This window comes from Triticum urartu, chromosome 3, assembly GCF_003073215.2.
Source record: "Triticum urartu cultivar G1812 chromosome 3, Tu2.1, whole genome shotgun sequence".
Classification (NCBI taxonomy): Eukaryota; Viridiplantae; Streptophyta; class Magnoliopsida; order Poales; family Poaceae; genus Triticum; species Triticum urartu.
The window spans coordinates 46,642,344-46,714,432 of NC_053024.1; the positions used below are offsets into that span (position 1 = coordinate 46,642,344).

At 44.8% G+C, this 72,089-nt stretch overlaps 1 protein-coding gene and 1 pseudogene across 1 annotated transcript; both read left to right on the forward strand.

Moving 5' to 3' along the window:
- Positions 1–9,690: 9,690 nt before the first annotated feature.
- Positions 9,691–17,167, forward strand: LOC125542691 (annotated as a pseudogene).
- Positions 17,168–31,990: 14,823 nt separating this feature from the next.
- Positions 31,991–34,887, forward strand: LOC125547882. Its single transcript, XM_048711627.1, has 5 exons — positions 31,991–32,109; positions 32,789–33,241; positions 33,339–33,522; positions 33,614–33,704; positions 34,537–34,887. Exons 2-4 carry the CDS (start codon positions 32,811–32,813, stop codon positions 33,662–33,664), a joined length of 666 nt encoding a protein of 221 aa, XP_048567584.1. The 5' UTR covers positions 31,991–32,109; positions 32,789–32,810; the 3' UTR covers positions 33,665–33,704; positions 34,537–34,887.
- Positions 34,888–72,089: the final 37,202 nt, after the last annotated feature.

A 72,089-nucleotide genomic window follows, 5' to 3' on the forward strand; every position in this document is an offset into this window, starting at 1 on the left:
TAATGTGAAGAAGAAAAAGAAAAGACGGAGAAGCAAAGGTAAAAAGGTATCCCTCCCAAATGATGTTGCTCATATTACTCATTGTGATGATGATAATTGCTATACTATTGGTGTTATCCATACTATTAATGATGAGAGTGATTATGCTTATGATATGAAAAGGTCCAAGCTTGAGGATGCTATGTTTGATGAGAATGACATGTTTGAGAATTTATTTGGTGCAATTAATGTTTGTCCCAAGCTTGGGGATGCTATGTTTAATGAAGATGATATTTTTAGCCTCCCAAGTTTTGATGAGCAAATTTATTATCATAATAGCATGCCTCCTATTTATGATGATTATTGTGATGACACTTATGCTATAAAAAGTAGTAATGATTATATTTATAAAATTTGTCATGATTATGATTATCCTTTTTCTGAACATTACTCTTTTAATGTGGAAACAATTTATAGTACTCGAGTCTCTTATGATACTCCCACTATTCCGAATGAGAAGAATTTTGCTTATGTGGAGAGAAATAAAATTTCTATGCTTGTAGATCATGAAAAGAATGCTTTATGTGATGGTTATATTGTTGAATTTATTCATGATGCTACTGAAAATTATTGTGAGGGAGGAATATATGCTTGTAGGAATTGCAACAATATCAAGTCTCCTCTCTATGTGTTAAAAGTTTTGAAGTTATGCTTGTTTAGCCTTCCTATGCTAGTTGATTATTATTCTCATAAGTTGTTTGCTCACAAAATCCCTATGCATAGGAAGTGGGTTAGGCTTAAATGTGCTAGTCATATGCTTCATGATGCTCTGTAGCGACCCGATCTCAAACGGTGAAGTCTCTGTGCTTCCGTGTCATCCCTAGATCGGTAATGCTGACACACACAGTACTCGAAGGATTTATAACAGAGTAGCAATCACACACTTATTACATCGAATGTCTCAGAAGAGAACTTATTATAATAAATATGGCATAAGGCCATCTGATAACAAGGGAAGGCTTGGAAGATAAAGTGAGTCCATCAACTCCAACGGCATAGCTGAGCTGCACGGCAACGACCTAACGAACCTTACTCCTCGTCTGAAAAGTTTGCAACACAATACGTTGCAGCCCGAAAACGGGTCAGCACATGGAATATGCTGGCAATGTAACACAGTAGAGCAAGAACAGAATAATGCTATCACTATATGCATATTTGGCTGGTGGAAAGGCTCTATGGTTATAGTTTTGCGAAAAGCCAATTTTTCCCTACAACAAAGGAATAAGTTTTATTTTAACTATCATGGTGGTTGAAACATCATTGAGAAGGTTCCTCCAACTCAATCCCAATTAAATTAATTATCAACCCAACAATATTAGATTATAGTGATGAGATACGTATGATAATCCAAGTACTAGATACTCAAAATTGTCCATAACCGGGGACACGGTTAACCATGATTAGATTGTACACTCTGCAGAGGTTTGCGCACTTTTCCCCACAAGACTCGATCGCCTCCGTTGGATTTCTCGCACTACATGGTGTTTGAGAAAAGGATGACCGAGACACAGTCTTTCAGAAATATTAACTCTAACCCTGGGTAGACAGTACCAACCTACATCCCTCTACATTTGCTAGCCTACCACTGGAAGAGGTCATGCAACTTACTCAACTATGCTAGAGCCCATAATAGCTTGTGGCTGCACACGGAAGTTTCTAGCGTGAAATATCTCAGTTCCCTTTGAGCCTGGGTGGCGGACCTTAGGACTATCACACGGGTACTCCGGGATATCCTAGGACAACACTGGATTCTCCAGGTGCCCGACAAGAAATCCACCCAGATGTGTATTAAAGTTGCCACCTTAAGTTGAACCATTAATTAACAATCTCTCATCTGTCATGGATACACTCAAACCCAAACCACATCTATGAGCATAGCATAACAATAATATAAGCGATACGTAGAAGTAACTCCCAAGGGTTTGATAATAATAGGGCAATAGGTTCTACCTCATCAACTACTTCCCAATACCCACAAGTTAATCACATCCTAATCATGCAGTGTTTGAGGATTGGAGCTAATGCATAAAAACTGGGTATGAAAAGAGTATGATCAATGTGTTGCCTTGCTGACGATTCGCAAAACCTAGGGACTCGTAGTAGCACGCTTCGCACTCCGGGAATTCTATCGCAAACAAACAATAGCATACATAAGCAATCAAGCAAAATGCACGGGTAAAACTCAAATAAGAAGATCTAACCAGAAAGCTCAACTTAAGAACTCCGGTTAGCAAAAAGAATCAAATCAAACGGAGTAACGAAACTAAAACTGCGAAAGAAACAAGATTCGATTGCTAATCTGGACTAAAGTCAAATTTTACAGTACCAAAATCTTGTTCAAGTTGGTTAAACAGAAAGAGGGTTTCAAGACAAAGATCTGGGCGCTTGAATCGCCTGATTCCGATAAAAGAGCGAAAATATAAACTAAAACAAAAATTGGATCAGAAATCGCGATCGAAAATAATCATGAAAAATCTGAGAAAAAGAAAAACGAACAAACAGGCTAACGAACGAACGTTCGTTGTCTGTGACTAACGGGCGAAAACCGTTCGTTAAAAAGAATGTACGGACGAATGTCCACAAAATAAACTAAACCGAGAAAACCGGCGAACCGAAGAAACCGAACTAGGGTTTTAAAAAAAACCGAGCGGCTCCAGATCAGATTGGCTTGGCGGCGGCGGCTCCGACGGCGGGGCGGCGGCTCCGACGGTGGGGCGGCGGCTCCGGCGGCGCGAGGTGGGGCTGCGGGGTGGCGGCGACGGCGGGGTGGTGCGGCGCGGCAGGCGGCGGCGCATGGCGAGGCGAGGCGCGGCAGGCGGCGGCGGCTACTGCTGCTGCCTGCGGTGGCGGTGGTGGAGGTTTGGGGCGGCGGCGACTGGATATTTAAGAGGGGAGGGGCGGGGTCGGCTTGGGGAAGGGGGCGAGAGGAGTCCCGGGCGGCGACGGCGGCAGCTGCCGTGTCCTGGCCAGACTCGGGCACGGGGAGGCGGTGGCGCGGGGTTGGGCCAGCCTGGCTCGGCTGGGCTTCGGCCCAGTCGGGCGCTGAAGTTTTTTTAAATAACATTCCACCGAAAATAAATCCTAGAAAAAATAAATAAAAATCTAAAACCAAAACAAATTTTCACCGTCTAAATGAAATATTTAGAACAAAGTGAACATTTTCTTGGCCCTAAGGTGCAATTTTGAAAAATGCATATTTTTCCTATGCAAATAAAATAGCAATAAAATCCGAGTAAAATCAAATATTTGATTTTAATATTTTTCTTGAAATATTTCATTTATTTTGGAGAAGTCATATTATCTCCTCTCATATATTTTAATATGAAATATTTCGAAGAGAAAAATAATTAAAACAAATAATCCTTGTTTCGATATTTGATAAAATTCAAATATGAAAACAGTGAAATCCCCAACTCTCTCCGAGGGTCCTTGAGTTGCTTAGAATTTCGAGGATCGCGAAATGAATATGCAATAAAATATGCTATGCATGAATGATCTATGTATAACATTCCAAATTGAAAATTGGGGATGTTACATGCTCCCGTTATGTTTCAATTCTTATCTTTTATGTGAGCATCATTGTCATCATCATGCCTAGCTAGAAAGGCATTAAAGAAAAATGCTTGTTGGGAGATAACCAAATATTTACCCCTACTGTTTTTGTGTGTTCACATGATTATGCGACTGTAGTAATCATGTTTTATAGATTTTGTTTCAATAAAGTTTCAAGTAAGACCTTTAGGATAGCTTACGGTGATAGTTGTGTTGATCCTACTGAAAATCAGAAACTTTTGCGCCCAGTGAATTGGTATTTAATAATTCACAGAAACGTGATTTTGATCTGATTCTTTTTACTCTGGATTGGTGCACAAGTTTCTCAGGTTTTCCTAATTTGGTAGGATTTTTGGAGTTACATAAGTATTCGAGAGTTACAGATTACTATAGACTGTTCTGTTTTTGACAGATTCTGTTTTCTATGTGTTGTTTGCTTATTTTGATGAATCTATGAGTAGTATCGGAGGGTATGAACCATAGAAAAGCTGGAATACAGTAGATATTATACCAATATGAATTTAAAATGAGTTCCCAACAGTAGCAAAAGTGGTGATTTATTTTTTTATACTAACGAAGCTTACGAGTTTTCTGTTGAGTTTTGTGTTGTGAAGTTTTCAAGTTTTGGGTAAAGATCCGATGGGCTATGGAATAAGGAGTGGCAAGAGCCTAAGCTTGGGGATGCCCAAGGCACCCCAACAAAGAGCCTAAGCTTGCGGATGCCCCGGATGGCATCCCCTCTTTCGTCTTCGTTCATCGGTAACTTTACTTTGAGCTATATTTTTATTCACCACATCATATGTGTTTTGCTTGGAGCGTCATTTTATTTTGTTAGTATTTGCTTGATGTTATTTAAAATAATGTTTTGCACCTATATTTTCAATAAAAATGTCAAGGATAGCCTTTACCATGCTTATTTTGCAAGTATACATGTTGCCGTTTCAAAGCAGAAAATTTATCGCTGTTGTAAAAATTCCCTGGAAAAGCCAGAATATGATAAAATGTTGAAACTTTTTGCATAATAAGCTCTGATAAATTTTCTACAGTGTGGTAGAATTTTATAATGTTTGTAGTTAGGGAAGTATGATGAATCTTGCATTCTTTACAGACTATACTGTTTTGGCAGATTGCTGTTATGTTTGCATTGTTTGCATATGTTTGCTTGTTTAATGATTCTATTTGAGGATAGGGGTATTAAATATGCAGAGTCATTTAGTATGCAATGTTGAATAATAATTTTAGTGATTTGTTACAGTAGAAAATGATAAGGTTTTTGCATTGGTTTATACTAACTTATCTCACGAGTTCTTGTTGAGTTTGGTGTGGATGAAGCTTTCGAGATTTAAGAAACCGTGATATGAGAGGAATTAAGGAGACACAAAAGCTCAAGTTTGGGGATGCCCAAGGCGCCCCAAGATAATATTTAAAGAAGTCTCAAGCATCTAAGTTTGGGGATGCCCCGGTAGGCATCCCACCTTTCTTCATCAACAATTATCGGTTAGCCTCGGTTGAGCCTAAGTTTTTGCTTCTTCACATGAGTTGTGCTATCCTTACAATGTCATTTTATTTTGTTTTGCTTGCTGTTTGAATAATACCCAAGATCTGAAATTCTTAAATGAGAGAGAGTCTTCACATAGCTACATAATTATTTAACTACTCATTGATCTTCACTTATATCTTTTTGGAGTAGTTTGTCATTTACTCGTGTGCTTCACTTATATCCTATGAGTAAATGGTTGAATGAATTGAATATCATAAATTTGAAATTATATATGTTTCATATGCTTATCCCATGGGGAGTAATGACTTCACATATAAGAAGTAGAGGTGGTAAATTTATTGAAGGTTAGCAAACATTGTATTGGTCACTTGAACAATTCATGAAAGAATATTGAAGAAAGAGAGATTTCACATATAAATATACTATCTTGGACATCTTCTATGATTGTGAGCCCCATTAATTATTTTCAAACCTGAGCAAATTAGTTGAAGTTGGATAAGGAAGACAACATAATGAGTTATGCTTGGGTATATTTGTATAGAAGTTATATTGTTATGGATCCTCTAACATGTGGTGCTTGCTATTTAGAATCCTTTGCTAGCCAAAATATCTGTACTAAGCGGGAATACTGCTTGTAAATCCAAATTCCTTGAACCAAGTTTCTTCCATGAGTGTCCACCATATCTACCTTTATGCGGTATTTACCTACCGTTCCAAGTAAATTTGCATATGCCAAACTCTAAACCTTTAAATAATAACCTGTTTTGTATCCCCGAATTGCTCATGTAGCGACTAGGGGCTGTCCGTATCTTCCATGCTAGGTGGGTTATTCTCACGATGAGTGGACTCCGCTCATCATTCATGAGAAAATGGCTGGTAACTGGGATGCCCAGTCCTATGATCAAAAGATCAAAAACAAAATCGCAAATAATTTAAACAAAACTCCCTCAGGATTGTTGATAGTTGGATGGCACCCGTTGTTTCGGACAAGCCATGGAGTGTGATTGTTGGTGGAGGGGAAGTAAAATCTTTACCTTTCTATTTGGGAACCGCCTATAATGTATCTAGTATGGAAGATATTGAAAACTTTTGGTCGTTATGTTGACGATGAAAGCATACCTCTCAAAATTATTTTCATCTCCGTTTTAAAGCTTCGAGCTTTGGCACCTCTACAAATCCCTACTTCCCTCTGCGAAGGGCCTATCTTTTACTTTTATGCAAGATTCAGTAGTATTCCTTCTCATTCCAACTACTTTTTAGATGGCAAGCATCATGTGATGGGGAAAGATCTAAGCATATATGGACATTCAAATATATTTGATCATGAATTATTATTGTTGACAATTATCTATATGATAAGTAAGTTGGGAGGCGAAACATTAAGCCCCTATCTCTCTCTGTGTTCGATGGGTGCCATTTGTTCTAAAATATGCTTTGAGTGGTAGCAATCATGGAAGACTATATGATGGTTGAGTATGTGGGATTTGCTAAATCAAAGCTCTTACATAGACCCTTCCTGAAAATAAGATGAATTGCAATTGTTTGATGACTGATAACGTAGTTTGTTAGTTTTCAAGAAAGTTTATGGTATATGATTTAACATGTGAATAGCTTGTTACTTGATCATGAGAAGTTTTATGAGATGAGCTACTGTTATGACATATAATGATGCTAGAAAAGGTGATTGAAATTATCATTGATCAAACTTATGCACCTGCTAGCATTTACACTTCATAAATTATTTCTTTATCATTTACCTACTCGAGGACGAGCAGAAATTAAGCTTGGGGATGCTGATACGTCTCCAACGTATCTATAATTTATGAAGTATTCATGCTATTATATTATCCATCTTGGATGTTTTATATGCTATTTTATATGATTTTTGGGATTAGCCTATTAACCTAGAGCCTAGTGCCAGTGCCAGTTTCTGTTTTTCCTTGTTTTTGAGTTTTACAGAAAAGGAATACCAAACGAAGTCCAATTGACGTGCCAATTTTTGACGATTTTTTATGGACCAAAAGAAGCCCCCGGAGTAAAAGAGTTGGGACAGAAGAGTCCCGAGCCGTCCACGAGGGTGGAGGGCGTGCCCTACCCCCCTAGGCGCACCCCCCTGCCTCGTGGACGACTCGGAGACCCCCCCTGACGTGAGACCGACACCAAAAATTCCTATAAATACACAAACCCCCAGAAAGAAATCTAGATGGGAGTTCGCCACCAAAAACCAATCGGGACCCTGTTCCGGCACCCTGCCGGAGGGGGGATCCATCACCGGTGGCCATCTTCATCATCCCTACGCTCTCCATGACAACGAGGGAGTAGTTCACCCTCGGGGATGAGGGTATGTACCAGTAGCTATGTGTTTGGTCTCTCTCTCGTATTCTTGATGCGGCACGATCTTGATGTATCGCGAGCTTTGCTATTATAGTTGGATCTTATGATGTTTCTTCCCCTCTACTCTCTTGTAACAGATTGAGTTTTCCCTTTGAAGTTATCTTATCGGATTGAGTCTTTAAGTATTTGAGAACACTTGATGTATCATGTATGTCTTGCATGTGCTTATCTGTGGTGACAATGGGATATTCACGTGATCTACTTGATGTATGTTTTGGTGATCAACTTGCGGGTTCAGTGACCTTGTGAACTTATGCATAGGGGTTGGCACATGTTTTCGTCTTGACTCTCCGGTGGAAACTTTGAGGCACTTTTTGAAGTTCTCTGTGTTGGTTGAATAGATGAATTTGAGATTGTGTGATGCATATCGTATAATCATACCCACAGATACTTGAGGTGACATTGGAGTATCTAGGTGACATTAGGGTTTTGGTTGATTTGTGTCTTAAGGTGTTATTCTAGTATGAATTCTAGGATAGATCGAACGGAAAGAATAGCTTCGTGTTATTTTACTACGGACTCTTGAATAGATCGATCAGAAAAGATAACTTTGAGGTGGTTTCGTATCCTACAATAATCTCTTCATTTGTTCTCCGCTATTAGTGACTTTGGAGTGACTCTTTGTTGGATGTTGAGGGATTGTTATATGATCCAATTATGTTATTATTGTTGAGAGAACTTGCACTAGTGAAAGTATGAATCCTAGGCCTTGTTTCGAAGCATTGCAATACCGTTTATGCTCACTTTTACCACTTGCTACCTTACTGTTTTTATATTTTCAGATTACAAAAACCTATATCTCCCATCCATATTGCACTTGTATCACCATCTCTTCGCCGAACTAGTGCACATATACAATTCACCATTGTATTGGGTGTGTTGGGAACACAAGAGACTCTTTGTTATTTGGTTGCAGGGTTGCTTCAGAGAGACCATCTTCATCCTACGCCTCCCACGGATTGATAAATCTTAGGTCATCCACTTGAGGGAAATTTGCTACTGTCCTACAAACCTCTGCACTCGGAGATCCAATAACGTCTACAAGAAGAAGGCTGTGTAGTAGACATCAGCGTGCGGCAAGGCCACAGCTCGCCTGAGGCCGCATGGGAGGTCGGCCAGCGTGCGGCAAGGCCCACGGCAACCGGCCACAGCTCGGAGTCGGCCACCGCTCACGGCTGCCTCCGCCACGGGCGGCCATGGCTGGCCGCAGCCATGGCCGGGAGCGGCCACAACCACGACCAACTACAGAACTGGATTGCTTTTTTGAAAAAAAAACTATGGACCCGATTGCTTTTTCAGCCCGTTTATGTGTGGGCCCAACTAGTCAGAAACGTGTTTAAAAGAGCCAAATCACGTTTTTTTCGACTTGGTAGTTTTTAGTCAAGGATTAGTGAGAAAATGATAGTTTTCGGCACAAATTTGTAAAGTGGTAATTTATAGGCATGGTTCCACGAATTGTGGTAGTTTTTCGTTAAATACTCGGGATATATATATTTAACTCGTTGAAACCTATCAATATGGGATCTAGTTTTGAAGATCTCGACACTAGAAATCCAATGGTGAAAATGATTATAGATTTGGACTCACGGTTTTTTCTGAATGGATATAGAAAAATAAAACTCACATGTTGCGACAAGTGGCACACTGCATGCGTGTCACTTATCGCAACCTGAAGAGATGAAAGTGATCTTTACAAAGAATACTTCTAGTGATTTCGGCATCTCCCCTGTCTCTTAGGCTGGAGTATTTCTAAGAACAAAGAAAAAAGGGAGGGAGGGTACTGCCTCAGCCCATCCCACTTAATCTCGCTTAGAATCAATTCTTTTTTCAGTTTAAAAAGTAAGTCGCTCCTGTTCAATTTTCTTTCATAAGCTGTCTTTTTTTTCCATCGAGACTTCTAAGCTAGTTATGAAATAACTAACTAAAAAAGTCTCAATAAACTCAGAGGACGACTTAAACTGGGGAGAGACAACTTAATTTTTAAGCGGGCGATTTGATAATTTGCCACCCCTTATTTTCCCTTTCACAATTTGTCACACATTGTTTCAATGACGGGCGGGCCCGAGCCCCACCTGTCATTCTCAGGGAGGGCAAATTATGAAAAGGGGAAGTAAGGGGTGGCAAATTATCAAATTTGCCTTTTTTTAAGCCGCCCAAAACATTGGCCCTTAATCACCTTACCGCACTGCATCCTCGTGTACACGGTCTTCCCGAAAAAGAAAAGAAGACAAACCATCGACGGCTCCGAGCTCTCGCGGGGATAGGGTTTGAGCCGCCGCCCCTCCGATGGGTGACAAATTGTGCCATCACCCATTGATTCTGCTCTTCCGGCCGCCGCTCTTCTCCCTCTTCGTTCGCCGCCCCTTTTCTCCCTCGCCGTTCGCCGCCCCTGAGCACCACGCGGCTCGCTGGATCATTCGCCGCCCCTGAGCAGCGCGCAGCTCACCGGACCGATTCGTGCCAGCCCCGCCGACCTGAGCTCCGCCTCTACAGGTATGACCTCCCCTCCATCGTCCTCTTCCCCTCCATCCATTCTTTCTCTATTTTGTTCAACTTGTTAGCCAAAGGATTCAGATCCTTGCCATGATTGATTGTTAGTCTCTGTACATGAAAGGATTCAGATGTGATGTGGGACGAGAGCTAGCAACAGATGCGAGAAACTGAATCTGATTTGTTGAATCGTGCTTGAACCCAAGCCATTTTAGGAAGTAGAAAATGGAATAAGTACAACACGGCAAGAAAGGATTCAGATTTGTTGCATCGTGCTTGAAACCTAAGCCATTTTCTAGTTACAAGACTATGGAATTCTCATTTATTTCTTTTACGTGTTTGCCTTAACTTCTGTTTTACAATAGCAAGTCAAAGTTAGTTCATTTACGATGTTTAGGCGTAGCAACTCGCTGTTCAATCTATTCAAGTTGCCTGTCCTGCATATTTAGGTACAATATATAGGGGATTATAAGGACACAAAAACAGTTGGAATCAATGGAAGTGGAGTTAAATTGACGAATCTAATTCATAATCTCTGTTACTCTTGTGAAGACATTTACTGTTTCTAAAGCGATGGCACAAGTGAGATTACGTCTTACCAATAAAAAGCCCTCAACAAGGAAATCTGGGCATGCCAATGATAGTCAAAGGAGCCGAATGTAGTCCAGTTACACTTAAAATAAAATCAAAGTAACACAGTTGACTGAATGTCTGCAACAATGCAAACATATTGCTACGCTATCTGGAATTAATATTGTGTCTACCTTTATCTAATGGTCCTGCATAATATCATAAATAATCTGAAGTTATCTCTAAAGCATGAAGAGCTCTGAAAACTGTTTGGGCCTGCAAAATGTAGAGAACTAGTATAAATTCCGTGTCACAATTTGTACATCAGATAATGTTTTGTGGTGGCCTGCACCTTTGTGACAAGAATGAGGTACTGTTATTGTTGCCGAACGCTCTGTACACGCACTAAGCACTTAAGCAAAGAAAGAACAAAGCCACAAAGTAAGGTATTTTCTGTGAGGTCCTTAATTTCATCGAAACCCAATGCAGATGCTTGTTCTACATATAGTTCTTCTTCTTTTGCAGATGCTTGTTACAGTTTTGAAAACCTGTCACTCTTTACTTCACTAGGACGTGATTGCCGCCAGCACCTACCCCGACCCCAAGGTCGTCGGCAGCATATTTTATCTCATTTCACATTGAACTATGTTTAGATCTATCATATTTACTACAATGTGGATGCTTGTTGCTTGTACCATGTAGCAGCCTAGCATTGTACCAGTGTATCATATTTACTACTAGTGTATCATATTTGCTTGTACCATGTAGCAGCCAAGCATTGTATCATATTTACTGCAGTGTGGATGCTTGTTGCTTATCACGGTCGCACCTACGTGGCCTCTAAGTCTGTGAGAAGGAACCAGTTATACATTTGTTTAGTGGAATCCCGCTTATGCCCCAGCTAATCCACCCAAGTTTTACTGGGTTGTTAGTTATCACTTATCACCCACCAAACTTTGGTCGGACTAAGTGGGCTGTGGTGGGACGCCCAGTTTCAGTCCCACCTGCAGCCTGACCTGTCTCGATCCGTTGCGGCTCTCTCTCCCATGCGACTAGGTTTCACCCTCGCCACCGTTCCTCTCCCCGCCCCTGCCCCTGATCACTTCTGCCGCCGACCACGTCTATTGAGCTCCTACCCAGCTGACCTACGTTGCTGGACCCGTCTATCCCGTGTCGGCGCCTCCTGTCTCGACCTCGTTCCTGTCTCGCCGTCGTCCGGCTCACCACTGACTAGCTTCTATATAAGAGGCCTTGGGCGGGTTGCCCTGTCTGAACGTATCCACATTCAACAAGCTAGTCTACCAACTTCTATAGTGTTTGTACTGCTAATGATGACTACAACAACAACAACAACAACAACAACAACAACAACAACAACAACAACAACAAAGCCTTTAGTCCAAACAAGCTGGGGTAGGCTAGAGGTGAAACCCATAAGATCTCGCAACCAACTCATGGTTCTGGCACATGGATAGCAAGCTTCCACGCAACCCTGTCCATGGCTAGTTCTCTGGTGATACTCCAGTCCTTCAGATCCCTCTTTACGGACTCCTCCATGTCAAGTTCGGTCTACCCCGATCTCTACAGTCCTTAAGATCCCTCTTTACGGACTCCTCCCATGTACTGCTAATGATGACTAAATATCTTAATTTCTTCTTTCTTCTCTAGGTAGAAAGATGCAGATCCAGCGAGGGGATGTTCAACCTGGAAGCTCGAATAGAAGACGCAAAAAAATGCGCATAAGTAGCGGTGAGGATTGATTTTAATTTTGCTACTTTCTTTTCTGCAAGTATGATTTGTACTATAGCACTCGAACAGAGCTGTGTTTAATAATGCTTCCTGAATTAGAAAATATGATTCGAGTCAATCCTCTCGAAGAGGAATTCGGCACCTCAAGTGATTCTGGTGAAGGTGTCTGGAGGCTACTCAGTGAAGAAGTCGCAGCACACATAGATGACAGTGTTGTGTCGCTTGCTTCATTCCATAAAGATAACGGTGATTATACAAGTTAGCTTTAATTGCAAATCTGTACCTGATCATTAGTTGCTTGTCATTGAAAATTTGAAATTACAATCTTGTGCAGCAAAGTCGGTTTATTTTGCGTGCACGGGCATAATTATTGAGAGCAATTCAACTATTACAAGTTTCTTGACTTCGTTAAGTTTGCTTAGATCTATTGATGATGATAGCAAGATCTTTCAAGACATGATGGTTGGTACTGCCAATTTTCTGTGCTTTGTTTGTTTCTTGCTGATTTGTGATGATGGTAATCATTCTGCAAACTGATGTGTATTCATTTTGTGGTGCTTTATTATTATTGCAGATTGAAGTGCGCCTTCCAAATAATCATCTTTCAATGGGATGGTTGGAATACTATGACTTAAAATACAATGTTGCTGTTATCAGCATCGCGCCCTTCCATGTTTTTCGCGCAGCATTTGTAGATCATCAGCGGCAATTTGAGTCTCATAGTGAAGTAGTTGCTGTTGGGCGTTGCTTCGACTCAGGCAAATTAATGGCCACAACTGGGATGTTGACTGACAATGGGAAGAGAATTTACCGCGAGGAGCTTGCGATCTCCACATGTGAAATTACTATGGTGCACCGTTGATTTCTCTCTTTACTTTTCTGCATGAAATAAATTAATAATATCATGCTATCAGTGGCCAGTGGTGGAGCTACATTGGGGCCAGCCATTGCTGTGGCCCGCCCAACATCTGGAAATTAATACAGTATACATATACTTGTGGGGCCTTAGAACATGAGACCACTGCTTATTTTGTTCTGTTTGGCCCGCCCAGGACTGGGCTTCAAGCTCCGCCACCGTTAGTGGCTACCACTATATGCATTGAACTACTCCCTCCGTACAAACTTGAGTCACTTATTTTGGGACGGAGGGAGTATATCTTTTGGGGCACTAAATGTATGCCTTTTTTCGGTTATGCAAATCTTGTCCAGCATCACTAAATTTGTGTGCTTACCTGAGCGGCACTTTATTCTTTTGCTAGACTGGAGTTGGAGGGCCCCTTGTTGATTTTAACGGTGACTTTGTCGGGATGAACTTTTATTCTAAGGAAGAGACTCCGTTCCTACCAAGGAATAAAATTCTTGAGCTTCTGATCCATTTTAGGAGAACATCCCCGTGCTGGTATGTCTTCTATACTCATGAGACACAGAATCTCTGATTGGCTTAAATATATATGCTTCTTTGTCCACTGTTCTGCCCCTCTTTATCTTTCCCTATTCGAGCTTACTAGTTTGTATTCACTTGGAATGTACATGTTTAGGAAAAATGAAAATGATGGAAAGTTCAATCTAGATTGCACGTGGTATAATAGTGGTCTCTTGCTCTTTATGCCGCAGATAAATTTGTATCATACACTCTTAGGCTAATTTACTATAAGCATCACCTCTAGTCGCATTCTATGCTGGATAACAACAGGTGTAGTCTAACCAAAGCAATTTCTTGATAACCTTAGAGCATCTTGGCTCCTTGCTGTGAACTTATTGTTCATGCTGGAATTTCCAGGGAGCTGACCACACATCAAGAAACATAGGAAGTGAAGTACTTGACAATAATATTGCACATCAATAGCCGATGTGGATTTTTTTTTTACTTCATACATGGCTGTACTAGAAACCATGTTAAATGCCAAACAATTTTGAAATGTATGTGTGTGTGTGCTAATATGATGGCTTATTAGCTGTTTTGATGCTTTTGTAGCTTATAATGGCATTTGGTAGGTGATCTTCACTTGAGAGCATCTGCCTTTATAACAAATTGGTCGTTTGCTCCATGTATAGCTGAACAAGTAGCAGAGTTACCTTAACACTTGCATCCATATCACCTGTCCTGTCAGGCCCATCATACAGTTGCCATGTACTTGATTAGGAATCTGGTGTCCATGTTGAACCTATTATACTTATTTAAATGGAAAGTAGTCAAGGTTCCTTCAGTATTGATATAGTATTTTCAACATTTTCTCTGTTGTTGAAATATTTAGTACCATCTGGGTTCTATCCCTATTTTTCCCCATCCTGCCACTGCTTAACACTTCAGATTTATATATTTTTGATAGTGATGCATGCCTATTATCTACTCCCTCCGTCCGAAAACAAACTCACTCCTTAAAGACAGTTAAAATTATGTTTTACTCTTGTGGATTTACTCATGAGTATATCATATTTTGCTGCAGGGACACAAGTAAGAAAAGAGGTAGTAAAACTGAAAGAGGCGCAAGCAAGGCACAAATGTGTCCTGAATCTCACAAGTCCGATTTAGAAGGTAAGGGAAAAAAACTCACTCCTTAAAGACAGTTAAAATTATGCACCATCAGCCAATCCATCATCATCAATGTTAACTTTTTATGATCATCTGTATAATCCATGCCAGCAGTACACATCTTTAGTTTTAAGCTTGTCTTTATTATGATACTATCATATTATTGTCTGTGCTAATTAGTTCATACTAAGTATATGGATATGCTATGTGAGAATACACACCTGAACTGATAGTTCTTTTTGGTGTTCCAAGTTATGCTTATTCCTTGTTTCATCTTTTCCATTTTAGGCAGCTCAAGGCAGGAGATGAAAAATAAAAACCAGAAACCTACCATATGTACTATATGTGACCCAGAACTTAATTCAGGTTGGGTCACTTTTAATGTTACATGTTGATTATTGCTGACGCATCGTCACTAATTGCTTCACCCTTTGACACTAGGACTTGAGGATACATTACTAGAGAGTCTGCCTTCTATTCGCCGGTGGCCATATGACTGGGGTCTTGGTGAGTCATTGCTTTCAGTTTCCTTCATAATTATTCATACATTGGTCGTCAATCACTTTACCATGTTGTGCAGTATCTTTGGATGCTAGAAGAGATAAGTTTAGGTCCCGTGGTTACCCCTTACCAGTTTTGGAGGACAGTGAGTTATTTCGTTTCCTTTTGGTGATTACTTTATTTGATTGCACATTTGACTACTCTTTTCAGCCCTCCCTTAAACTATTATGCCATGTTTCTGTAACTAGATGGCAAGCGTCTGCGTTATAGTTTTGAGGAGGAGTTTAGTGAAGATATCTGGAACAAACTCTCAGAAAGAGCAGCTTCAAATATGTCCTGAGTTGTTGTAGCACTCGCTTCATTCAGTGGTAATCGTATTGGTTACAAGCTTATTACTTGTGGTGTATTTTTCTTCTGTTTCATCACTAACTGATGATCTTAATTATTACTTCCGTAGGAGAAGCGAGACTTTTTGCTTGCACAGGTGTATTCATAGACAGCAATGGGTTCACCACAAGAGTTCTAACCTCAGGAAGTTTGGTTAGAAGTAATGACGATGAAAGCAAGGTTGCTGATAACTTAAAGGTTGTTATTCTGCTAATAATTATTTAAATACCCTTTTTACTCTTTCATTTGAATACTGCTTTACTTGCACCATATCATTATTGCAGATTGAAGTGCACCTTCCAGATAAACGACATGTCACAGGGATTTTGCAACATTACGATCTGCATTATAATGTCGCTGTCATCATCATCGAAAAACTTCGCTGTACTCGGACAGCAATTATCAACAATAAGGTTGAAACTGGCACTCACTCGCCGGTATTAGCTATAGGGCGTGTCTATGAATCAGGCAAATTAATGGCAGCAAGTGGGATAGTGATCAACAAAGAAAGTAAACTAGATTGCAAAGATCTTAGGATCTCCACTTGTCAAATCACTAAGGTATGGTGTGTTAGTTTCTACTACATTTATTTGTTTGGTGGAAGTATGTGTAGTTTAATCAATCAACATATCTGTGTAACTTACAAGCATCATGTTCTTTCTACTGGTTACTTTTATCTTGTGCTAGGCTGGGATTGGGGGCCCTCTTATTGATTCTGATGGGAACTTTATTGGCATGAACTTCTATGGCTTGGAAGAAACTCCCTACATGCCACGGGATACAATTGTGAAACTCTTGGGGAATTTTGATGCAAAAGGGTATGTTTTCTATCATCATCATCATCATCATCAATAAATTTCGCCTCTTGTCTTACATATTAACTGGTTAAAACTATACCTTTTGGTTTATGTGTAGGACTGCTGATTTTACCAAAGTTCCCGCACCAAACAGGTTTTTAAAATATTATTATGCATTCAACAAGACCTTGATTCAGATATGCACTATTCATGGACTTATGATTTCATCATAACAGATGGCCTGTGCCTAAGCCATATTGGTGCTATCCGGTGTGGCATGAACGGAAGGAAGGAACAGACTTGCTGGAATTTCTTGAACAAGAATTTCGCTATGACTAATGTGAATTTTATTGCCATGCCTATATTGTCAACCTGCTGACCGAGTCGCTTGTGAAGCTGATCATGTGCAGCAAGCATCAGTCGAGTTGCTCTGTAAATTTGAATCCCTTTACTGGGCACTTTCATGTAGTATATGTTGTGCCAGCTAGTCAAGGCACTTACACAAAGACCTCTTGTTGCTTTATGTGTTAAACCACATGTAATCTATAAGGTGGAACCGTGCATCCCATTAGCCAAATCACTAGTTGCCGGCTTCTAGTAAATCAACATTTGGTGAAAAAAAGTTAAATCCAAAAGAATTATCGCCATTGTGCATCATGTGTCTTTTTAATTATAAAAAATGTAAATGGGGCTCGACCTGAATTGAATCCTGGTCGCGAGGGGAAGCAAAGGCATAGCTAACCAATAAGCCTGCTTCCAGTTAATGGTTAGTAGTAGGATCGCGACCTACTAGGGGCGATCAGATATTCGCGACTACTGGCGATTTCATTATGGGGCAGCTCATGATCTTCATATCGATCTATTATCCACTTCTGTATCTATTCTTTCTTAGCTAAACAGGTGGAAGGGCATAGCTAACCAATAACTCTTGGGGAATTTTGATGCAAAAGGGTATGTTTTCTATCATCATTTTTTTTCCATTTTTTGATGCAAAAGGGCATAGCTAACCAATAACTCGTTCTTGGCGATCAGAGCAGGTTTTCTCCGTTTTCTTTCCCTTTTCTTCTCAGATTTTTTTTCCATTTTTTTGGTTTTTTCTTTGTTTCTTTTTATTCATTCCACATTCTTTTATACATGATTAACATTTTATTCAGATATTTGTTCAACATTTTTTATATACTTGTTTAACTTCTTTATATACATAATCAACATTTTTTAAAATAATCATTAATTTTTTTCAAATACTTGGTGTTAAGGTTTGTAATTCCTTATGCAAGCACGAAAGTCAATAGTCATGCAATGCAATTACATCCTACTTGTGATGCATTATTCGGTGTTAGTTATGCTTAATGCTCGTTAATGAGAATTTTCGTTTCTTGGTTGGTTGCTTCTCAATTTTTTTTGCTAGCCTTCACTTGTACTAAATAGAAATACTATTTATACATCTAAAATCCTTAAACCTAGTTTTGCCATATGAGTCCACAATACCTACCTATATGCGGTATTTTTGTGCCGTTCTAAGTAAATTTGTATGTGTCATCTCTAATTTTTAAAATGAATTTTCTTTTTGTGTGTCCGTACCGCTCATGAAGCGGCGGGGGTGGCCAATATTTTTCCATGCTAGATGTATTATTCTTAAGATGAGTGTTTATTCACTTGTCATTGTACGAGAGTACGACGGCAATAGGGATGCCCAGTCCTGAAATGAAAAAGAAATTTACTTTATGTTGTCAAATAATAAATTCCTTAGAAAGTGTTGATATGGAAGGCACCCGTGGTCCCTGTGGATACGGCTGGCCATGGATTGTGAAAGAATGGTGAAAACATGAATAAATTTTATTTTATGTTTGAGAACCGTCTATGATGTATCTAGCATGAAAAGTATTGGAAACTATTCGATCGTTTTTGTTGACAGCAAAAGCATGCCTCTCAAAATGTTTTATCTCTCAAAAAATTTCACTTTAAACTCTGGCACCTCTACAAATTTCTGCTTCCCTCTGCAAAGGGCCTATCTATTTACTTTATGCAATTTCTATTTTTTATTTGAGTCCCCGTCTTCTCTTATAAAGCACCAACTGGGGAACATTATGTTCATACTTGTGCATTGGATGTAGTTAATATTTGAGTGTGTTTCATGAATGGATCAATGAATGAGCATGATGGGCCAGGGATGACTTAATTTAGTGTTAATATTTTAAAAGACATAGTTGCTTGTTGATTGCTACCTCTTAAGCACTGCGTTGGTTTTTCCTTAAAGAGAAAATGGTGATGCAGTAAAGTAGCGTAAGTATTTCCCTTAGTTTTTGAGAACCAAGGTATCAATCCAGTACAAGACTACGCTCGAGTCTCACGCACCTACACAAACAAATAAGAACCTCGCAACCAACACGATAAAGGGGTTGTCAATCCCTTCACGATCACTTACGAGAGTGAGATCTGATAGAGATGATAAGATAATATTTTTAGTATTTTTATGATAAAGAGTAAAAGTAAGATTGTAAGGTAAACGGTAATAGAAATAGCTAGTTGTTGGAAGATTAATATGATGGAAAATAGACCCACGGGCCATAGGTTTCACTAGTGGCTTCTCTCAAGATAGCATAAGTATTACGGTGGGTAAACGAATTACTATCGAGCAATTGATAGAATTGAGCATAGTTATGAGAATATCTAGGTATGATCATGTATATAAGCATCAAGTCCATGACAAGTAGACCGACTCCTGCCTGCATCTACTACTATTACTCCACACATCGACCGTTATTCAGCATGCATCTAGAGTATTAAGTTCAAAAGAACAGAGTAACGCTTTAAGCAAGATGACATGATATAGAGGGATAAACTCATGCAATATGATATAAACCCCATTTTTATCTTCGATGGCAACAATACAATACGTGTAGTTTCCCCTGCTGTCACTGGGATCGAGCATCCCAAGATTGAACCCAAAGCTAAGCACTTCTCCCATTGCAAGAAAGATCAATCTAGTAGGCCAAACCAAACTGATAATTCGAAGAGACTTGCAAAGATAACTAAATCATACATAAAAGAATTCAGAGGAGATTCAAATGTTGTTCATAGATAATCTTGATCATAAACCCACAATTCATCGGATCTCGACAAACACACTGCAAAAGAAGAGTTACATCAAATAGATCTCCAAAAGAATCAAGGAGAACTTTGTATTGGGATCCAAAGAGAGAGAAGAAGCCATCTAGCTAATAACTATGGACCCGAAGGTCTGAGGTAAACTACTCACACATCATCGGAGAGGCTATGGTGTTGATATAGAAGCCCTCCGTGATCAATGCCCCCTCCGGCGGAGCGCCGGAAAAGGCCCTAAGATGGGATCTCATGGGTACAGAAGGTTGCGGCGGTGGAAATAGGGTTTTGGCTCCTTGTCTGATGGTTTGGGGGTACGTAGGTATATATAGGAGGAAGAACTAGGTCGGTGGAGCAACGAGGGGCCCACGAGGGTGGAGGGCGCGCCCCCTGCCTCGTGGCTTCCTCGTTCATTTCTTGACATCCACTCCAAGTCCTATGGATCACGTTTGTTCCGAGAATCACGTTCCCGAAGGTTTCATTCCGTTTGGATTCCGTTTGATATCCTTTTCCTTCGAAACACTGAAATAGGCAAAAAAATAGCAATTTGGGCTGGGCCTTCGTTTAATAGGTTAGTCCCAAAAATAATATAAAAGTGTATAAATAAGCCCATTAAACATCAACAAAATATATATTAGCATGGAACAATTAAAAATTATAGATACGTTGGAGACGTATCATTGATATGCTTGAGTATTGAAGTCTTCATGTCAAAACTAGACTATTGCTTTGAATCATCTAAAAGTCCAAATGTCCATGCTACAAAAGAAAAAGAATATGTGATGAACATGTTAGGCAGCATTCCACATCAAAAAATCTGTATTTATTATTTACCTACTCGAGAATGAGCAGGAATTAAGCTTGGGGACGCTGATAAGTCTCCAACATATCTATAATTTTTGATTGTTCCATGCTGTTATATTATCATTCTGTATGTTTTAAAATCATTTTATAGGAACTTTTTATCATTTTATGGGACTAACCTATCGACATAGTGCCGAGTGCCAGTTGCTATTTTTTTGCTTGTTTTTTACTTTGCAGAATATCAGTACCAAACGGAGTCCAAACGCAGCGTTTTTTTGGAGTTTCTTCTGGACCAGAAGACAACTTGGGAGCCAAGGAAGCACCCGGGGGAGGCCCGTGGGGCCCACAAGACACCAGGGCGCGCTAGAGGCCCCTAGCGCGCCCTGATGGGTTGTGGGGCCCACAGGGGTCTCCTCCATCACCTCTTCGCCCTATAAATTCCTAAATATTCCAGAAACCTTAGGAGAGTCGACGAAACACAATTCCAGCTGCCGCAAGCTCAAGAACCACCAGATCCAATCTAACATCATCACGGAGGGGTTCATCATCCTCATTGGTGCCTCTCCGATGATGCGTGAGTAGTTCACCATAGACCTACAGGTCCATAGGTAGTAGATAGATGACTTCTTCTCTCTTTTTGATTCTCAATACAATGGTCTCTTGAAGATCTATTTGATGTAATGACTTTTTGCGGTGTGTTTGTTGGGATCCGATGAAGTTCTAGTTTATGATCAGATCTATATCCATGAATATTATTTGAGTCTTCTTTGATCTCTTATATGCATGATTATTTATAGCCTCGTATTTCTTCTTCGAATCTTTGGTTTAGTTAGGCCAACTAGATCATTTTTTCTTGCCATGGGAAGAGATGCTTTGTGATGGGTTCGATCTTACGGTGTCCTCACTCAATGACAGAAGGGGTAGCGAGGAACGTATGTATCGTTTCTATTAAGGATAACAAGATGAGGTCTATTCCTACATGAATAGATCTTGTCTACATCATGTCATCGTTCTTATTGCATTACTCCGTTTCTCCATGAACTTAATACACTAGATGCATGCTGCATAGCAGTCGATGTGTGGAGTAATAGTAGTAGATGCATAATCCTTTCAGTCTATCAATCTTGGACGTGATGCCCATATATTGATCATTTCCTTGGATATCGTCATAAATATTTGTTCTTCTATCAATTGCCCAACAGTAATTTGTTTACCCACCATGTGTTATTTTCTCAAGAGAAGCCACTAGTGAAATCTACGGCCCCGGGTTTATCTTTTATCATATTGCTTTTAGGTCTATCTTTTTCTGCATTTGTTTTCAGATCTATTATTTCAAAAACCCAAAAATACCTTGCTGCACTTTTTCTTTCTTTATTTTATTTTGCGTTTTGTTCAGATCTATTTATCCAAACACACTATTTAATCTATCTTTTTGCCGAGGAGGGATTGACAACCCCTCTTACGCGTTGGGTTGCGAGGATTTGTTCTTTGTGTGCAGGTACCATTTACATAGTGTTGCTTGGTTCTCCTACTTGATTGATACCTTGGTTTCATAACTGAGGGAAATACCTACCGTAGTTGTACTGCATCATCCCTTCCTCTTTGGGGAAATACCGACGCAGTTTCAAGCCACATCACGCCACCACCTCATCAACCGATGACGGCCGAAGAGGAGGAGGAGCTAGTGCGGAGGGTGCTCGAGGACTCCGAGAGGGACAATGAGAGGAGCCAGCAGGAGCAGTGGGAAGGCCTTAAGGTGCAGATGGCACTGTCGGCCACCGACGACGTTGTCATCCCAGAGCATGAGGGGATGGAGGAGTCGGACGACGCGAAGCCGCTGTAGAACCGGGAGGCTGAAGGAAATATGCCCTAGAGGCAATAATAAAGTTGTTATTTTATATTTCCTTATTCATGATAAATTGTAAGTGCATCTAGTGCCACCCCTAGTTGGTTTTGGAGTATTGACGACAAACCTAGTTGAGGGACTAATGTGTTTGTGAGAATTGCAGATAACACAGGTAGAAGTCCCTCATTGATTCGGTTTTACTACCAGAGATGACCCCTAAAAATGTACGAAGACATTGAAGACAATGGTGGTACATGAAGATATTCACATTGAAGACTATGACAAGAGAAGACACCACGTGAAGCCTATGGAACTCGAAGACTTAGATCCTTCGTAGTTTTATTTCATTTGTGTTGAGTCATAGGAACCACCGTACTATTAAGTGGGGTCCAAGAGAACCAGTCAGAATGACTGAAGTGATGCCTAATTCAAATCCTATGTCTTCGAGCGAAGACTATGAGAGAAAATCTTGTCCAGAGTCGGACAAGTCAGCTTTACTTATAGCCCAAGTAAAGTTGCCGTGTGAGTTCAAAATCTGACCGTTGGAACACGTGTCAGTTCCTTAGTGACCCAGGGTCATTTCGGACAAATCAGGTCGGGTTACCCAGTGGCTATAAATAGTCCACCCCTACAACCATAAACGGTTGGCTGCTCATATTTCAGTGCACAGCTTTTGTCGTTTGAGAGCAACCCACCTCGAAGCCTTTGAGAGAAAATTCCTAGAGAGGAGAAAAGCCCTAACCACCCAGAGCCAGAGTAAATTGGGCATCACTTAAGTCTTCTTGTCTGAGTGATCTGAAGACTTATTACACTTGAGGACTGTGCATCCTCCAGACGGTTAGGCGTCGCGTTCTGAGCATCCAAGAGACATTGTGGATTGCCGGTGAACGAAGTCTGTGAAGGTTTGGGAGTCTACCTTGAAGACTTACCAGAGTGATTGGGCGAGGTCTGTGTGACCTTAGCTCAAGGAGAATACGGTGAGGACTGGGTGTCCTGAGCTGCGTGTTCAGGACTGGGTGTCCGGGACTGTGTGTCCTTTGGTTTAAATACCTAGCCGCTCCAACCAAACGTACAATTGTCACAGCAACTGGAACTGGTCCAACAAATCATTGTCTTCAACGTGTCACTGGTTTCATCTTCACTTCCCTTCAACTTACTGTTATTCATTGTGAAGCCATTGCATGCTTGCTCTATCTTTTGTCTTCACAACATAACTGTATGATTTGATTGGCTTCATAACTTCTTCCTACCCGATCCTTATTACACTACTGCTACTTGTCATTGTGAATTCACTCTACTGAATACTTGACCATGGCTTGCCTAGTGTAATCTAACTTCCGCTGCGTAAGTGATAGGCATATCTGTACTGTTTGTCTTCATAACTTTCACGTTTTGAAGACTTTCATAAAAATCGCCTATTCACCCCCCCCTCTAGTCGATATAACACACTTTCATAAATGTTTATTATTCATGCTAGAATTGTATTGATCGGAAACCTAAATACATGTGTGAATACATATACAAACACTGTGTCCCTAGTGAGCCTCTACTTGACTAGCTCGTTGCTCAAAGATGGTTAAGGTTTCCTAACCATAGACATGAGTTGTCATTTGATAACGGGATCACATCATTAGGAGAATGATGCACAAGAACCATCCGTTAGCTTAGCATAATGATCGTTCAGTTTTATTGCTATTGCTTTCTTCATGTCAAATGCATATTCCTTCGACTATGAGATTATGCAACTCCCGATACCGAAGGAATGCCTTGTGTGCTATCAAACGTCACAATGTAACTGGGTGATTATAAAGATGCTCTACAGGTACATCCGAAGGTGTTTGTTGAGTTGGCATATATCGAGATTAGGATTTGTCACTCCGAGTGTTGATACGTCTCCAATGTATCTATAATTTATGAAGTATTCATGCTATTATATTATCCATCTTAGATGTTTTATATGCATTTATATGCTGTTTTATATGATTTTTGGGACTAACCTATTAACCTAGAGCCCAGTGCCAGTATTTGTTTTTTCCTTGTTTTTGAGTATCGCAGAAAAGGAATACCAAACGGAGTCCAATTGACCTGAAATTTCACGAAGATTGTTTTTGGACCAGAAGAATCCCACGGAGCATCGGAGATGGACCAGAAGAGTCCCGAGGCCACCACGAGAATGGGGGGCGCGCCCTACCCCCCGGGCGCGCCCCTACCTCGTGGCCGCCTTGTGGACCCCCTGACTTGTTCCTAACGCCAACACCTCTTATATATTCCCAAACTCCCAGAACATAACCTAGATCGGGAGTTCCACCGCCGCAAGCTATGTAGCCACCAAAAACCAATCGGGACCCTGTTCCGGCACCCTGCCGGAGGGGGATCCCTCATCGGTGGCCATCTTCATCATCCCGGCGATCTCCATGACGAGGAGGGAATAGTTCACCCTCGGGGCTGAGGGTATGTAGCAGTAGCCATGTGTTTGATCTCTCTCTCTCTCTCTCTCGTGTTCTTGATATGGCACGATCTTGATGTATCACGAGCTTTGCTATTATAGTTGGATCTTATGATGTTTGTCCCCCTCTACTCTCTTGTAATGGATTGAGTTTTCCCTTTGAAGTTATCTTATCGGATTGAGTCTTTAAGGATTTGAGAACACTTTATGTATGTCTTGCATGTGCTTATCTGTGGTGACAATGGGATATTCACGTGATCTACTTGATGTATGTTTTGGTGATCAATGATACGTCTCCAATGTATCTATAATTTATGAAGTATTCATGCTATTATATTATATGTTTTGGATGATTATGGGCTTTATTAAACACTTTTATATTATTTTTGGGACTAACATATTAACCCAGAGCCCACTGCCAGTTTGTGTTTTTTCCCTTGCTTCAGTGTTTCGCAGAAAAGGAATATCAAACGGAGTCCAAACGGAATGAAACCTTCGGGAGTGTGATTTTTGGAACGAACGTGATCCAGGAGACTTGGAGTTGAAGTCAAGGAAGCTTCGAGGTGGCCACGAGGCAGGGAGGCGCGCTTGCCCCCTGGGCACGCCCCCACCCTCATGGGCCCCTTGTGGCTCCCCTGACCGACTTCTTTCACCTATATATATATCCATATACCCTAAAAACGCCGGGGAACAGAATAGATCGGGAGTTCCGCCGCCGCAAGCCTCTGTAGCCACAGAAAACCAATCTAGACCCGTTCCGGCACCCTGCCGGAGGGGGGAACCCTCACCGGTGGCCATCTTCATCATCCGGGCGCTCTCCATGATGAGGAGGGAGTAGTTCACCCTCGGGGCTGAGGGTATGTACCAGTAGCTATGTGTTTGATCTCTCTCTCTCTATATATATATATATGATATGATCTTGATGTATCGCGAGCTTTGCTATTATAGTTGGATCTTATGATGCTTCTCCCCCTCTACTCTCTTGTGATGGATTGAGTTTTCCCTTTGAAGTTATCTTATTGGATTGAGTCTTTAAGGATTTGAGAACACTTGATGTATGTCTTGCATGTGCGTATCTGTGGTGACAATGGGATATCACGTGATTCACTTGATGTATGTTTTGGTGATCAACTTGCGGGTTCCGCTCGTGAACTTATGCATAGGGGTTGGCACACGTTTTCGTCTTGACTCTCCGGTAGAAACTTTGGGGCACTCTTTGAAGTACTTTGTGTTGGTTGAATAGATGAATCTGAGATTGTGTGATGCATACTGTATAATCATGCCCACAGATACTTGAGGTGACATTGGAGTATCTAGGTGACATTAGGTTTTTGGTTGATTTGTGTCTTAAGGTGTTATTCTAGTACGAACTCTATGATAGATCAAACGGAAAGAATAACTTCGTGTTATTTTACTACGGACTCTTGAATAGATCGATCAGAAAGGATAACTTTGAGGTGGTTTCGTACCCTACCATAATCTCTTCGTTTGTTCTCCGCTATTAGTGACTTTGGAGTGACTCTTTGTTGCATGTTGAGGGATAGTTATATGATCAAATTATGTTATTATTGTTGAGAGAACTTGCATTAGTGAAAGTATGAACCCTAGGCCTTATTTCCTAGCATTGCAATACCATTTGTGTTCACTTTTATCATTAGTTACCTTGCTTTTTTTATATTTTCAGATTACAAATACTCATATCTATCATCCATATTGCACTTGTATCACCATCTCTTCGCCGAACTAGTGCACCTATACAATTTACCACTGTATTGGGTGTGTTGGGGACACAAGAGACTCTTTGTTATTTGGTTGCAGGGTTGCTTGAGAGAGACCATCTTCATCCTACGCCTCCCACGGATTGATAAACCTTAGGTCATCCACTTGAGGGAAATTTTCTACTGTCCTACAAACCTCTGCACTTGGAGGCCCAACAACGTCTACAAGAAGAAGGTTGTGTAGTAGACATCAATCAACTTGCGGGTTCAGTGACCTTGTGAACTTATGCATAGGGGTTGGCACACGTTTTCGTCTTGACTCTCCGGTAGAAACTTTGGGGCACTCTTTGAAGTTCTTTGTGTTGGTTGAATAGGTGAATCTGAGATTGTGTGATGCATATCGTATAATTATACCCACGGATACTTGAGGTGACATTGGAGTATCTAGGTGACATTAGGGTTTTGGTTGATTTGTGTCTTAAGGTGTTATTCTAGTACGAACTCTAGGATAGATCGAAGGGAAAGAATAGCTTCATGTTATTTTACTACGGACTCTTGAATAGATCGATCAGAAAGAATAACTTTGAGGTGGTTTCGTACCATATAGTAATCTCTTCGTTTGTTCTCCGCTATTAGTGACTTTGGAGTGACTCCTTGTTGCATGTTGAGGGATAGTTATATGATCCAGTTATGTTATTATTGTTGAGAGAACTTGCACTAGTGAAAGTATGAACCCTAGGCCTTGTTTCCTAGCATTGCAATACCGTTTACGCTCACTTTTACCACTTGTTACCTTGCTGTTTTTATATTTTCAGATTACAAATACTCATATCTATCATCCATATTGCACTTGTATCACCATCTCTTCTCCGAACTACTGCACCTATACAATTTATCATTGTATTGGGTTAGTTGGGGACACAAGAGACTCTTTGTTATTTGGTTGCAGGGTTGTTTGAGAGAGACCATCTTCATCCTACGCCTCCCACGGATTGATAAACCTTAAGTCATCCACTTGAGGGAAATTTGCTACTGTCCTACAAACCTCTGCACTTGGAGGCCTAACAACGTCTACAAGAAGAAAGTTGCGTAGTAGACATCAAGTATCAGAGAGGTATCTCTGGGCCCTCTCGGTAATACACATCATAAGCTTGCAAGCAAATGACTAAGGTGTTGGTCACGAGGTGATGTATTATGGAACGAGTAAAGAGACTTGCCGGTAACGAGATTGAACTAGGTATGAAGATACCGATGATCGAATCTCGGGCAAGTAACATACCGATGGACAAAGGAATTGTGTATGTTGTCATAACAGTTCGACCGATAAAGATCTTCATAGAATATGTAGGAGCCAATAAGAGAATCCAGGTTCCGCTCTTGGTTATTGACCTGAGAGGTGTCTCGGTCATGTCTACATAGTTCTCGAACCTGTAGGGTCCGCACGCTTAACGTTCGATGATGATATTGTATTATATGAGTTATGTGATTTGGTGATCGAATGTTATTCGGAGTCCCGAATGAGATCACGGACATGACAAGGAGTCTCGAAATGGTCGAGAGGTAAAGATTCATATATAGGACGATGGTATTCGGACACCGGAAGTGTTCCGGGGGGTACTGGGTACATATCGGGTCACCGGAAGGGGTTCCGGGCACCCGCGACAAAAGATATGGGCCTTATGGGCCAAGAGGGGAAACAAAACAGCCACTAGGGGCTGCTGCGCCCCCCATATGGGCCGCACCAGAGGAGAAGGAAAGAGGGGAAGGGAGAAGGAACGGGGGAGGGATTCGGCCTCTCCCTTCCTTCCCTCCTCCCTCCTCTTTCCTTTCCCCTCCGATAAATAAGAAAGGGGGGGGGCACCGGCCATGGGAAGGCCCCAAGTAGGATTTGGCCTACTTGGGCGCCTCCTTGGCTGCCTCCCCTCTCCCCACACCTATATATATATGTGGGGGGGGGGGGGCGCAGACGTACTATTGCATAGCCGTGTGCGGTGCCCCCTTCCATCATTTACTCCCATGGTCATATCTTCGTAGTGCTTAGGCGAAGCCCTGCGCGAATCACTTCACCATCACTGTCACCATGCCATCGTGCTGACGGAACTCATCTACTACCTCGACACCTTACTGTATCAAGAAGGCGAGGGACGTCACCGAGCTGAACGTGTGCAGAACTCGAACGTGCCATACGTTCGGTACTTGATCGGTCGGAGGTAGAAGAAAGTTCGACTACATCAACCGCGTTGTCAAACGCTTCCGCTTACGGTCTACGAGGGTACGTAGACACACTCTACCCTCTCTTTGCTATGCATCTCCATGGATAGATCATTGCGTGCGCGTAGAAAATGTTTGTTTTCCATGCAACGTTTACCAACAAAGGCATGCAGTGAAGACGGCGGCCGGGATGGCGGCTACGGCCGATCTAGGGTTTCAGTTGGAGTAAGTTTTTTTTAATGTTTTAAGTTTAATGTATGTGGATAGTTCGGCCATGAGAACTTTAATGTAATAGATAGTTATTGTTTAAATTGCTTTTTATGTCTTTTTTATATTATAATTGAAGTGTAAACTCGAACGCGTTTGCCAAATGCAACGGGTCGTTAGGTGCACCGATTGGCGGATGACTGCAAATGGACACTCGTGTCTGTTTTGCTGACGCAAACAGAAATCTAGACAAATCGGGCGTCCATTTACGGTCGTGCGCCTAAGAGCAACTCCAACACGGTGACCCAAATCGTGTCTGTTTTTTCTTGCATTTTGTCCATTTGAATTGGCCAAGCGGACGATATTGTCCGCCTTTTGTTTTGGGTCGACCTGTGCGCCCAACGCGAGCGTACCCATTTTGAGCGGAAATAGCCTATTCTTTTGAAAAAAAACAACAAGAGCCGTCGAGGCTTCTGCGGTCGCTGGTCGAGATGAACGGCGCATGCGTGCCTTCGCTTGCGGGGACGAGCGTTGTTGCGGAGGAGCTCCTGCGCCTGGTCCGCTCGCCGGTTGTCACGGTGGTGGTGGAGCCGGCGACGGACGTGCCCGCCACGGCCGAGGTGCTGCGGGGCACCGGGGTCATGTACCGGCACCTAGCCTTCTGGCCCGAGGAAAACTACACCATCGCCGCCGCCGAGGCCCATGTGTAGTGCAACATTCTGCTCTCGCATGTCGAGAAGCACCACCGGAGTCGCCCACTTCTTCATTGAGATTTGCCAGATCGAGTGAGTACTACCACTAGCACGACGAGATCCGCCGGCGGGGACGGGCGCCTTCGGCCGCCTACCTCCGCGCGGACCTAGCGGAGCGGTGCCACACCGCTGGAGGACACTGAAGGAAGCGCTGCCACGTCATTGGCTCATGGCGGGAGGGTGGGTGGTGGGCCAAGGGGGAGAGAAAAGAAGAGGAGATATGGAATGGGGAAGGTGGATGACAGATGGGCCAGGCCGGACCGAGGCGAACGCAGGAAACATCTGGTTTGTGCCCGCCTCCGACCCAAATGACCCAAATTTGTAATGGAAATGGATCCGAGCAGATACAAAATGGACACAAAATGGGAATGATGGGTCACTGTGTTGGGCATTATTTTTTGGCCAGTCAGACACAGACGGACGCAAGCGGACCAAATGGGTCGCTGCGTTGGAGTTGCTTTGTCAGAAGTGCAACCGGGTGAAAGTTATGCCTCTCAGAGCTACTCCAACGCAGGTACCCATTTCGTCCTCCGCCGTCCGTTCGGATCGGCACGGACAAAAGTGGAGACCCAACGCGCCGACCCATTCACAAACTGCATTCGTGCCGACCCATTTGCGGTAGAAATGCGTTGGCACGGACGCGAAGCGAACGCCTCGCGCGCCTTCTCGATGTCCGCCGCGTCCCCACCTGACAGCCGTCCAACCTCCGTGGCCAGCTTAATTTATGACGACCGTGCACCTCAGGCCCACACGTCAACGACGGCGGTCGACCTTTTTTAATCCAAGAGTGGGGGGGGGGGGGGGGCCCAGGGGGGGGGGGGGGGGGGGGGATCCTCATCCACTCCAGAAGCCCCCCGTCCCCATCCCGCCACCCTCTACTCCCTCGTCGGCGGCAACCCTATCCACCCCTCTCCCCCGTCGTCTCCCTGCAAGGATGGGTTTCTTCTCCAGCAAAGACAAGGGCAAGGACCCTGCCACCCCTCTCCCCCGCCCCGCCTCCGCCTGCGTCTTCTCGCCGGCTGAGGCAGTGCACGAGCGTCCTAGTGCACCAGACGAAGTGACACCGGGAGAACCGCGTCCCTCTCCCCTACCTCAATGTCACTCTGCCTCCGGAGAGGATCCCAGTGCCGGTGGTGCCGCGGTGGGCGAGGGTGCACACGGAGGAGGTGTGGCGCCAGCGGGTGCTGCTGACGGCGGAGCAGCGCCGTGACTCCGCCTACGACGTCGACTCGCCTTATTGGGCGCGTTGATTCGCCTCCGAGCACGAGGAGGCCAGGCGGCACGGCGTCCACGTCGTCTCGCATGGCTCCCCGTCGACGCCCTCGTCGTTCGCGACGAGGACCAGGCGACTGTCCTCCGAGAGAGCGAGGAGGAGGAGCGGCGCAAGGAGGAGGAGGAGGACGAGGCGCGCATGGCGGAGGCCATGGCGCTGTCCGCGGCCGACGACTACATCGTGCCACCGCTGGCCCCGCCGTCCCTGCCAGGGCTGAGCCGGAGCCGACCCCCATCGAGCGCTATTCCTGGACCGGGGTAGTGCGCGAGTGGGTCAACATGCCGCCGATCTGGATGCGGGCGATGGAGGGGCAGGAGCGCGCCTACCCCGAGCAATGGCGCCAGCGAAGGCTGGCCGAGGAGCGTTGCGAGGGCGAGTACCTCGAAATGCTTGAACGCGACGCCGAGGAGGAGCGCCGCGAGGTAGAGAAGGAGGCGCGCCGTGCCCACCCCGAGGCGGCACAGCCCCCGGCGGACGACATCGCCAGACTCTGGAATATGGCGGTCCTCTGGGCCGGCCCGGCGCCGACACTGATCGACCTCACTAGCCCCGACGGCGACGAAGATGACGCCTAAGGTAGCGTGCCGCCTCGTAGTTTAGTTTTAATTAATGTTTTAGTTGATGTAATGTGGACACGTGGACTCTCGCCGGCCTTTCTGGCCGGCATTAATGTTTAATTAATATCTTTCTATTTTTGAAATAATTGTGGTCTATTTTTTTCACGTGAACTAAAAATTGGGTCGCGTCAGCGTTGGGCGCGTGCAACGGACAAAAAGCGGACAGAATGGCCGTCCGTTTGGGTCGGCACGCGTTGGAGTTGCTCTCACTAAACCGAAATTGCGTGAAAAATCTTAATCAAACACACACAGCCCAGCGTCCGAGCTCCATGCCATTGCTTGTGATTGATTCTGGTGGTCAAAGGAGAGGCCAGACCACTTTCAGCCCCGTCTTCCCGAAGCGGCAATGGATGGAGAGCTCTTTACCCGGTGCAGTACCCGGGCTTCCTTATGTGGCTTCGGTCCACCTGCTCGTCCTTGCCCCGGCCACAGAGGGAATCTCGCCGGCCGGCACACATCTCCCTAATGCCCATCCACCCGTCTCCATCCCAATAATGCACCCTTCGTCTCTGTCTCAGTAGTGCTAGCAGCTCCGTCCCTGGCATCTCTCCCAGCCGGCTCTGCGCCACGGCATTCCCGTCCGGCCGCCGCCAACGCGCGCCTCCGGCGATTGTGTGCCGGTAAGTCCCCGCCCCTGTATGCCTAATCCATGTGCGTAGTCACTACTCAGTAGCAGGAAGGTTACCCAGTCACCGTAGCAAATCGATCGACCAGGACCTGGCCTGCAGTTCAAACCATGGACGACCATGGCATGGCACCGCTCCTCATTGACAGAGGACGCGCCGTGAGCGCCCCCGCGCGTGCTCCCCTGCCCCCTTCTCCAACCCTTCTCCGCCCGCACTTCAGATCTAGGCATCTAGCCCATACACATGTATCGTGCCCTTGCCAAGTCGCCGGCTTTGCCATGTCAGTAGAAGCTAGCTAGCAAGCACAAGCTGCTACACCCTAGCCTAGATAGTCGCTGGAGTAGTACAGATGTTGTCGGGCCATGGGCAAGGTGTCCGCCTCTTCAATCTCTTTGCAACCAAATGAAGCATTCGCTGCTTTTCGCTAACCACGACATGCATGGTGTCCGAACAAGGAGTTACCAGGAGGCTACATCTGCTAATTAATCAGAAACATAGTGTCTAATTCTTCCGATCCTTCCTGTTTTCCCATCCATGCATGAAACAGATAGACACCTCACCTGAATTCAATAGATATCTGTATGTACACTACTTTTACTACTAATTGTACGTACATCATTCATGGATGCTAATTTGATGCATCGGTTGTTTGCTACTTCTGGTTTTGTTACAGGTTCACACACGCAGACGCAGACATGGCTGGTGGGGTTGAATCTCAGTGGTCCATACGTGTGTTTGAAAGATTTGAGCGTTCTGTGGTGCGACTGAACCATGGAGGTCTTTTTCTTGGCACCGGCTTCGTTGTTTACTGGGACGAGTCCCGGGCGTGCCTCATAATAACATGCCATCATGTTGTTTCGCGTGTACCGATGAGTGAAATCCTGGATGCTTACTTCTCTGGGAACACTATACCATCTGCTGTGCGCATAGTTCGTCGCGGCAACGACATCAAAGACCTTGCTTTGCTTTGGGTCCAACGCATGTCTAGCCAAGTCACCAGACCTCCCGTTGTTATGGACTTCTTCCAGCATCCAGTGGCACCGGGATGGGACGTTGTTCTGCTTGGCTATAACGTTTTGCGTAATAATTTTATCCTGGAGCCCTCAACCTGGTCTGGCCGAATCATGTAATTAACCTGCTTACTACTCCTACTATTCAGTTCCCTTTTACCTCTGCATGTCATGCCTGGGTTGAGCTAGCTAATTGTTGTCTGTTTAATGCAGTTCCCCGTCAACCAATACACATATCAAATACAGTTGCACAAGCACTGGAGGCATGTCTGGGTCACCTATTGTCCTGGCAGGAGTAAACAAAGTCGTTGGGGTGCATTTCATGAGCAGTGGATCGACTGGGTATGCGATTTGCACCCAAGCTATAAGAGAATACTTAGAAGAATATTTACACATGGTAAACCCTCAAGTTGGAATACGATTAATTTTGGTAGAACATTAGGGTATAATGATTTTTTTTGCATATTTATTTCATATATTTGCTATAGGACAACCTATCGATCCATGAGCTGCTTGCCATAGCTGCTGAAGCAACATGAAGCAGTGCAACAGGGTTCGAATCAATGAGAAGTTAGCTAGGTAAATGATGATCTCTTTCCCAAAATGCTCCTTTCCAGCAATAATGGACACTTAGATACTTACTTAGTAGTTCCATTCAATTAATTGCTACTTCGTAGTAGCATTGTAGTAGTTGAGATATTTCTTCCCAATGACTCCTTTGCACTAGGATTGAACTAGAATTTCCTGTTGACTGCTCTTAGGCATATTCATATGCTATTTTTATGGCACAACCAAATAAAATTTTAATTGTGGTACGGTATCAATCCTATGTTTACGTTTTAGCTGATCCCACAAATCAAGGAGTCTTGCATACTTCGCCGCAAAAAAAGGATCATATACTAATTTAGTTGATGTACCAGCATCTCTTTGCAAGTCAAGAAAATAAGCAAAAACATGCACTCCATTTTGTAAGTTAATATGAGACCTATATAAGTGGTCATGCATATGCCTTGAACATGAGTATAATATATACTTAGCTGTGAAAAAATAGCATCATTATATTCTTACATTGGACTGTACAGTTGTACTTTCATAAAATTTACTCTTTAATTAATCCCAAATTTTATTAGTTTGTACTACCTCCGTTCCTAAATATTTGTCTTTCTAGAGATTTCAAATGGTTACCACATACGGATGTATATAGACATATTTTAGAGTGTAGATTCACTCATTTTGCTCCATATGTAGTCATTTGTTGAAACCTTTAGAAAGACAAATATTTAGGAACGGATGGAGTACATAACAGCTAGCTCTAGTTTTAATTAGGAATTGAATATACACTGGAACTTTGTTTGTCGTTTTCATGAACATGAAACATGTTTTCTGATCAAATGTACACTTTGGTTTGCAGAGAGCAGCTGGAACACTGGATGTTAGCTTGGGGATGCAATATGAAAGGGGGTTTTGTTTGCAGAGAGCAGCTGGAACACTGGATGCGAACTTGGGGATGCAAGATGAAGGTGATCGGAGATGATCGTGGGTGCAATTTGCACAGCAGCGTAGTTCTAGACTTCCTAGCTAGTTGTAGTAGTATGCTTTATTGTTGAAGACTCTGAAATGCTTAGTTCCTGATAGTTCGTTGGCGTGTGCGCATACATTTCAGATGTTGCTGCAGTTTGGACTTTGGATTATATATGTGGCTATGTTTCCTTAACATGTTAGAGCAAACATGGTTGAACTGCTGTTGACTCGTTTAGCTATATATTGCAGTTCAGTGCCTTCTTTTACGAAATTAGATGGACAGCGCACGTACGTGGCAGGGCCTAGCATACAATGACCTGATAATATATCTCCATGTACAACAATATATGCAATTTTACAGCTGTATGTGGATAGTACATTCTTGACATTCAGCCAAATCATCAAAACAGACAATGTAAACCACAAATTAAGCTGAAATGCCTGCATGCGGTTTTGCCTTCTTGTTGCAACGCCAGGTCAGTCTCTGCCAACAACAGAACACATTGTTGGCGGTGTTGGTCGATGCAGAGACTTGATTGAAGAACTGTGCTTTTGCTCATCCTCAGAAATTATAAGATTATTCAGATAACTCGTACAGCTTATTATTCAGATAGATTCTTGAAAAGTACTCCCTCTGGAAAGATTTATAAGACGTTAAAGAATTCGCAGTTCATTTCTCGCGACGCTACGAAATTTCTTGCGTTTCCCATTTTGCCCCTCCGCTCCCACTCACTGTCTCACTCGCAAGCTTCCCCATTCCCTTTTCCCTCGCACCCCCAAATCCCAGCTCGTCGCCTCCCTCGCCTGAGTCGTCGTCATCGCTTGCTCTCCGTCACCTGCGTCGTAGTCGCCGGCTCTCCCTCGTCGTCCTCGCCGGCTCTCCTTCAACATGGCATTTTTATTCACTGGCGGCCGAATCTGAAGCAGCGGGAGGAGCTGCAGTTGGTACTGGTCTGTATGGTGGAGAGGAGTGATTGGAGAAGATGATGGTGATGGATTTTTGGCGGCAGCGAGGAGCAGCGGGAGGAGAAGCTGCTTCAGCGGCGGCGAGGAGCAGAGGGAGGAGAAGCTGCTTTAGCGGCGGCGAGAAGCTCCTCGGACCACCATCTGCTGCTGCTTCTACTTCCCCAACGATGGTGAGTTGCAGTTGCTGCTTGTACTCTATGCTCTTTTGCTTGTACTGCTAGAGTGGTTGTGCTTGTGCCGCTATGTCTTCTGATGCTGCTAGATCATCTCCTACTCAGAGTAGGAGTAAGTCTTCTGGTACTCCATGTTGTACAATTTGTGACTCAGATCTGGGTCACAATATGAGTAGGAGCAGACTACTGTACATCCAGTAGTTGAGTGCTTGCTCAGAGTAGGATTTCTTTTAGGAGTAGTCTACTAAAAGTCTGAAAGTACAGTACTCTACTGAAAGTACTCCTCGTAAGAGTAGTTAGAGTGTTTGCTCAAAGTAGGATTTCATTTAGGAGTATAGTCGAGCAAGTTTACAAGTTGCAGAACAAAATGCTCTACTGAAAGTACTCCTTGTAAGAGTAGTGTGATGCGGTAAATTTACTGTACATTCAGAAATTGAGTAAATTTACAGTAAATTCAGGACTGCAGGAGTACATTCACTGTTTTTTCTCCAAGTGAATAGCATGTGTTTTCCCCATTGGCCGTGTGTCATTCTAGAAATAAAATTAGTGCATATCTAATTGTAGTAGATGTGCTTAGCTGAAACTTTAGGAGTGATTTTTGTTAATGTTAACGTTAATGTTAGGAGTGATCTTATGCATTTATAATGTTGGTGATCTTTGTTGCAATGCTTTGATGTTGTTAATTTCGGATGGAACCTGAAATCTGTGTTGGGTTAACAGGTGCATCATCCTAACATTCAGCAGGTTTAAATGTTGCAGATTTACTGAAGATGCGGCTCCTGATCATGTGGGTCGTCAAGATTCTTGATGTGGTTGAAGCTCCTGAAGATGTTGATCATGTGGGTGCTGATCGCATGCTGCTGTGTCTGCCTCTTAGCTGTAAGACAATCATAGTACTTGGAGTATTTTGTTACTCCTTGTGATAGGAATATTGTTCCTTAGAGTATTTGCTTGGAGTATTTTGCTTGGAATACTTGTAGGAACATGGGGTAGACAAACAAACTCTCCTTTACTGTACTATAGCTAAAACAAACTTTCCTTTCCTCTCATCTCCTTTCCTTACCTCTCCAAACACTATCCAAAGAACAACACAACTTGCATATTCCAAAACAAACAACTTTCATAAATTATTCAGAAACTCTCGGAAATTTAAAATTCAAAAACTCACATAAAATTTTAGAAACTCTCAAAAATTATAAAATTCAGAAACTTGCACAAAAATTTAGAAACTTCCAAAAATTATAAAATTCGGAAACTTGCATAAAATTTCAGAAACTTTCACACTCCATTTCAAATAGCACATATGGAGCACACATTTTAAGCAACACATATGGAGTACACCATTTCAAACTACACAATATGATCCATTTCATACATTCTTACAATACATATGGAGTATAATCCATTTCCACAAACAACTTAAAAACAATATAATCCATTTCGACAAACAAGACTCCATGGATGCATTTCCACAAACAAGTCTCACGATAGCACTACAAGTCTCATCAAAGCACTACAAGTCTCAACATAGCACTACAAGTCTCAACTTGCTACTGTTGTTGTGCTGGTGCTGCTCTTGCTGATAATGCTGCCTGGTATTCATACTGCTGATAATGCTGTTGTTGTTGTATTTTTGCTATTGCTGATAGTGCTGCTAATACTGCTTGCTAATGCTGTTGTTGTTATGTTCTGCTCCTCATCTTGATTAGCTGCTGGTCCTCTTGATCAACTGCTCCTCTTGATCAGTTGTTGTGTTAATGATACTCTTAATGCTTTTGTTGTCGTACTCCTGAGTTCTTGATCTCTTGATGTGGAGTAATTTGAAGTTCTCTTTTGTTGTCCTACTCCTGTACTCTTTATCTTGATCTGGAGTACACCTGATCCTTGATCTGGAGTAATTTGAAGATCTCCTGATGATCTGGTGTTGTGCTATGATGAGAAATTATTGCTGTTGTTCATATGCTGAAAATTCTACTACTGTGATCTGTTGCTGCTCTTGAAGCTACTCTTCTTGATCTTGTACTCCACTGTCAAGCACCTGGATCTTGTACTCAACTATAGTGGAATTGATTTTGATCTTGTATCTTGCTGATGTGTCGCTTCTCCTGTTTTGCTGATGTGTGTTGCTGAATTGCTTGCTCTGGGCGATGCGAGGAGTACCTGGGCGAGGAGCAACTGGGCGCGAGGAGGAGGGCCAGGGTGCGGCGACGACAAGGCTGGGCGCGAGGAGGGGCGCGGCCAGGCGACGGGGATGAGTTCCTGGACGAACGGCTGACGAGGGGGCGAGCGCCTGGATGCTCTCTTTGCATGCTGTTACCATCTCCTAGCAGTATAAACGAATATACAGATTGAGGGCAAAAAAAGAAAAAGAGATATATTTCCATGGCTCCATAAAACGTGAAACACGACGGTACAGGGCAAACATGAAGCGCAGGTAGTCATCAGCGGCGGCCCAGGATGGGGCACTTCTAGTTGCTGTCACCAGGATGGGGCGCTTCTAGTTGCTGTCACCAGGATGGGGACAATGCAGGACAATAAGTTTGTACATGCAAATACTACTCTGATCCAAATTAACTGTCGCAACCCCCTCCCGCGCGGGAGGGGGGGGGGGGTTGGGGGGAGCTCTGCCGCCGCCGCCCAATCTCCCTCCTCCACAACAGAGAGTAGATCCGGAACCCTCTCCATCCCATCTTAACCCCGTGTCGCCCTTGCTCGGGCGACTCAGGTGGGACCGCAACCCTAGGCGCCGGGGGTGTCACCTTGGGGTTCCCTCTCTCCCGCGGCATGGGGGTGGTGTGGGGCCCATCATCATGAGAAGGTGCGGCCATTCGGGTATCGGCGTTGCAGCGGCCGGCCCTGCTTCGGGCAGCGGCGGCGGCCGGTTATGCGGCGATTGGGCCTTTTGACCTCGGATCGGCGACGACAGCGTGAAGGGGCTGGTGACGAGTTGGCAGGATGCGTGGTTTGTCCTCCAATCAGATCTGATCTGGCCCGCTCACTGCGCGATGCAGGAGATCAATGGCGGCCCCGTGCACACAATGCTAGATGGAGGTTCGTCGAGAAGATCCGGGTGAAAACCTTGCTCTCGGCTAGTTGCCAAGGCTGACGATGGCGGTGCTCTTCTATGTTGTCCCCCTCTTGAGGGCATCGCCACGGAGAAGCTTCGTACCTCTATCCGCTATCTTTTGGGGAAACTCTAGATCAGTTGATCGGATGACGATGACGCTCTTGTGTCGTTTCCCATTTGGGGCGTCATTCTTGGACGTGTGCGCTCGAGGGACCAGTGGACAGTTCAACGGTGGAGTGGCGTTTCATGTGACGCATCGACAGCGTGGAGTCTTGGCGACAGATGCGTGATGATGGACACGTGTAGGGAGGTGGCGTTTTTTGGCGTCGTGGTGGCGTCGACGGTCGGTACCTGCTCTGAAGATGGATCGGTGAAAGACGGTGGCGGTGACTTTTGCAGCGTGCGCATCTGGTTTTAGATGTTGGCCTTTGGTGTAAGGTCTGGGCAGGTGGCCTGGACAATATGCACCCCTTCATCAAGTTGATAAGAGTAGCGATAAATGTTGCCAAGATGGTTGAGGGAGTCCTGGATTAAGGGGTCCTCGGGTGTCCGGGCTATGTGATGTGGTCCGGACTGATGGGCCGTGAAACTTGGAGACAGAAGGCCTTCCCCGTGTCCGGATGGGACACTCCTTTTTGTGGATGGCAAGCTTGGCGTCCGGATCTACGATTTCCTTTCTCTGTAAACCGACTTTGTACAACCCTAGGCCTCTCCGGTGTATATATAAACCAGAGGGTTTAGTCCGTAGAGGCTATCAGAATTCATACAGGCTAGACACCTAGGGTTTAGCCATTACGATCTCGAGGTAGATCAACTCTTGTAACCCCTATACTCATCAAAGTCAATCAAGCAGGAAGTAGGGTATTACCTCCATTAAGAGGGCCCGAATCTGGGTAAACATCGTATCCCCTGTCTCATGTTACCTTCGATCCTCAGACGCACAGTCCGGGACCCCCTACCCGAGATCTGCCGGTTTTGACACCGACATTGGTGCTTTCATTGAGAGTTTCACTGTGCCGTCAGCAGAAGGTTCGATGGCTCGTTTGATCATCAACAACAATGTTGTTCCTAGGGAAACCTTCCCCCTGGGCAACTTTTCGTGTTTGGCGGCTTCGCCCTGCGCGCCAATTCGGTTGGCCACCTTGAACAAATTGATAGCTACGCCCCGGGTCATCAGATTAGATTTGGGAGCCTAAGTTACGTTGCTGACGTCCGAGGAGACTTGATCTTCGAAGGGTTCGCGGCTTCGACCGCCACTCCTTACCTCCAAGAAGGGAACCCGCCGGACTCATCATCAGGCTCCACTCAAAGACCAACCATCAGCCCTGCCCCCGCTATAGATCCCGAGCAGGTCACCTCGTCCGAGGATGGGAATTCGGAGCCCACCGGACTCTCTCAAGCCATAGAGCTCTTCTCCAAAGACCCAGAGGCAACCGTGTCTTCGGCATCAAGCAAAACTCTCCTCGTTATCGGGGAGCCGAACTTACCTCTAGATGGCAATTCCGAACTCATGAGGTCCACGTCTAGTGAGCACGGCCTGGTAGAATCTACCATGCCTAGCCCCGTAGGCCCTCAGCTTCCAGTCCGGCCTTCGCTTTTAAGCGAGGCCTTGGGCTTGATGCGATCCCTCGCCATTACGGAAGTATCGCTTCCGAACCAGCTCGAAATAGGGGCTGAAAGTAGGGAATTTGGTTTCCCGCCCACCACCCACTTAGTAGCCACTGTCGAAGACTTAACCGACATGCTCGACTATGCCTCCGAAGACATCGACGACATGGACGACGATTCCGGAGACAAACCAGGCCAAGACCCACCCTTCACAGGGCATTGGACGGCCACCTCCACATACGATGTGTATATGGTAGATACACCTAAAGAAGACGACGACGGCGTGAAGAACCCAAGGGAGGACAAGCCCGTTGAGGCACCACCAAAATGTCGACGTCAGCGACGCCGCTCAAAATCGCGCCGCGGAAGGAAAGCAATGATACGTCTCCGTCGTATCTATAATTTTTTATTGTTCCATGCCAATATTATTCAACTTTCATATACTTTTGACAACTTTTTATATTATTTTTGGGACTAACATATTGATCCAGTGCCCAGTGCCAGTTCCTGTTTGTTGCATGTTTTATGTTCCGCAGAATATCCATATCAAACGGAATCCAAACGGGATAAAAACGGACGGAGCTTATTTTTGGAATATTTGGAAAATTCCGGAAGAAAAATCCACGCGAGACGGTGCCCGAGGTGTCCACGAGGCAGGGGGCGCCCTGATACGTCTCCGTCGTATCTACTTTTCCAAACACTTTTGCCCTTGTTTTGGACTCTAACTTGCATGATTTGAATGGAACTAACCCGGACTGACGCTGTTTTCAGCAGACTTTCCATGGTGTTATTTATGTGCAGAAACAAAAGTTATCGGAATGACCTGAAAATCCACGGAACATCTATTTGGAAATAATAAAAAATCCTTGCAAAAGATGAAGACCAGGGGGCCCACACCTTGTCCACGAGGGTGGGGGTGCGCCCCCTACCTCGTGGGCCCCCTGAAACTCCTCCGACGCCAACTCCAACACTATATATTTTCTTTCGGGGCGAAAAAAAATAAAGGAGAAGAATTCATCACGTTTTACGATACGGAGCCGCCGCCAAGCCCTAAAACCTCTCGGGAGGGCTGATCTGGAGTCCGTTCGGGGCTCCAGAGAGGGGGATTCGTCGCCGTCGTCATCATCAACTATCCTCCATCACCAATTTCATGATGCTCATCGCCGTGCGTGAGTAATTCCATCGTGGGCTTGCTGGACAGTGATGGGTTGGATGAGATCTATCATGTAATCGAGTTAGTTTTGTTAGAGTTTGATCTCTAGTATCCACTATGTTCTGAGATTGATGTTGCTATGACTTCTCTCTATAAACCCTTGATCGAGGCCCATAACACACTGGGACCGTCCTTATCGTCGATGCTCGACGGTGGCATGGTACTCGTTGCGGGGGCCGGACGTGGTCGGGGTTGACGGACACAGCAACTCCGGGTGCTATCCGCGCGTGCTCTCGCCGCTGCTCATGGGCTTCTCACCGCTAGTCCGCGCAGACTCACGGGGCCTTCTGCTCCTCCAGCAAGCGCGTCGAGGGACACCACCGTGGCTTTGCCGCCACTCCGTGCATAATGAACACGAACAACTCTTGAATCTGTGCGTGTATTACTCGCGTGTTCTGGCTGGAACTGAATGAAGGGAACAACATCCTGTACTTCGTGTCTAGCTGGCGGCTAGATCGATCAGTTAGCTAGCTTTTCACAGGAGCATCCAAAGCGAGCTTCGCTCTGTACGTCAACCATGACCGGCACGGCTCCTGCACTCCTGCCGGCGCCGTCTGCGCGACCTGGACGGCGAGCATGGTGAAAGTCCAGCATCCCGCGAGCCAGGCCACACTGTGCCCTGTGTGCAGTGCCACCACGGTCAAGCACTTACACGGCATGTGGTGCAGCTCCGTGACGTGACAGGCAAACCCCAATGAGTACGTACCACAATCTGATCAAGAATAGTACAAGCTGATCCATACCAATAATCCCTCCAAGAAGCGATACATCCAAGTCGAGATCAATTGAACCAAGAGGAAGTACGTAGTGGCGACATGAATGGCAACCATAGCAACGGCTACGAAGTTAGTCAGTGGTTCTACATTTTATATAAGTTGCTAGTAATGTTGGTAAACCGAAAAACACTGATCCTGCAGAAAAGAAAAAGGAAAACAATGCTTTACCTTAGCATATATCCCCTATGTTTCTTTCTAGTCTGCATATAAAAATGTCTGAAGTCAAACTTGATAAAGTTTGACCAACTATATAAAAAAAAATATCAACATTCACAATACAAAATCAATATCATTAGATGCGTCATGAAATTAATTTTCATACTATATAACTTTTGTATTGTAAATGTTGACATTTTTAAGATAAATTTGGTCAAACTTTACATACTTTAACTTTAAACAAATTTCATACACAGAGCAAAAAGAAACGGAGGGAATAATGTTTATTTAATATCTGAAGAAATGCAATTGCAATAATCCCTACAAGATACAAATGTGCAGAGCAAGATAAAAAAGGGGACCGCTCTGGTCTGCCTACTTCACCTCCCTTCCTAGAAAGCACAAATATTACTGCATTAAAAACATGTACCGTGTGAACAAAATGGTAAGAGTTTCAAAACAGCATTGGTATGCAAGCCAAACGAATTTGAAATTGGTATGTAAGAGGGAACTGCTGCATAAAGCAATGAGAAACTTCCCATGCCCTTTTCATTGCTAGAGAGGCAAGTTAGAGCATCTTCAACCGCGCCCCCAACTCCCCCCCCCCCCCCCGGTGACTTTTTCCACACCAGCGCCGAAAAAACCCCCAGTCGCGTCCCCAAGACGCCGAAATCCGCCAGATCGGCCCGTTTTTGGGCCCGCCGATCCCAAGCCGAACCCAGCGCACTGGGGGGGGGGGGCTAGGGGGCTTCGACGGAAGGGAAAAACTGTTGGGGAACGTAGTAATTTCAAAAATTTTCCTACGCACACGCAAGATCATGGTGATGCACAGCAACGAGAGGGGAGAGTGTTGTCTACGTACCCACGCAGACCGACTGCGGAAGCGTTGACACAACGTAGAGGAAGTAGTCGTACGTCTTCCCGATCCGACCGATCCAAGCACCGTTACTCCCGCACCTCTGAGTTCTTAGCACACGTACAGCTCGATGACGCTCCCCGGGCTCCGATCCAGCAAAGCTTCGGGGATGAGTTCTGTCAGCACAACGGCGTGGTGACGATGATGATGTTCTACCGACGCAGGGCTTCGCCTAAGCACTACAACGGTATGACCGAGGTGGAATATGGTGGCAGGGGGCACCGCACACGGCTAAGGAACGATCACGTGGATCAACTTGTGTCCTAGTAGGAGTCCACCAAGAGGGGAGGAAGGGAGAAGGAAGTGGAGGAGAAGGAAATGTGGTCGGCCCCCTTTTCCCTAGTCCAATTCGGACTAGAGGGGAGGGGGGGGGGCAGCAGCCCCTTGGCCTTTCTCCTCTTCCCACTAAAGCCCATCAAGGCCCATTGCTTCTCCCGTAACTGCCCGGTACTCCGAAAAATACCCGAATCACTCGGAACCTTTCTGATGTCCGAATATAGTCGTCCAATATATCGATCTTTACGTCTCGACCATTTCGAGAATCCTCGTCATGTCCCCGATCTCATCCGGGACTCCGAACTCCTTCGGTACATCAAAACTCATAAACTCATAATATAACTGTCATCGAAACCTTAAGCGTGCGGACCCTACGGGTTCGAGAACAATGTAGACATGACCGAGACACGTCTCCGGTCCATAACCAATAGCGGGACCTGGATGCCCATATTGGCTCCTACATATTCTACGAAGATCTTTATCGGTCAGACCGCATAACAACATACGTTGTTCCCTTTGTCATCGGTATGTTACTTGCCCGAGATTCGATCGTCGGTATCCAATACCTAGTTCAATCTCGTTACCGGCAAGTCTCTTTACTCGTTCCGTAATACATCATCCCGCAACTAACTCATTAGTTGCAATGCTTGCAAGGCTTATGTGATGTGCATTACCGAGAGGGCCCAGAGATACCTCTCCGACAATCGGAGTGACAAATCCTATTCTCGAAATACGCCAACCCAACATCTACCATTGGAGACACCTGTAGAGCTCCTTTATAATCACCCATTTACGTTGTGACGTTTGGTAGCACACAAAGTGTTCCTCCGGCAAACGGGAGTTGTATAATCTCATAGTCATAGGAACATGTATAAGTCATGAAGAAAGCAATAGCAACATACTAAACGATCGGGTGCTAAGCTAATAGAATGGGTCATGTCAATCAGATCATTCAACTAATGATGTGACCTCGTAATCAAATAACAACTCTTTGTTCATGGTTAGGAAACATAACCATCTTTGATTAACGAGCTAGTCAAGTAGAGGCATACTAGTGACACTCTGTTTGTCTATGTATTCACACATGTATTATGTTTCCGGTTAATACAATTCTAGCATGAATAATAAACATTTATCATGATATAAGGAAATAAATAATAACTTTGTTATTGCCTCTAGGGCATATTTCCTTCAGTCTCCCACTTGCACTAGAGTCAATAATCTAGATCACATCACCATGTGATTAACATCGATAGTTCACATCATCATGTGATTAACATGAAGGAAATATGCCCTAGAGGCAATAATAAAGTTATTATTTATTTCCTTATATCATGATAAATGTTTATTATTCATGCTAGAATTGTATTAACCGGAAACATAATACATGTGTGAATACATAGACAAACAGAGTGTCACTAGTATGCCTCTACTTGACTAGCTCGTTAATCAAAGATGGTTAGGTTTCCTAACCATGAACAAAGAGTTGTTATTTGATTAACGAGGTCACATCATTAGTTGAATGATCTGATTGACATGACCCATTCCATTAGCTTAGCACCCGATCGTTTAGTATGTTGCTATTGCTTTCTTCATGACTTATACATGTTCCTATGACTATGAGATTATGCAACTCCCGTTTGCCGGAGGAACACTTTGTGTGCTACCAAACGTCACAACGTAACTGGGTGATTATAAAGGAGCTCTACAGGTGTCTCCAATGGTAGATGTTGGGTTGGCGTATTTCGAGAATAGGATTTGTCACTCCGATTGTCGAAGAGGTATCTCTGGGCCCTCTCGGTAATACACATCACATAAGCCTTGCAAGCATTGCAACTAATGAGTTAGTTGCGGGATGATGTATTACAGAACGAGTAAAGAGACTTGCCAGTAACGAGATTGAACTAGGTATTGGATACCGACGATTGAATCTCGGGCAAGTAACATACCGATGACAAAGGGAACAACGGATGTTGTTATGCGGTCTGACCGATAAAGATCTTCGTAGAATATGTAGGAGCCAATGTGGGCATCCAGGTCCCGCTATTGGTTATTGACCGGAGATGTGTCTCGGTCATGTCTACATTTTTCTCGAACCGTAGGGTCCGCACGCTTAACGTTACGATGACAGTTATTATGAGTTTATGCATTTTGATGTACCGAAGGTTGTTCGGAGTCCCGGATGTGATAACGGACATGACGAGGAGTCTCGAAATGGTCGAGACATAAAGATTGATATATTGGAAGCCTATGTTTGGACATCGGAAGTGTTCCGGGTGAAATCGGGATTTTACCGGAGTACCGGGAGGTTACCGGAACCCACCGAGAGTCATATGGGCCTTAGTGGGCTTTAGGGGAAAGGAGAAAGGGGCAGCCCAAGGTGGCCGCGCGCCTCCCCCCTCCCCTAGTCCTATTAGGACTAGGAGAGGTGGCCGGCCCCCCTCTCTCTCTCCCCCCCTTGATGAATCCTATTCCAACTAGGATTGGGGGGGGGGAATCCTACTCCCAGAGGGAGTAGGACTCTCCTGGCGTGCCTCCCTTGGCCGGCCAGCCCCTCCCCCTTGGATCCTTTATATACGCGGGTAGGGGGCACCTCTAGACACACAAGTTGATTCTTGAGATCGTTCCTTAGCCGTGTGCGGTGCCCCCTGCCACCATATTCCACCTCGATCATATCGTTGTAGAGCTCAGGCGAAGCCCTGCGTCGGTAGAACATCAAGATCGTCACCACACCGTCGTGCTGACGGAACTCTTCCCCGACGCTTTGCTGGATCGGAGCCCGGGGATCGTCATCGAGCTGTACGTGTGCTAAGAACTCAGAGGTGCCGGAGTAACGGTGCCTGGATCGGTCGGATCGGGAAGACGTACGACTACTTCCTCTATGTTGTGTGATCGCTTCCGCAGTCAGTCTGCGTTGGTACGTAGACAACACTCTCCCCTCTCGTTGCTATGCATCACCATGATCTTGCGTGTGCATAGGAATTTTTTTGAAATTACTACGTTCCCCTGCATAACACCCATAGTTCACATCGCCATGTGACCAACACCCAAAGGGTTTACTAGATTCGGTAATCTAGTTCACATCGCTATGTGATTAACACCCAAAGAGTACTAATGTGTGATCATGTTTTTCTTGTGAGAGAATCTTAGTCAACGGTCTTTCACATTCAGATCCGTTATGTATTTTGCAATTTTCTATGTCTACAATGCTCTGCACGGAGCTACTCTAGCTAATTCCTCCCACTTTCAATATGTATCTAGATCGAGACTTAGAGTCATCCAGATCAGTGTCAAAACTTGCATCGACGTAACCCTTTACGGCGAACCTTTTTGTCACCTCCATAATCGAGAAACATATCCTTATTCCACTAAGGATAATTTTGACCGCTGTCCAGTGATCTACTCCTAGATCACTATTGTACTCCCATGCCAATCAGTGTAGGGTATACACTAGATCTGGTACACAGCATGGCATACTTTATAGAACCTATGGCCAAGGCATAGGGAATGACTTTCATTCTCTTTCTATCTTCTGCCGTGGTCGGGCTTTGAGTCTTACTCAACTTCACACCTTGTAATACAGGCAAGAACTCTTTCTTTGACTGCTCCATTTTGAACTACTTCAAAATCTTGTCAAGGTATATACTTATTGAAAAAACTTATCAAGCATCTTGATCTATCTCTATAGAAGCTCAATATGTAAGCAGCTTCACCGAAGTCTTTCTTTGAAAAACTCCTTTCAAACACTCCTTTATGCTTTACAGAATAATTCTACATTATTTCCAATCAACAATATGTCATTCACATATACTTATCAGAAATGCTGTAGTGCTCCCACTCACTTTCTTGTAAATACAGGCTTCACCGCAAGTCTGTATAAAACTATATGCTTTGATCAACTCATCAAAGCGTATATTCCAACTCCGAGATGCTTGCACCAGTCCACAGATGGATCGCTGGAGCTTGCACATTTTGTTAGCACCTTTCGGATTGACAAAACCTTCTAGTTGCATCATATACAACTCTTCTTTAATAAATCCATTAAGGAATGCAGTTTTGTTTATCCATTTGCCAGATTTCATAAAATGCGGCAATTACTAACATGATTCGGACAGACTCTAGCATAGATACGAGTGAGAAACTCTCATCGTAGTCAACACCTTGAACTTGTCGAAAACCTTTTTGCGACAATTCTAGCTTTGTAGATAGTAACACTACTATCAGCGTCCGTCTTCCTCTTGAAGATCCATTTATTCTCAATTGCTCGCCGATCATCGGGCAAGTCAACCAAAGTCCATACTTTATTCTCATACATGGATCATATCTCAGATTTCATGGCCTCAAGCCATTTATCGGAATCTGGGCTCATCATCGCTTCCTCATAGTTCGTAGGTTCGTCATGGTCAAGTAACATGACCTCCAGAATAGGATTACCATACCACTCTGGTGTGGATCTCACTCCGGTTTACCTACGAGATTCGGTAGTAACTTGATCTGAAGTTACATGATCATCATCATTAGCTTCCTCACTAATTGGTGTAGTAGTCATAAGAATAGCTGTGATGAACTACTTTCCAATAAGGGAGAAGGTACAATTACCTTATCAAGTTTTCTACTTTCCTCCCACTCACTTCTTTCGAGAGAAACTCCTTCTCTAGAAAGGATCCATTCCCAGCAACGAATAGCTTGCCTTCGGATCTGTGATAGAAGGTGTACCCAACATTTTTCTTTTTGGGTATCCTATGAAGATGCACTTCTCCGATTTGGGTTTGAGCTTATCAAGTTGAAACTTTTTCATATAAGCATTGCAACCCAAACTTTAAGAAACGACAACTTTGGTTTCTTGCCAAACCACAGTTCAGATTATGTCGTCTCAACGGACTTAGATGGTGCCCTTTTTAACATGAATGCAGCTATCTTTAATGCATAATCCCAAAATGATATTGGTAAATCGGTAAGAAACATCATAGATTGTACTATATCCAATAAAGTACGGTTATGACATTCGGACACACCATAATCTTGTGGTGTTCTAGGTGGCGTGAGTAGTGAAACTATTTCACATTGTTTTTAACTGAAGACCAAACTCGTAACTCAAATATTTGTCTCTGCGATCAGATCGTAGAAACTTTATTTTCTTGTCACGATGATTTTCCACTTCACTCTGAAATTCTTTGAAATTTTCAAATGTTTCAGACTTATGTTTCATCAAGTAGATATACTCATATCTGCTCAAATTATCTATGAAGAACAGAAAATAATGATACCTGTCGCGAGCCTCAATATTCATCGGACCACATACATCAGTATGTATGATTTCCAACAAATCTGTTGCTCGCTCCATTGTTCCGAAGAACGGAGTCTTAGTCATCTTGCCCATGAGGCATGGTTCGCAAGGATCAACTGATTCATAGTCAAGTGATTCCAAAAGCCCATCAGCATGGAGTTTCTTCATGCGCTTTACACCAATATGACCTAAACGGCAGTGGCACAAATAAGTTGCACTATCATTATTAACTTTGCATCTTTTGGTTTCAATATTATGATTATGTGTATCACTACGATCGAGATCCAACGAACTATTTTCATTGGGTGTGTAACCATATAAGGTTTTTTTTTCATGTAAACAGAACAAAAATTTATTCTCTTACTTAAATGAATAACCGTATTACAATAAACATGATCAAATCATATTCATGCTCAACGCAAACACCAAATAACACTTATTTAGTTTCAACACTAATCCCGAAATTATAGGGAGTGTGCGATGATGATCATATCAATCTTGGAACCACTTCCAACACACATCGTCACTTAACCCTTAACTAGTCTCTGTTTATTCTGCAACTCCCGTTTCGAGTTACTAATCTTAGCAACTGAACTAGTATCAAATACCGAGGGGTTGCTATAAACACTAGTAAAGTACACATCAATAAGATGTATATCAAATATACTTATTTTCACTTTGCCATCCTTCTTATCCGTCAATCACTTGGGGTAGTTCTGCTTCTAGTGACCAGTCCCTTTGCAGTAGAAGCACTTAGTCTCAGGCTTAGGACCAGACTTGGGCTTCTTCACTTGAGCAGCAACTTGCTTGCCTGTTCTTCTTGAAGTTCCCCTTCTTCCCTTTGCCGTTTTCTTGAAACTAGTGGTCTTGTTAACCATCAACACTTGATGTTTTTCTTGATTTCTACCTTCGTCGATTTCAGCATCACGAAGAGCTTGGGAATTGTTTCCGTTATCCCTTGCATATTATAGTTCATCACGAAGTTCCACTAACTTGGTGATGGTGACTAGAGAATTCTGTCAATCACTATCTTATATGGAAGATTAACTTCCACTTGATTCAAGCGATCGTAGTACCCAGACAATCTGAGCACATGCTCACTAGTTGAGCAATTCTCCTCCATCTTTTAGCTATAGAACTTGTTGGAGACTTCATATCTCTCAACTCGGGTATTTGCTTGAAATATTAACTTCAACTCCTGGAACATCTCATATGGTCCATGACGTTCAAAACGTCTTTGAAGTCCCGATTCCAAGCCGTTAAGCATGGTGCACTAAACTATCAAGTAGTCATCATATTGAGCTAGCCAAACGTTCATAACGTTTGCATCTGCTCCTGCAATAGGTCTGTCACCTAGCGGTGCATCAAGGACACAATTCTTCTGTGCAGCAATGAGGATAAACCTCAGATCACGGATCCAATCCGCATCATTGCTACTAACATCTTTCAACACAATTTTCTCTAGGAACATATCAAAATAAACATATGAAAGCAACAACGCGAGCTATTGATCTACAACATAGATATGCTAATACTACCAGGACTAAGTTCATGATAAATTAAAGTTCAATTAATCATATTACTTAAGAACTCCCACTTAGATAGACATCCCTCTAATCCTCTAAGTGATCACGTGATCCAAATCAACTAAACCATAACCGATCATCACGTGAGATGGAGTAGTTTTCAATGGTGAACATCATTATGTTGATCATATCTACTATATGATTCACGCTCGACCTTTCGGTCTCCGTGTTCCGAGGCCATATCTGCATATGCTAGGCTCGTCAAGTTTAACCTGAGTATTCTACGTGTGCAAAACTGGCTTGCACCCGTTGTAGATGGACGTAGAGCTTATCACACCCGATCATCACGTGGTGTCTGGGCACGACGAACTTTGGCAACGGTGCATACTCAGGGAGAACACTTCTTGATAATTTAGTGAGAGATCATCTTATAATGCTACCGTCAATCAAAGCAAGATAAGATGCATAAAAGATAAACATCACATGCAATCAATATAAGTGATATGATATGGCCATCATCATCTTGTGCTTGTGATCTCCATCTCCGGAGCACCGTCATGATTTCTATCGTCACCGGCATGACACCATGATCTCCATCATCTTGATCTATATCAATGTGTCGTCACATGGTCGTCTCGCCAACTATTGCTCTTGCAACTATTGCTATCGCATAGCGATAAAGTAAAGCAATTATTTGGTGCTTGCATCTTATGCAATAAAGAGACGACCATAAGGCGTTTGCCAGTTGCCGATAACTTCCACAAAACATGATCATCTCATACAACAACTTATATCTCATCATGTCTTGACCATATCACATCACAACATGCCCTGCAAAAACAAGTTAGACGTCCTCTACTTTGTTGTTGCAAGTTTTACGTGGCTGCTACGGGTTAAGCAAGAACCAATCTCACCTACGCATCAAAAGCACAACGATAGTTTGTCAATTTGACTCCGTTTTAACCTTCGCAAGGACCGGGCATAGCCACACTCGGTTCAACTAAAGTTGGAGAAACAGTCACCCGCAAGTCACCTATGTGCAAAGCACGTCGGGGAAACCGGTCTCGCGTAAGTGTACGCGTAATGTCGGTCCGGGCCGCTTCATCCAACAATACCGCCGAACCAAAGTATGACATGCTGGTAGGAAGTATGACTTATATCGCCCACAACTCACTTGTGTTCTACTCGTGCATATAACATCAAACCATAAAACCTAGGCTCTGATACCACTGTTGGGGAACGTAGTAATTTCAAAAAATTTCCTACACACACGCAAGATCATGGTGATGCACAGCAACGAGAGGGGAGAGTGTTGTCTACGTACCCACGTAGACCGACTGCGGAAGCGTTGACACAACGTAGAGGAAGTAGTCATACGTCTTCCCGATCCGACCGATCCAAGCACCGTTACTCCGGCACCTCCGAGTTCTTAGCACACGTACAGCTCGATGACGCTCCCCGGGCTCCGATCCAGCAAAGCTTCGGGGATGAGTTCTGTCAGCACAACGGCGTGGTGACGATGATGATGTTCTACCGACGCAGGGCTTCGCCTAAGCACTACAACGGTATGACCGAGGTGGAATATGGTGGCAGGGGGCACCGCACACGGCTAAGGAACGATCACGTGGATCAACTTGTGTCTAGAGGTGCCCCCCTGTCCCCGTATATAAAGGAGCAAGGGGGAGGAGGCCGGCCATAGGAGAGGCACGCCAGGTGTGGAGTCCTACTAGGACTCCAAGTCCTAGTAGGAGTCCACCAAGAGGGGAGGAAGGGAGAAGGAAGTGGAGGAGAAGGAAAGGTGGCCGGCCCCCTTTTCCCTAGTCCAATTCGGACTAGAGGGGAGGGGGGGGGGTGCAACAGCCCCTTGGCCTTTCTCCTCTTCCCACTAAAGCCCATCAAGGCCCATTGCTTCTCCCATAACTACCCGGTACTCCGAAAAATACCCGAATCACTCGGAACCTTTCCGATGTCCGAATATAGTCGTCCAATATATCGATCTTTACGTCTCGACCATTTCGAGACTCCTTGTCATGTCCCCGATCTCATCCGGGACTCCGAACTCCTTCGGTACATCAAAACTCATAAACTCATAATATAACTGTCATCGAAACCTTAAGCATGCGGACCCTACGGGTTCGAGAACAATGTAGACATGACCGAGACACGTCTCCGGTCAATAACCAATAGCGGGACCTGGATGCCCATATTGGCTCCTACATATTCTACGAAGATCTTTATCGGTCAGACCGCATAACAACATACGTTGTTCCCTTTGTCATCGGTATGTTACTTGCCCGAGATTCGATCGTCGGTATCCAATACCTAGTTCAATATCGTTACCGGCAAGTCTCTTTACTCGTTCTGTAATACATCATCCCACAACTAACTCATTAGTTGCAATGCTTGCAAGGCTTATGTGATGTGCATTACCGAGAGGGCCCAGAGATACCTCTCCGACAATCGGAGTGACAAATCCTATTCTCGAAATACGCCAACCCAACATCTACCATTGGAGACACCTGTAGAGCTCCTTTATAATCACCCATTTACGTTGTGACGTTTGGTAGCACACAAAGTGTTCCTCCGGTAAACGGGAGTTGCATAATCTCATAGTCATAGGAACATGTATAAGTCATGAAGAAAGCAATAGCAGCATACTAAACGATCGGGTGCTAAGCTAATGGAATGGGTCATGTCAATACAATCATTCAACCTAATGATGTGACCTCGTTAATCAAATAACAACTCTTTGTTCATGGTTAGGAAACATAACCATCTTTGATTAACGAGCTAGTCAAGTAGAGGCATACTAGTGACACTCTGTTTGTCTATGTATTCACACATGTATTATGTTTCCGGTTAATACAATTCTAGCATGAATAATAAACATTTATCATGATATAAGGAAATAAATAATAACTTTATTATTGCCTCTAGGGCATATTTCCTTCAAAAACACGCATGGGCCACATCGTCAGGCGAAAAGTCAAGACAATCGTCCAGATTCGCCCCCACCCCCGCACGCTTGGCCACCACCCTGCCAATCCCGGCGCCGCCCACCGCCCACCACCGCTAGATAGGACATTCCGCACCGCAAAAGAGAGAAGGTTTCGCCGCGGCAACCTCTCCACCACCTTCCGGGCGAGTTTTCCGGTGCTCCGGCGCGCAGGGCGGTATACCGGCGGCTGTGCACCCACCACGCCCGCCAGGTGTTCGACGATTTGTCTGCTCGGGGATGGACTCGAACGACGAGGAGGCGCTCACGGTGCTGCTGGAGGAGGAAGCCGATGCCGACGTCCAGGACGAGGAGCATCTCATGGTCCTCGCCGCCCTAGTCGGCCTGCTCGCGAGCAATGAAAAGCCATGGCGAGGTGGCTCGGCGCCCGGGCAGCTGAAAGCAAAGAACCGGTATCGTCTGGAAGGCTATTGCATGCTCTACTTCGACTACTTCGTCGACACTCCACTACACGGCGACAAAGTATTTCGGCGCCATTATCGGCTGAGACGAAAGCTTTTCCTCAGGATTGTGAATTCCATTCGGGAGTTCGATAGCTACTTCAAGTGCAACAAGGATTGCACCGGAAAACTTGGATTCACCTCAATCCAAAAGTGCACGACAGCTATGAGGATGCTTGCATACGGAGCTCCCGGTGATTCACTCGATGACTATTGGCGCATGGCCAAGTCCACGACCATTGAGTGTTTCTACAAGTTTTGCAGGGCAGTGGTGGAAGTGTTTGGACCGCAATATTTGTGATCACCCAATGCTGAAGACACTGCCCGGATCCTAGCGCAAAATGCAGCAAGAGGGTTTCCTGGGATGCTTGAAAGCATCGACTGCATGCATTGAAGATGGAAGAACTGTCCATTTGCTTGGCAGGGGATGTACAAAGGCTCCAAAGGCGGTTGCAGTGTGGTACTTGAGGCAGTGGCTACATAGGACCTCTGGATTTGGCACTCCTTCTTTGGTATGCCAGGAACTCACAATGACATCAACGTGCTGCAGTACTCCCCTGTCTTTGCCAAGCTTGTCGAAGGTCATTCTCCTCCGGTGAACTTCGAGGTCAATGGGCGGCACTACAACAAGGGATACTACCTAGCTAATGTCATCTATCTGAGATGGTCTACATTTGTGAAGACTATCTCAAACCCTATGCCAGGAGGCAAGAACTCCCACTTTGCGAAGGTTCAGGAGGCTTGCAGGAAGGATGTCGAGCGGGCATTTGGTGTGCTCCAATCTTGATTTGTTGTTGTCCCGTACCCTGCTCAGACCTGGTCGAAAGATCAAATATGGGAGATCATGACTTTCTTTGTCATCTTGCACACCATGATCATTGAGAGCGAGCAGGAAGAGCCAGTGTTTGACACTGAACCATATTACAGGCAGGGTCCTCTTGCGCAAGTTGATCACCAGCTACAGGCAACCTAGACTACCTTCCTCAATATTTGTCAGGAGATCAGAGACCCACAGGTGCATCAACAACTGTAGCAGGATCTGGTGGAGCACCTATGGAGGCTCAAGGGCAACGCCTAGCTCGACGTGTGATGAAATATGAGTTTTATTTGTTGAACTATATAATTTGTATTGAACTATTTGTTGTTGAACTATTTGATTTCTATTGATTTTCTGTGATGAACTATGTGATTAAAAAATAACCTCTGTTGAGTTTGCGCCGAACCATGACGAATATGGGCCGATTTGCGCCGATAGCGAGCCGATTTTTCGGCGAAAGTGGGCTGAAAAGCGGGCACATTTGCGCCAAAAATTGGCCAATATCGGCGCCTGGGGGTGACCTGGGGGCGGCGGCTGGGAACTCAATCGCCCCCAGAGCCGATTTTAGCACCGGCTGACCCCCAAACGGCGATTTTTAAGCCTCCTGGGGGGCCGACGGCTGGAGATACTCTTAGAATGTAAGCCAAACCCAAAAATTCCTTCTAGCGCTTGACCTGAAAAGTGATAAAATGCTAAGTAGCAGAAGATGTCATTCTCCTTTTGTGGCAGTACAAATGATTGATCAGCATAATTTTTTTTTGAAATTGATACATTGTAATTGTTGATGTCTAATCTTATTGACCTTCGCTGCAATAGCAACAAAAACATGATGTATCAAGGTATATATGATGCTGACCCTCAAATCGCCCGCATCCGTGTGAACCACGCGGTCCGGACGCCGCAAGCCATCCAACGCGGTACCCCATCGATCCGTGGAGGGGTCCAGATGTCTGTTTTGCCGCAAATCAGAAAGAAACCAGAGGGGGGAGCTTTGTAGGAATCCAGACCGCTTCCACGCACGCATCCGACACCCCAGACCCACCCAAAATCATCTCTAGCGCTCGTGCCCTCTTCGACGTGGAGCGGTTGCCGCGCATTCATGCCGCTCGAGAGCGCCAACACCACGTTCATGCCGATGCAGACGCGACGTCTCACTGGTTCCGGCATTGAACATGCACGCCAGCCGGGAGGGCTGCCCGCTCCATGTCCAGATCTCCACGCCTGTTCAATGCCGAAGTGACATGATTCCACGGGACGGGACATCTATCTACCACACTCAATCGGCAACGTGTCCATCCGCCTGCGGGCATTAAACATGCATGCCAGCCGAGAAACCCACTCCGGCGTGGGCATTGATACACCCCGCCACTTGGCCTGGCCGGCATCCGCTATATAAACGAGGCCACATCTGGCACAAACTGCGCCAAACCGTCATCCCACTTCACATCCTCCTCCGTGCACCACCTCCACCATGACCGCGAGCTCTAGCGCATTGTGGAAGAGACTCTTGATAGAACAGAAGCACGAGCTGGATGCCCCTTGCAGTCAACTGGTAGGGCCGTCATGCGAGGAGGATAGAGCCCGGCCTTCCGACCAGCTCCCCGAAGGTCTCCGACGACAATGGAATGATGGAGGTGGCCTCCGACAACAAGTCGGTAGTCCTACCCGCGTCGTTCCAAGAGGGCTTGATCATGGAGCAGGTGCAGGCGCACTTCAACGCGGCCATGACAGAGGAGGAGCCAACACCACAAATGGCATCGGTGTTTCGGAAGGCGTGTGACACTAGTGGAGAAATGGCTAGCCACAAGTTTTGTTGGTGGCGCGTCATTTCCCATCAATGCCGGCACTATTTTTTTCAAATAGTTATGGCGTCGGCATATTTGGTACGCCATTGGTATGACCATACTGCTGGCGTAGTATTTTCCTGTGATGTCATAGATATTTGATGAATTTTTTTTCCTGTTTGTTATAGTTTGTTATGGTGTAGCCCATTAGGCTGACTTCATCACTAGTCCATCTTCTAACTACCTCTGATCTAGTAAAAAACCTAAGTCATTCCGGCCGATTCACCCCACATCTTTTTCACTTCATCTCCCCTCTCGACCAACGCCGCCGCCACCTCCCGACCACACCGCTCGTGGCCGCCAGACCAGCGCGGCCGCCACCACCTCCGGGTCAGCAGGTGAGATCTCCCCTCTCCCGTCACACATCTTCTTCCCCTCTTCCCTTGCACATCTTCTCCCCCTCAGTATCTCCCTCCAGTGCCGGAGCCAGAAAAATAAGATGAGGGGGCCAAACTTAGTGTTGTTAAAATAGATTGGGGAGGTCCAAAGCATCAGTATAATAGCAGCAAATTCGTAATGTTAGGGGGGCCAGGCCCCTGCTGGTCCGCCACTGTCTCCCTCGTCCACCGACGCCATGGAATCCATGGATTTTGTTTATTCATGTATAAAATTAGTACTGTAGAATTAGATTTAGCAGTGCAGTATCAGATTATATTTAGTACAAATTGATTTATTAGTGTAGAAACCAGTTCTACTTAGGGTAGAATTTTGTTAGTGTTCAATATGTTTTAGTGTTGAATAGGATGCTACTCTTTTGTGTTGATTTGGTAGTGTAGCTAGAGTCTGATTATGCTTAGTAGAAATTGATTTATTAGTATAAAAATCATTTTTTTTCTTAGGTTATTTTTTTAGTGTTTAGTATGTTTTCGTACAGAATCAGATTCTACTCTTTTGTGTTGCTTTAGTAGTCTAGAATCCGATTATACTTAATGTTCAATATGTTTTGTGTAGAATGGCGCCATCACTATCATTTCGAGTCTGTAAGTCAATGTGCGTCGGTAGCGTTGCAACTGGCACGTTGTTCGGCATCTACCTCCGACCGAGTTTTGATCATGCAGCAGTAGCAAATTATATGAACCTTCTAACAGTTATTTCTTTTGTTTTTGTTGTTATTTTCATTAATGCATTGTGTGTGTGTTTATTTTTTCAAACACAGACCGTCTCATGCAATGTGAGATTGGAATTCAATGAGCTGACTAGAGACACTGTGATCTTCGGTGCTCCTTGGGGGGGAGCTATACTATGGAGGTCGAGAAGGGACGAAAGATGGCCCAGATTGGAGGAGATGAATGGTATCGTTTCATTGGTCACATGCGTCTCACTGGGGGAGAATTGATCAACTCCTTTAGAGGACAAAGACCTAGGCTGGCTGCTATCTATGTCAACACGAAGGAAGATGATGAGGACCCACTTGATGAAACCCTCTCTGCCCAAAGAATGAGGCTGAGTGAGGACGAATCGGATAACCTCTGGGAAAACCTTTCGTCACGTGATGCCTATGTCGGGATGCCATTTGTGACCTGTCTGACAAGGACGAATGTTATCCATCATGTCATGGTATGTTACTTTAGTGTGGTAATATTTATGATATGCTTAGTGTAGAATTTGATGACATGCTTATATTAGTGTAGAATCCGATAATATGCTTAGTGTAGTATTATGAAGATATGCTTAGTGTAGTAATTTGATGATATGCATGCTTAGTGTAGTAATTTGTTGACATGTTTATATTAGTGTAGAATTCGATGATATGCTTAGTGTACAATTCGATGATATACTTAGTGTTGAATCCGATGATATATATGAATTGAAGCGTATGCTTTTTTAATAACTAGAGGATACCCCGCGCGTTGCGGCTGGAAATCAACAATGATTTTGAGAGATGACAAATGCAAATTGGTAGTGCATAATATTATCAATTGAGGCACCTTTTAAGATAGAAAAGTTACATTGATGCATCTTCTCAATTGCAACCTAATCAAACTGCTGAACTACATCTTCCATCTATAGCTCATTAAGGAGTTTGAAGAATATTTCCTTGTGACTTATAGTGGTGAGTGTAGTAGAATAATGCAGACCACATGTACAAATAAGAGAATAAGGAAGAGAAATACACAATATATAACCAAGGATAATGAAAGAAAGCTAAACGATAATTACCCCAAACAAACTCTCACCTAGGTAATCTCCCAAAATATAAAAGGCATCATAAAATATTCGTAAGAAACAAACAATCAACTGATAAATAAAGCCGTAATCTAAAGTCATATGCATCAGCCGAAGCTTAATAGACATCATGCGACTGAGCGACGCGCGCCGGGTTGGACTACGTAAGCACCTGCCTTTTTAAGGAGGTAGCTATGAAGGAAATATGCCCTAGAGGCAATAATAAAGTTATTATTTATTTCCTTATATCATGATAAATGTTTATTATTCATGCTAGAATTGTATTAACCGGAAACATAATACTTGTGTGAATACATAGACAAACTAAACGTCACTAGTATGCCTCTACTTGACTAGCTCATTGATCGAAGATGGTTATGTTTCCTAACCATAGACATGTGTTGTCATTTGATTAACGGGATCACACCATTAGGAGAATGATGTGATTGACATGACCCATTCCATTAGCTTAGCACCCGATCGTTTAATATGTTGCTATTGATGTCTTCATGACTTATACATGTTCCTATGACTATGAGATTATGCAACTCCCGTTTGTCGGAGGAACACTTTGTGTGCTACCAAACGTCACAACGTAACTGAGTGATTATAAAGGTGCTCTACAGGTGTCTCCAAAGGTAGATGTTGGGTTGGCGTATTTCGAGATTAGGATTTGTCACTCCGATTGTCGGAGAGGTATCTCTGGGCCCTCTCGGTAATGCACATCACTTAAGCCTTGCAAGCAATGGAACTAATGAGTTAGTTGCGAGATGATCTATTACGAACGAGTAAAGAGACTTGCCGGTAACGAGATTGAACTAGGTATTGAGATACCGACGATCGAATCTCGGGCAAGTAACATACCGATGACAAAGGGAACAACGTATGTTGTTATGTGGTCTAACCGATAAAGATCTTCGTAGAATATGTAGGAGCCAACATGAGCATCCAGGTTCTGCTATTGGTTATTGACCGGAGATGTGTCTCGGTCATGTCTACATTGTTCTCGAACCCGTAGGGTCCGCACGCTTAACGTTATGATGACAGTTTCATTATGAGTTTATATATTTTGATGTACCGAAGGTTGTTCGGAGTCCCGGATGTGATCATGGACATGACGAGGAGTCTCGAAATGGTCGAGACATGAAGATTGATATATTGGAAGCCTATGTTTGGACATCGGAAGTGTTCCGGGTGAAATTGGCATTTTACCGGAGTACCGGGAGGTTACCGGAACCCCCCGGTAACCTAATGGGCCTTAATGGGCCTAGTGGAGGAAGAGGAGAGGAGGCCTAGGGGCAGCCGCGCGCCCCTCCCCCCAAGTCCAAATTGGATTAGGAGGGGGGGGGGCGGTGCCCCCCCTTTCCTTTCCCCCTCTCCTCCTTCCCCCCAAGTCCTAATCCAACTAGGGAAAGGGGGGAGTCCTACTCCCGGTAGGAGTAGGACTCCTCCGACACGCCTCCTCCTAGGGCCGGCCGCACCCCCTTGCTCCTTTATATACGGGGGCAGGGGGGCAACTCTAGACACACAAGTTGATCTTCGTGATCGTTCTCTTAGCCGTGTGCGGTGCCCCCGTCCACCATAATCTAGGTAATATTGTAGCGGTGCTTAGGCGAAGCCCTACGACGGTAGAACATCAAGATCATCACCACGCCATCGTGCTGACATAACTCTTCCCCGACACTTTGCTGGATCGGAGTCCGGGGATCGTCATCGAGCTGAACGTGTGCTAGAACTCGGAGGAGCCGTAGTTTCGGTGCTTGATCGGTCGGGTCGTGAAGACGTACGACTACATCAACCGCGTTGTCATAACGCTTCCACTTTCGGTCTACGAGGGTATGTGGACAATGTTGTGGTTCCGACTCTGATAGTGATGTAGGGGGGTGAGTATGGAGAGGCTAGATCCTAGCTATTGGGAAGTTGTTACACGCGAGGTTTACGAGTTCAGGCCCTTCTCGGAGGAAGTAATAGCCCTACGTCTCGGAGCCCGGAGGCGGTCGACTGGATTATGCGTGTATGGATTACAGGGGTGCGAACCCTTCATACTGAGGAGGGGGGTGGCTTATATAGAGTTCGCCGGCCCCCTCATGCCCTCAGTAATGCAGGGTGTAAGGTACATTTAAGATTGGGCGTTACTGGTAACGCCTCTAATAAAGTGCTATAATGACCATGAAGACTACTTAACAACTGACCGTTTGCCTACGGAGTGACTGTAGGTCTCCTGGCAGTCGAGTGATTAGCTTCATGGTCGAGTGGCAGCTTCTTGGTCGAGTGGTAGCTTCTTGGTCGAGTGTCTTGAACCTGTCGAGTGGGGTACCTTCAAGTCGATTGATAGGCGATTTCTTCTAGGGATGTCCTTGGGTAGGGCTCTTTGGACGGGTCCGTGCCCCTACCCTAGGTACATAGCTTCATCATTAGCCCTCGAATGGATCAAGGTTAGAGTGGGGAAAGAGTTGGGGATCCTTTCCGACTGGTTCTTTGGGGCTGTATGAGTGCCTCGTTTAGGGTCAGTTGTCACGGATGACGTCATCAACCTCTTTCAGTCGCCTTGATCCATTCCAGGCCTTTCGTCGAGTGAATATCTTTGCTTGTGACATGCCGAGTGTTGGTGCGAGCGGGATACTCTGTTTTTGGCAAGCGGTTCTGCGGCCCGCGGATCTCACGGGATTTGGATTTTGGGAAGCGCGCGGGACGGGAGCAGCCGCAGTAAAGCGATAAAGCGGAAACTCCTCGATCCTTGCGTCGCCTTTTTCGCCACGTACTACGCGCGTGTCTGCTGCGGGATTTGACTGGACTGCCTGGGCCTACCAGTCAGCCACTCGGGAGCGGCCCCTTATAAGTTGCCGGCTCGGGGTTTCCAAGCCGTGCGCTTCTCTTCTTCTTCCTTCTTCCTCTCTCCTTTCGCCAGCCCTCCCGCGACCTTCGGCCGTACCCTAGCGCCGTTAGCCCGTGTGAGACCTCGCCGGCAACGATGGTGAAGGGCAAGACCACTGCTTTGGAGCGCGCGAAGAAGGTGGCGGCGGCGGGGAAAGGAAAGAGGTCTGCACGAGGCGGATCTTCCTCCCGGACCGCCCTGCCCAAGGGTTGGATTCAGGGCGACTAGATGCCATCGGTGCTCCGGCAGGAAGATCTCGACGATATGGTCGAGGGAGGAGCCATTCCCCACGAGGCTGCGCGTCTCCCGGGGGGAGATCGAACCTCAACCCCGCGACGGTGAGTGCGTGCTCCTCGCCACCCACATCGACCGAGGGTTTTCTCTGCCTCCCCATCCATTCTTCCGGAGCTTCTTGAATTTCTTCGGAGCGCAGCTCCATCACTTTACCCCCAACTCCATAGTCTATCTTGCCGCGTTCATTTCCATGTGCGAGGCCTTCCTGGGTTGCCGTCCGCATTGGGGGCTTTTCAAGCATATTTTTACTTGTCGCTCTCACTCGGTTAAAAAGGCCAAGTCGAGTGATGAGAAGACACAAGTGGTCCAGCTGTGCGGGGGCCTGGCGATCCAGACGAGGGGGAAGAGCTGTTTCCCCTCTATCACCTTCCCGGAGTCGGTCCGCGGCTGGCAGTCGACCTGGTTCTACTGCCAGGACCAGGCGACCCCCGGACAGTCGACTGGTCTTCCTCCTTTTTCCCTCGACCGAGCCGAGAAGCCTGTCTCTCTGAAAGTCACGCCGGAGGAAAGGGCCCAAGTCAAGGTATTGGCGGGTCGAGTGGTTGAGCTTGTCCATGAGGGGGTGACTGGGATGGACCTGTTAGAGGTCTTTCTCCAGAGGCGCATCCAACCGCTCCAGGCGCGAGACCACCCGATGTGGCTGTATTCTGGCCTCGACGACACCACTCGGATCCACCCGGAGGAGGTCACCGACGAGATGCTGGAGGGGTGGCTGTCAAGCATCACGGGGAACAAAGACAACCCCCGAGGAGCCAGAAGGGTAATTCCACTCGACAACTCATATGAAGTGGATCAGGTATGTCTTTGTGTCGGATATCTGGCCTTCTGTATCGGTCTTCTTTGGGTAAGTCGATTGACTTTTGTCCTGTCTGTTGTCCTCCAGGCGACCACTGAGATGTACTCGACGCCCAACGGGGCACAAGGGTCGACTGAGGAAGGTGAGGGGAGCGGAGGCGAGAGCGGGGACAACCAGGGCGAGTGGGAGTCCGACGGCGAGGGAGAGGAAGGCGACGACATCTTCTCCAGCGAAGAGGAGGAGGATGCTGAACCCTCCCGCCCGGAGGGGCGATCCAAGCTCACCCACGATCCAGCGCAGGAACGTGGCAAGGCGACTGCTCCTATTGGGCAGTCGTCGAAACGCCCTCGGACTTCTTCTCCTCCGCCGACCGGGAAGGCTCCCAAGCACCCACGAGTGACGCCATCCAAGCCGCCCAAGGCCTTGCCCAAGATGAAGATAGCAGTTCCTACCATTTCTGGGTAACAATAACACTTGCTTTCCTTTGTCGACTGTGGACAGATCCTTGGTCGATTCACTGGGCCAACTGACTAACTTTCGAGATTTGCAGTGGTGCAACTTCTGAGGTCTCCGCCAGGAACGACGACCAAGAGATGGAGGACGCTGTCACCTCCAACCCTGGTACGATCACTGACGTCCTGCTTTCGAGTCGACTGAAACTTTATTGCGACTCTGGTCGATTGAATGTTTTCCTTGCAGCTCCTCCTCATGTTGTTGACCTCCCGGACGACGACGACAACGAACCACTGAGGGTGAAGAGGAAGAAGAAGGCGTTGGCTGGCAAGACTCCGCAATCCACTCCGGCGCCTGAAGCCGTAGTTCGGGACGATGGCGAACCCACTCGGGCTTCCGTGACTTTCGCTGTTCCTCTGACGAGTGTGCGGCCTTCAGCGTCGACTAAGGATCCGTCTTCGCTTTTTGCTACGTACCCCGTCCCTGAGGACCAAGCGGCTGCTGCGAAGGAGGCTGTATGCCAGGCTGGAATCATGATGGTGAAGGAAATATGCCCTAGAGGCAATAATAAAGTTATTATTTATTTCCTTATGATCATGATAAATGTTTATTATTCATGCTAGAATTGTATTAACCGAAACATAATACATGTGTGAATACATAGACAAACAAAGTGTCACTAGTATGCCTCTACTTGACTAGCTCGTTAATCAAAGATGGTTATGTTTCCTAACCATGAACAATGAGTTGTTATTTGATTAACGAGGTCACATCATTAGTTGAATGATCTGATTGACATGACCCATTCCATTAGCTTAGCACCCGATCGTTTAGTATGTTGCTATTGCTTTCTTCATGACTTATACATGTTCCTATGACTATGAGATTATGCAACTCCCGTTTGCCGGAGGAACACTTTGGGTGCTACCAAACGTCACAGCGTAACTGAGTGATTATAAAGGAGCATTACAGGTGTCTCCAAAGGTAGATGTTGGGTTGGCGTATTTCGAGATTAGGATTTGTCACTCCGATTGTCGGAGAGGTATCTCTGGGCCCTCTCGGTAATACACATCACATAAGCCTTGCAAGCATTACAACTAAATATGTTAGTTGTGAAATGATGTATTACGGAACGAGTAAAGAGACTTGCCGGTAACGAGATTGAACTAGGTATTGGATACCGACGATCGAATCTCGGGCAAGTAATATACCGATGACAAAGGGAACAACGTATGTTGTTATGCGGTCTGACCGATAAAGATCTTCGTAGAATATGTAGGAGCCAATATGGGCATCCAGGTCCCGCTATTGGTTATTGACCGGAGACGTGTCTCGGTCATGTCTACATTGTTCTCGAACCCGTAGGGTCCGCACGCTTAAGGTTATGATGACAGTTATATTATGAGTTTATGCATTTTGATGTACCGAAGGTTGTTCGGAGTCCCGGATGTGATCACGGACATGACGAGGAGTCTCGAAATGGTCGATACGTAAAGATTGATATATTGGAAGCCTATGTTTGGACATCGGAAGTGTTCCGGGTGAAATCGAGATTTTACCGGGTTACCGGGAGGTTACCGGAACCCCCCGGGAGCCATATGGGCCTTCATGGGCCTTAGTGGAAAGGAGAAAGGGGCAGCCCAAGGTGGCTGCGCCACTTCCCCCTCCCCTAGTCCTATTAGGACTAGGAGAAGGTGGCCGGCCCCCCTCTCCCTCTTTCCCCCTTTGGGGAATCCTAGTTGGAATAGGATTGGGGGGGAGTCCTACTCCCGGAAGGAGTAGGACTCCTCCTGCGCCCTCCTCCCTGGCCGGTGCCCCCCTCCCCCCTTGGCTCCTTTATATACTGAGGTAGAGGCACCCTAGAACACACAAGTTGATCCACGTGATCTATTCCTTAGCCGTGTGCGGTGCCCCCTGCCACCATATACCTCGATAATACTGTAGCGGAGTTTAGGCGAAGCCCGGCTGCTGTAGTTCATCAAGATTGTCACTACGCCGTCGTGTTGACGGAACTCTTCCCCGACACTTTGCTGGATCGGAGTCCGGGGATCGTCATCGAGCTGAACGTGTGCTCGAACTCGGAGGTGCCGTAGTTTCAGTGCTTGATCGGTTGGATCGTGAAGACGTACGACTACTTCCTCTACGCCGTGTCATCGCTTCCGCAGTCGGTCTGCGTTGGGTACGTAGACAACACTCTCCCCCTCGTTGCTATGCATCACATGATCTTGCGTGTGCGTAGGAAATTTTTTGAAATTACTACGAAACCCAACAGTGGCATCCGAGCCTAGGTTTTATGGTTTGATGTTATTTGCACGAGTAGATCACAAGTGAGTTGTGGCCGATATAAGTCATACTGCCTACCAGCATGTCATACTTTGGTTCAGCGGTATTGTTGGACGAGACGACCCAGACCAACATTACGCGTACGCTTACGCGAGAACGGTTCCCCCGACGTGCTTTGCACACAGGTGGCTTGCGGGCGACTGTCTCTCCAACTTTAGTTGAACCGAGTGTGGCTATGCCCGGTCCTTGAGAAGGTTAAAACGGAGTCTATTTGACAAACTATCGTTGTGGTTTTGATGCGTAGGTGAGATTGGTTCTTGCTTAAGCCCGTAGCAGCCACGTAAAACTTGCAACAACAAAGTAGAGGACGTCTAACTTGTTTTTGCAGGGCATGTTGTGATGTGATATGGTCAAGGCATGATGCTAATTTTATTGTATGAGATGATCATGTTTTGTAACCGAGTTATCGGCAACTGGCAGGAGCCATATGGTTGTCGCTTTATTGTATGCAATGCAATCGCGATGTAATGCTTTACTTTATCACTAAGAGGTAGCGATAGTCGTAGAAGCATAAGATTGGCGAGACGACAACGATGCTATGATGGAGATCACGGTGTCGCGCCGGTGACGATGGTGATCATGACGGTGCTTCGGAGATGGAGATCACAAGCACAAGATGATGATGGCCATATCATATCACTTATATTGATTGCATGTGATGTTTATCTTTTTATGCATCTTATCTTGCTTTGATTGACTGTAGCATTATAAGATGATCTCTCACTAAGTTATCAAGAAGTGTTCTCCCTGAGTATGCACCGTTGCCAAAGTTCGTCGTGCCCAGACACCACGTGATGATCGGGTGTGATAAGCTCTACGTCCATCTACAACGGGTGCAAGCCAGTTTTGCACACGCAGAATACTCAGGTTAAACTTGACGAGCCTAGCATATGCAGATATGGCCTCGGAACACGGAGACCTAAAGGTAGAGCGTGAATTATATAGTAGATATGATCAACATAATGATGTTCACCATTGAAAACTACTCCATCTCACGTGATGATCGGTTATGGTTTAGTTGATTTGGATCACGTGATCACTTAGAGGATTAGAGGGATGTCTATCTAAGTGGGAGTTCTTAAGTAATTTGATTAACTGAACTTAAACTTATAATGAACTTAGTACCTGATAGTATCTTGCTTGTTTATGTTGATTGTAGATAGATGGCTCGTGCTGTTGTTTCGTTGAATTTTAATGCGTTCCTTGAGAAAGCAAAGTTGAAAGATGATGGTAGCAATTACACGGACTGGGTCCGTAACTTGAGGATTATCCTCATTGCTGCTCAGAAGAATTACGTCCTGGAAGCACCGCTGGGTGCCAGGCCTGCTGCTGGAGCAACACTAGATGTTATGAGCGTCTGACAGAGCAAAGCCGATGACTACTCGATAGTTCAGTGTGCCATGCTTTACGGCTTAGAATCGGGACTTCAACGACGTTTTGAACGTCATGGAGCATATGAGATGTTCCAGGAGTTGAAGTTAATATTTCAAGCAAATGCCTGGATTGAGAGATATGAAGTCTCCAATAAGTTCTATAGCTGCAAGATGGAGGAGAACAGTTATGTCAGTGAGCATATACTCAATATGTGTGGGTATAATAATCACTTGATTCAATTGGGAGTTAATCTTCCAGATGATTGCGTCATTGACAGAATTCTCCAATCACTGCCACCAAGCTACAAGAGCTTCGTGATGAACTATAATATGCAAGGGATGAATAAGACTATTCCCGAGCTCTTCGCAATGCTGAAAGCGGCGGAGGTAGAAATCAAGAAGGAGCATCAAGTGTTGATGGTCAACAAGACCACTAGTTTCAAGAAAAAGGGCAAAGGGAAGAAGAAGGGGAACTTCAAGAAGAACGGCAAGCAAGTTGCTGCTCAAGAGAAGAAACCCAAGTCTGGACCTAAGCCTGAAATTGAGTGCTTCTACTGCGAGCAGACTGGTCACTGGAAGCGGAACTGCCCCAAGTATTTGGTGGATAAGAAGGATGGCAAGGTGAACAAAGGTACATGTGATATACGTGTTATTGATGTGTACCTTACTAGAGCTCGCAGTAGCACCTGGGTATTTGATACTGGTTCTGTTGCTAATATTTGCAACTCGAAACAGGGACTACGGAATAAGCGGACACTAGCAAAGGACGAGGTGACAATGCGCGTGGGAAACGGTTCCAAAGTCGATGTGATCGCGGTCGGCACGCTACCTCTACATCTACCTTCGGGATTAATATTAGACATAAATAATTGTTATTTGGTGCCAGCGTTGAGCATGAACATTATATCTGGATCTTGTTTAGTGCGAGACGGTTATTCATTTAAATCAGAGAATAATGGTTGTTCTATTTATATGAGTAATATCTTTTATGGTCATGCACCTTTGAAGAGTGGTCTATTTTTGATGAATCTCGATAGTAGTGATACACATATTCATAATGTTGAAGCCAAAAGATGCAGAGTTGATAATGAAAGTGCAACTTATTTGTGGCACTGTCGTTTAGGTCATATTGGTGTAAAGCGCATGAAAGAAACTCCATACTGATGGACTTTTGGAACCACTTGATTATGAATCACTTGGTACTTGCGAACCGTGCCTCATGGGCAAGATGACTAAAACACCGTTCTCCGGTACTATGGAGAGAGCAACAGATTTGTTGGAAATCATATATACCAATGTATGTGGTCCGATGAATATTGAGGCTCGTGGCGGATATCGTTATTTTCTCACCTTCACAGATGACTTAAGTAGATATGGGTATATATACTTAATGAAACACAAGTCTGAAACGTTTGAAAAGTTCAGAGAATTTCAGAGTGAAGTTGAAAATCATCGTAACAAGAAAATAAAGTTTCTACGATCTGATCATGGAGGAGAATATTTGAGTTACGAGTTTGGTGTACATTTGAAAAATTGTGGAATAGTTTCGCAACTCACGCCACCCGGAACACCACAGCGTAATGGTGTGTCCGAACGTCGTAATCGTACTTTATTAGATATGGTGCGATCTATGATGTCTCTTACTGATTTACCGCTATCGTTTTGGGGTTATGCTTTAGAGACGGCCGCATTCACATTAAATAGGGCACCATCAAAATCCGTTGAGACGACGCCTTATGAACTATGGTTTGGCAAGAAACCAAAGTTGTCGTTTCTTAAAGTTTGGGGCTGCGATGCTTATGTGAAAAAGCTTCAACCTGATAAGCTCGAACCGAAATCGGAGAAATGCGTCTTCATAGGATACCCAAAGGAGACTGTTGGGTACACCTTCTATCACAGATCCAAAGGCAAGACATTCGTTGCTAAGAATGGATCCTTTCTAGAGAAGGAGTTTCTCTCGAAAGAAGTGAGTGGGAGGAAAGTAGAACTTGACGAGGTAACTGTACCTGCTCCCTTGTTGGAAGGTAGTACATCACAGAAAACTGTTTCTGCGACAACTACGCCAATAAGTGAGGAAGCTAATGATGATGATCATGAAACTTCAGGACAAGATACTACTGAACCTCGTAGATCAACCAGAGCAAGATCCGCACCAGAGTGGTACGGTAATCCTGTTCTGGAAGTCATGCTACTAGATCATGATGAACCTACGAACTATGAAGAAGCGACGGTGAGCCCAGATTCCGCAAAATGGCTTGAAGCCATGAAATCTGAGATGGGATCCATGTATGAGAACAAAGTATGGACTTTGGTTGACTTGCCCGTTGATCGACAAGCAATTGAGAATAAATGGATCTTCAAGAAGAAGACTGAGGCTGACGGTAATATTACTGTCTACAAAGCTCGACTTGTCGCAAAAGGTTTTCGACAAGTTCAAGGGGTTGACTACGATGAGACCTTCTCACCCGTAGCGATGCTTAAGTCTGTCCGAATCATGTTAGCAATTGCCGCATTTTATGATTATGAAATTTGGCAGATGGATGTAAAAAATGCATTCCTGAATGGATTTCTGGAAGAAGAGTTGTATATGATGCAACTGGAGGGTTTTGTCGATCCAAAGGGAGCTAACAAAGTGTGCAAGCTCCAGCGATCCATTTATGGACTGGTGCAAGCCTCTCGGAGTTGGAATAAACGCTTTGATAGTGTGATCAAAGCATTTGGTTTTATACAGACTTTCGGAGAAGCTTGTATTTACAAGAAAGTGAGTGGGAGCTCTGTAGCATTTCTGATATTATATGTGGATGACATATTACTGATTGGAAATGATATAGAATTTCTGGATAGCATAAAGGGATACTTGAATAAGAGTTTTTCAATGAAAGACCTCGGTGAAGCTGCTTACATATTAGGCATAAAGATCTATAGAGATAGATCAAGATGCTTAATTGGACTTTCACAAAGCACATACCTTGACAAGATTTTGAAGAAGTTTAAAATGGATCAAGAAAAGAAAGGGTTCTTGCCTGTGTTACAAGGTGTGAAGTTGAGTCAGACTCAATGCCCGACCACTGCAGAAGATAGAGAGAAAATGAAAGATGTTCCCTATGCTTCAGCCATAGGCTCTATCATGTATGCAATGCTGTGTACCAGACCTGATGTGTGCCTTGCTATAAGTTTAGCAGGGAGGTACCAAAGTAATCCAGGAGTGGATCACTGGACAGCGGTCAAGAACATCCTGAAATACCTGAAAAGGACTATGGATATGTTTCTCGTATATGGAGGAGACAAAGAGCTCACCGTAAGAGGTTACGTTGATGCAAGCTTTGACACTGATCCGGACGATTCTAAATCGCAAACCGGATACGTGTTACTTTAAACGGTGGAGCTGTCAGTTGGTGCAGTTCTAAACAAAGCGTCATAGCGGGATCTACATGTGAAGCGGAGTACATAGCCGCTTCGGAAGCAGCGAACGAAGGAGTCTGGATGAAGGAGTTCATATCCGATCTAGGTGTCATACCTAGTGCATCGGGTCCAATGAAAATCTTTTGTGACAATACTGGTGCAATTGCCTTGGCAAAGGAATCCAGATTTCACAAGAGAACCAAGCACATCAAGAGACGCTTCAATTCCATCTGGGATCTAGTCCAGGTGGGAGACATAGAGATTTGCAAGATACATACGGATCTGAATGTTGCAGACCCGTTGACTAAGCCTCTTCCACGAGCAAAACATGATCAGCACCAAAGCTCCATGGGTGTTAGAATCATTACTATGTAATCTAGATTATTGACTCTAGTGCAAGTGGGAGACTGAAGGAAATATGCCCTAGAGACAATAATAATGTTATTATTTTATTTCCTTATATCATGATAAATTATTATTATTCATGCTAGAATTGTATTATCCGGAAACATAATACATGTGTGAATACATAGACAAACAGAGTGTCACTAGTATGCCTCTACTTGACTAGCTCGTTAATCAAAGATGGTTATGTTTCCTAACCATGAACAAAGAGTTGTTATTTGATTAACGAGGTCACATCATTAGTTGAATGATCTGATTGACATGACCCATTCCATTAGCTTAGCACCCGATCGTTTAGTATGTTGCTATTGCTTTCTTCATGACTTATACATGTTCCTATGACTATGAGATTATGCAACTCCCGTTTGCCGGAGGAACACTTTGTGTGCTACCAAACGTTACAATGTAACTGGGTGATTATAGAGGAGCTCTACAGGTGTCTCCAATGGTAGATGTTGGGTTGGCGTATTTCGAGATTAGGATTTGTCACTCCGATTGTCGGAGAGGTATCTCTGGGCCCTCTCGGTAATGCACATCACATAAGCCTTGCAAGCATTGCAACTAATGAGTTAGTTGCGGGATGATGTATTACGGAACGAGTAAAGAGACTTGCCAGTAACGAGATTGAACTAGGTATTGGATACCGACGATCGAATCTCGGGCAAGTAACATACCGATGACAAAGGGAACAACGGATGTTGTTATGCGGTCTGACCGATAAAGATCTTCGTAGAATATGTAGGAGCCAATATGGGCATCTAGGTCCCGCTATTGGTTATTGACCGGAGATGTGTCTCAGTCATGTCTACATTGTTCTCGAACCGTAGGGTCCGCACGCTTAACGTTACGATGACAGTTATTATGAGTTTATGCATTTTGATGTACCGAAGGTTGTTCGGAGTCCCGGATGTGATCACGGACATGACGAGGAGTCTCGAAATGGTTGAGACATAAAGATTGATATATTGGAAGCCTGTGTTTGGATATCGGAAGTGTTCCGGGTGAAATCGGGATTTTACCGGAGTACCGGGAGGTTACCGGAACCCCCCGGGAACCATATGGGCCTTAGTGGGCTTTAGTGGAAAGGTGAAAGGGGCAGCCCAAGATGGGTTATGCGCCTCCCCCTCCCCTAGTCCTATTAGGACTAGGAGAGGTGGCCGCCCCCCCTCTCTCTCTTTTCCCCTTGGGAATCCTATTTGGAATAGGATTGGGGGGGGAGTCCTACTCCCGATAGGAGTAGGACTCCTCCTGCGCC

Coding starts and splice junctions, on each gene's coding strand:
- LOC125547882 (XM_048711627.1), top strand. CDS start 32,811: ATGGCTGGTGGGGTTGAATCTCAGTGGTCCATACGTGTGTTTGAAAGA. Junction 33,242..33,338: donor ACCTGGTCTGGCCGAATCAT/GTAATTAACCTG, acceptor TGTTTAATGCAG/TTCCCCGTCAACCAATACAC. Junction 33,523..33,613: donor TAGAAGAATATTTACACATG/GTAAACCCTCAA, acceptor TATTTGCTATAG/GACAACCTATCGATCCATGA.